Genomic DNA, 66,714 nt, shown 5'->3' with positions numbered 1-66,714 from the left:
AGAGACATAGAGTAGTAGTGGGGGAGGGGAGAGGAGTGTGTGTGGGGGAGGGGGAGAGGAGTGTGTGTGGGGGAGGGGGAGAGGAGTGTGTGTGGGGGAGGGGGAGAGGAGTGTGTGTGGGGGAGGGGGAGAGAGTGTGTGTGGGGGAGGGGGAGAGGAGTGTGTGGGGGAGGGGGAGAGGAGTGTGTGTGGGGGAGGGGGAGAGGAGTGTGTGTGGGGGGAGGGGGGAGAGGAGTGTGTGTGGGGGAGGGGGAGAGGAGTGTGTGTGGGGGAGGGGGAGAGGAGTGTGTGTGGGGGAGGGGAGGAGGAGTGTGTGTGGGGGAGGGGGAGAGGAGTGTGTGTGGGGGAGGGGGAGAGGAGTGTGTGGGGGAGGGGGAGAGGAGTGTGTGTGGGGGAGGGGAGAGGAGTGTGTGTGGGGGAGGGGGAGAGGAGTGTGTGTGGGGGAGGGGGAGGAGTGTGTGTGGGGGAGGGGGAGAGGAGTGTGTGTGGGGGAGGGGAGGGGAGTGTGTGGGGGAGGGGGAGGGGAGGTGTGGGGGAGAGGAGTGTGTGTGGGGGAGGGGGAGAGGAGTGTGTGTGGGGGAGGGGGAGTGTGTGTGGGGGAGGGGGGAGGAGTGTGTGTGGGGGAGGGGGAGTGTGTGTGGGGGAGGGGGAGGGGAGTGTGTGTGGGGGAGGGGGAGAGGAGTGTGTGTGGGGGAGGGAGGGGTGTGGGGAGGGGGGAGGGTGTGTGTGGGGGGAGGGGGGAGGGGAGTGTGTGTGGGGGAGGGGGAGGGAGTGTGTGTGGGGGGAGGGGGAGGGAGTGTGTGTGGGGGAGGGGAGAGGAGTGTGTGTGGGGAGGGGGAGAGGAGTGTGTGTGGGGGAGGGGGGGAGGAGTGTGTGTGGGGAAGGGGGAGGGGAGTGTGTGTGGGGGAGGGGGAGGGAGTGTGTGTGGGGGGAGGGGGGAGGAGAGGTGTGTGTGGGGGAGGGGGAGAGGAGTGTGTCTGGGGGAGGGGGAGGTGTGTGGGGAAGGGGGAGAGGAGTGTGTGTGGGGGAGGGGGAGAGGAGTGTGTGTGGGGGAGGGGGAGGAGTGTGTGTGGGGAGGGGGAGAGGAGTGTGTGTGGGGGGGGGGAGAGGAGTGTGTGCTGGGGGAGGGAGTGTGTGTGGGGAGGGGGAGAGGAGTGTGTGTGGGGGAGGGGGAGAGGAGTGTGTGGGGGGAGGGGGAGGGAGTGTGTGTGGGGGAGGGGGAGAGGAGTGTGTGGGGGGAGGGGAGGGGAGTGTGTGTGGGGGAGGGGGAGAGGAGTGTGTGTGGGGGACGGGGAGGGGAGTGTGTGTGGGGGAGGGGAGGGGAGTGTGTGTGGGGGAGGGGAGAGGAGTGTGTGTGGGGGAGGGGGAGAGGAGTGTGTGTGGGGGAGGGGAGGGGAGTGTGTGTGGGGAGGGGGAGAGGAGTGTGTGTGGGGGAGGGGGAGAGGAGTGTGTGTGGGGGGGGAGAGAGTGTGTGTGGGGGAGGGGAGAGGGAGTGTGTGTGGGGGAGGGGGAGAGGAGTGTGTGTGGGGGGGGAGAGGAGTGTGTGTGGGGGAGGGGGGAGAGGAGTGTGTGGGGGAGGGGGAGAGGAGTGTGTGTGGGGAGGGGGAGAGGAGTGTGTGGGGGAGGGGAGAGGGAGTGTGTGTGGGGGAGGGGGAGAGGAGTGTGTGTGGGGGAGGGGAGAGGAGTGTGTGCGGGGGCGGGGGAGAGGAGTGTGTGTGGGGGATGGGGAGAGGAGTGGGGGGGGGGAGGGAGTGTGTGTGGGGGGGGGAGGGGAGAGGAGTGTGTGTGGGGGAGGGGGAGAGGAGTGTGTGTGGGGGAGGGGAGAGGAGTGTGTGCGGGGGATGGGGAGAGGAGTGTGTGTGGGGGAGGGGAGAGGAGTGTGTGTGGGGGGAGGGGGAGAGGAGTGTGTGTGGGGGAGGAGGGAAGTGTGTGTGGGGGAGGGGGAGAGGAGTGTGTGCGGGGGAGGGGGAGAGGAGTGTGTGTGGGGGAGGGGGAGAGGGAGAGTAACTCACCACCAGGAGGCAGCCTCGCTCCATGTCCTGGGTGTAATTCAGTAACACACCACCAGGGGGCAGCCTCGCTCCATGTCCTGGGTGTAATTCAGTAACTCACCACCAGGAGGCAGTCTCGCTCCATGTCCTGGGTGTAATTCAGTAACTCACCACCAGGAGGCAGTCTCGCTCCATGTCCTGGGTGTAATGCAGTAACTCACCACCAGGAGGCAGTCTCGCTCCATGTCCTGGGTGTAATTCAGTAACTCACCACCAGGAGGCAGTCTCGCTCCATGTCCTGGGTGTAATTCAGTAACTCACCACAGGAGGCAGCCTCGCTCCATGTTCTGGGTGTAATTCAGTAACTCACCACCAGGAGGCAGCCTCGCTCCATGTCCTGAGTGTAATTCAGTAACTCACCACCAGGAGGCAGCCTCGCTCCATGTCCTGGGTGTAATTCAGTAACTCACCACCAGGAGGCAGCCTCGCTCCATGTCCTGGGTGTAATTCAGTAACTCACCACCAGGAGGCAGCCTCGCTCCATGTCCTGGGTGTAATTTAGTAACTCACCACCAGGAGGCAGCCTCGCTCCATAGAATCACAGAAAATTACGACACAGAAGGAAGCCATTCAGCCCATCGTATCCGTGCCCTGGGAGTGTTTGATGGGACAGTGTAGAGGGACATTTAAAAACATAAGGAATAGGAGCAGGAGTGGGCCATTCGGCCCCTCGAGCCTGCTCCGCCATTTAATACCATCATGGCTGATCCGATCATGGACACAGCTCCACTTCCCTGCCCGCCCCCTTATCCCCTTATCGGTTCAGGAACTGTCTATCTCCGCCTTAAATATATTCAATGTCCCGGCTTCCACAGCTCTCTGAGGCAGCGAGTTCCACAGATTTACAACCCTCCGAGAGAAGGAATTCCTCCTCATCTCAGTTTTAAATGGGCGGCCCCTTATTCTAAGACCATGCCCCCTAGTTCTAGTCTCCCCCATCAGTGGGAACATCCTCTCTGCATCCACCTTGTCGAGCCCCCCCTCATAATCTGATACGTTTCCATAAGATCACCTCTCATTCTTCTGAACTCCAATGAGTAGAGGCCCAACCTCCTCAACCTTTCCTCATAAGTCAACCCCCTCATCTCCGGAATCAACCGAGTGAACCTTCTCTGAACTGCCTCCAAAGCAAAGTATATCCTTTGGTAAATACGGAGACCAGAACTGTACACGCAGTACTCCAGGTGTGGCCTCACCAATACCCTGTGTAACTGGAGCAAGACTTCCCTGCTTTTATACTCCATCCCCTTTTGCAATAAAGGCCCAGATACCATTGGCCCTTCCTGATCACTTGCTGTACCTGCAGACTAACCTTTTGTGTTTCATGTACAAGTAACCCCCAGGTCCGAGAGGAAATAATTTTTTTCTCTATCTACCCTATCAACTCCTTAAATCATCTTAAACATCGAAACAGAGAAAATAGGTTCAGGAGTAGGCTATTCGGCCCTTCGAGCCTGCACCACCATTCAATAAGATCATGGCTGATCATTCCCTCAGTACCCCTTTCCTGCTTTCTCTCCATACCCCTTGATCCCTTTAGCCGTAAGGGCCACATCTAACTCCCTCTGGAATATATCCAATGAACTGGTCCCAACAACTCTCTGCGGCCGGGAATTCCACAGGTTCACCACTCTCTGGGTGAAGAAGTTTCTCCTCATCTCGGTCCTAAATGCCCTACCCCTTATCCTTAGCCTGTGACCCCTGGTTCTGGACTTCCCCAACATCGGGAACATTCTTCCTGCATCTAACCTGTCCAGTCCCGTCAGAATTTTATATGTTTCTATGAGGTCCCCTCTCATTCTTCTGAACTCCAGTGAATACAGGCCCAGCCGATCCAGTCTCTCCTCATATGTCAGTCCCGCCATCCCCGGGAATCAGTCTGGTGAACCTTCGCTGCACTCCCTCAATAGCAAGAACGTCCTTCCTCAAGTTAGGAGACCAAAACTGTACACAATATTCCAGGTGTGGCCTCACCAAGGCCCTGTACAACTGCAGCAACACCTCCCTGCCCCTGTACTCAAATCCCCTCGCTATGAAGGCCAACATAGCATTTGCCTTCTTCACCGCCTGCTGTACCTGCATGGCCAACCTTCAATGACTGATGTACCATGACACCCAGGTCTCGTTGCACCTCCCCTTTTCCTAATCTGTCACCATTCAGATAATAGTCTGTCTCTCTGTTTTTACCACCAAAGTGGATAACCTCACATTTATCCACATTATACTGCATCTGCCATGTATTTGCCCACTCACCTAACCTGTCCCAGTCACTCTGCAGCCTCACAGCATCCTCCTCACAGCTCACACCGCCACCCAGCTTAGTGTCATCTGCAACGATTTTGCCAAAATGTTCTCTTGGAATCGTTTTTCCCCACCTCTCTTTTGCAAGCAAGTTGGATTTTCTCAGAGCGAGCTCAACTTTTTGATGCGAATGGACGACGTGGACCATTTCCCAGACCTCGGGAGACTCTTATCAACAAGGGCCGACATTGGCGACGAGGTCCAACACCGCTTCCAATGCAGCCAGTGCAGCCTTCGGGCGCCTGAGGAACAGAGTGTTCGAAGACCAGGCCCCTCAAACCCACCACCCAGCTCATGGTCTACAGGGCTGTAGTGATACCCGCCCTCCTGTATGGCCCAGAGACATGGACCATGTACAGTAGGTATCTCACCCCCAGCTCATGGTCCACAGGGCTGTAGTGATACCCACCCTCCTGTATGGCCCAGAGACATGGACCATGTACAGTAGGTATCTCACCCCCAGCTCATGGTGTACAGGGCTGTAGTGATACCCACCCTCCTGTATGGCCCAGAGACATGGACCATGTACAGTAGACACCTCACCCCCAGCTCATGGTCTACAGGGCTGTAGTGATACCCACCCTCCTGTATGGCCCAGAGACATGGACCGTGTACAGTAGGTATCTCACCCCCAGCTCATGGTCTACAGGGCTGTAGTGATACCCACCCTCCTGTATGGCCCAGAGACATGGACCATGCACAGTAGACACCTCGAGTCGCTGGAGAAATACCACCAACGATATCTCCGCAAGATCCTGCAAATCCCCCGGGAGGACAGACGCACCAACGTTAGCGTCCTCGACCAGGCCCAACATCCCCAGCATCGAAGCACTGACCACACTCGACCAGCTCCGCTGGGCAGGGCCACATTGTCCGCATGTCCCCCCCCAGAGACACGAGACTACCCGAAGACAGCGCTCTACTCGGGACTCCTTCCCGGGCAAAACGAGCCAAAGGTGGGCAGAGGGAACGTTACAAGGGACACTCCCCTCCTTGATACAGTGCAACATCCCCCACCGACACCTGGGAGCCCCCCTGGCCCAAAGACCAGTCCGCCCTAAGTGGAGGGAGTGCATCTGGGAGGGGCACTGAGCACCTCGAGTCTCGTCGCCGAGAGCGTGCGGAGACCAAGCGCAGGCAGCGGAAGGAGCGTGCGGCAAACCAGTCCCACCCTCCCCTTCCCTCAACATCGATCTGTCCCACCCTCCCCTTCCCTCAACGTCTATCTGTCCCTCCCTCCCCTTCCCTCAACGTCTATCTGTCCCTCCCTCCCCTTCCCTCAACATCGATCTGTCCCACCCTCCCCTTCCCTCAACGTCTATCTGTCCCTCCCTCCCCTTCCCTCAACGTCTATCTGTCCCTCCCTCCCCTTCCCTCAACATCGATCTGTCCCACCCTCCCCTTCCCTCAACGTCTATCTGTCCCTCCCTCCCCTGCCCTCAACGTCTATCTGTCCCTCCCTCCCCTTCCCTCAACGTCTATCTGTCCCACCCTCCCCTTCACTCAACTTCTATCTGTCCCACCCTCCCCTTCCCTCAACGTCTATCTGTCCCACCCTCCCCTTCCCTCAACGTCTATCTGTCCCACCCTCCCCTTCCCTCAACGTCTATCTGTCCCACCCTCCCCTTCCCTCAACGTCTATCTGTCCCACCCTCCCCTTCCCTCAACGTCTATCTGTCCCACCCTCCCCTTCCCTCAACGTCTATCTGTCCCACCCTCCCTCTTCCCTCAACGTCTATCTGTCCCACCCTCCCCCTTCCCTCAACGTCTATCTGTCCCACCCTCCCCTTCCCTCAACGTCGATCTGTCCCACCCTCCCCTTCCCTCAACGTCTATCTGTCCCACCCTCCCCTTCCCTCAACGTCTATCTGTCCCACCCTCCCCTTCCCTCAACATCTATCTGTCCCACCCTCCCCTTCCCTCAACGTCTATCTGTCCCACCCTCCCCTTCCCTCAACGTCTATCTGTCCCACCCTCCCCTTCCCTCAACGTCTATCTGTCCCACCCTCCCCTTCCCTCAACGTCTATCTGTCCCACCCTCCCTTTCCCTCAACGTCTATCTGTCCCACCCTCCCCTTCCCTCAACGTCTGTCTGTCCCACCCTCCCCTTCCCTCAACGTCTATCTGTCCCACCCTCCCCTTCCCTCAACGTCTGTCTGTCCCACCCTCCCCTTCCCTCAACGTCTATCTGTCCCACCCTCCCCTTCCCTCAACGTCTATCTGTCCCACCCTCCCCCTTCCCTCAACGTCTATCTGTCCCACCCTCCCCTTCCCTCAATGTCTATCTATCCCACCCTCCCCCTTCCCTCAACGTCTATCTTTCCCACCCTCCCCTTCCCTGAACTTCTATCTGTCCCACCCTCCCCTTCCCTCAACCACTGTCTGTCCCACCCTCCCCTTCCCTCAACATCTATCTGTCCCACCCTCCCCTTCCCTCAACGTCTATCTGTCCCATCCTCCCCTTCCCTCAACGTCTATCTGTCCCACCCTCCCCCTTTCCCTCAACCACTGTCTGTCCCACCCTCCCCTTCCCTCAACGTCTGTCTGTCCCATCCTCCCCTTCCCTCAACGTCTATCAGTCCCACCCTCCCCTTCCCTCAACCACTGTCTGTCCCATCCTCCCCTTCCCTCAACGTCTATCTGTCCCACCCTCCCCTTCCCTCAACGTCTATCTGTCCCACCCTCCCCTTCCCTCAACGTCTCTCTGTCCCACCCTCCCCCTTCCCTCAACGTATATCTGTCCCACCTGTGACAGGGACTGTGGTTCCCGTATTGGGCTGTTCAGCCACCTGAGGCCTCGTGTTAGGAGTGGAAGCAAGACTTCCTCGATTCCCAGGGACTGCCTACCATGATGATGATTTATGTGAACAGAAAGGGTCGACTCGGAGTCCTTGCACGGCACGCGATCCCCAGGTGGGCAGGAGAAGCATAAGAACATAAGAAATAGGAACCGGAGTAGGCCATCTAGCCCCTCGAGCCTGCTCCGCCATTCAACAAGATCATGGCTGATCTGGCCGTGGACTCAGCTCCACTTACCCGCCCTCTCCCCGTAACCCTTAATTCCCTTATTGGTTAAAAATCTATCTATCTGTGACTTGAATACATTCAATGAGCTAGCCTCAACTGCTTCCCTGGGCAGAGAATTCCACAGATTCCCAACCCTCTGGGAGAAGAAATTCCTTCTCAACTCGGTTTTAAATTGTCTCCCCCGTATTTTGAGGCTGTGCCCCCTAGTTCTAGTCTCTCCGACCAGTGGGAACAACCTCTCTGCCTCTATCTTGTCTATCCCTTTCATTATTGTAAATGTTTCTATAAGATCACCCCTCATCCTTCTGAACTCCAACGAGTAAAGACCCAGTCTACTCAATCTATCATCATAAGGTAACCCCCTCATCTCCGGAATCAGCCGAGTGAATCGTCTCTGTACCCCTCCAAAGCCAGTATATCCTTCCTTAAGTAAGGTGACCAAAACTGCACGCAGTACTCCAGGTGCGGCCTCACCAATACCCTGTACAGTTGCAGCAGGACCTCCCTGCTTTTGTACTCCATCCCTCTCGCAATGAAGGAGAACCTTCATGGCCTCCTTCCGTGCCGTAAATTTCTGTGATTCTGGGATGTTTCCCCCCTCGTGGGGGAATCTAGAACAAGGGAGGGGGGCACATAGTCTCAGGATAAGGGGTGGTCCATTTAGGACGGAGATGAAGAGGGATTTCTTCTGGTGAACCTGCGGAGTTCTCTGGCCCAGAGAGCTGCGGGGGCTGGGTCATTGAATATATTTAAGGCGGCGACAGACAGATTTCTGAGCGATAAGGGAGTGAAGGGACGGGCGGGGAAGTGGAGCTGTGTCCATGATCGGACCAGCCATGGTGGTATTAAATGGCGGAGCAGGCTCGAGGGGCCGAATGGCCCACTCCTGCTCCTATTGCCGATGTCCTTGTCTGTCTCTCTCTGCCTCTGTCACCCTCAGCAGCTGGAGTTTTGTTTCCGAGCTGAACAATCTCGCTCCCCGCCTCCTTTCAGTGACTTGTTGACCGCCCAATCCGGGAAATCACGAGGTCGGGGATAAATGTGGCGCGTGTTTGTGGATACACGGAGTTCTGTTTGCTGTCGAGGGGTCGGTGGCCCGGCCTCCTGTTAATTGTTAATCCCCTTCCGAGCTAAAAGCTCCCCTGGGAATAACTTTGCCTGGCCAGAAACTGGGGGCCCCAGAGTGGGGGGGCTGTGATGTGGATAAATGTGAAGTTGGCCACTTTGGTCGGGAAAAACTTCAGGACAGAGTATGATTGAAATGGTGATGGCTTGGGAAGTGTTGAACCGTAGCAGCACAGAAAATAGGTTCAGGAGTGGGCTATTCGGCCCTTCGAGCCTGCACCACCATTCAATAAGATCATGGCTGATCATTCCCTCAGTACCTCTTTCCTGCTTTCTCTCCGTACCCCGTGATCCCTTTAACCGTAAGGGCCACATCTAACTCCCTCTGGAATATATCCAACGAACTGGTCCCAACAACTCTCTGCGGCCGGGAATTCCACAGGTTCACCACTCTCTGAGTGAAGAAGTTTCTCCTCATCTCGGTCCTAAATGGCTTACCCCTTATCCTTAGACTGTGACCCCTGGTTCTGGACTTCCCCAACATCGGGAACATTCTTCCCGCATCTAACCTGTCCAGTCCCATCAGAATTTTAGATGTTCCTATGAGATCCCCTCTCATCCTTCTAAACTCCAGTGAATACAGGCCCAGTCGATCCAGTCTCTCCTCATGTGTACAGAAGGACCTTGGTGTCTTTGTACACCAGTCAGTCACGATGTTGGCCTTCACTGTAAGAGGCTTTGTGTACAGGAGCAAGGATGTCTTACTGCGGTTACACAGGGCCTCGGTGAGACCGCACCTGGAGCATTGTGAGCAGTTCTGGTCTCCTTACCTCAGGAAGGATACACTTGCCACAGAGGGAGTGCAGCGAAGGTTCACCAGACTGATTCCTGGGAGGGCAGGACTCTCGTATGAGGAGAGATTGGGTGGACTGGGCCTGTGTTCACTGGAGTTTAGAAGAACGAGAGGGGATAAGAAGATAAGAACACCAGAATTAGGAACAGGAGTAGGCCATCCAGCCCCTCGAGCCTGCTCCGCCATTCAACAAGATCATGGCTGATCTGGCCGTGGACTGAGCTCCACTTACCCGCCCTCTCCCCGTCACCCTTAATTCCCTCATTGGTTAAACATCTATCTATCTGTGACTTGAATACATTCAATGAGCTAGTCTCAACTGCTTCCCTGGGCAGAGAATTCCACAGATTCACAACCCTCTGGGAGAAGAAATTCCTTCTCAACTGGGTTTTAAATTGTCTCCCCCGTATTTTGAGGCTGTGCCCCCTAGTTCTAGTCTCCCCGACCAGTGGAAACAACCTCTCTGCCTCTATCTTGTCTATCCCTTTCATTATTTTAAATGTTTCTGTAAGATCACCCCTCATCCTTCTGAACTCCAGCGAGTAAAGACCCAGTCTACTCAATCTATCATCATAAGGTAACCCCCTCATCTCCGGAATCAGCCTAGTGAATCGTCTCTGTACCCCTCCAAAGCCGGTATATCCTTCCTTAAGTAAGATCTCACTGAAAGGTGTAAAATTCTGACGGAGTTTGGACAGACTGGATGTGGGGAGGGTGTTTCCCCGGGGCTTGGGAAGTCCAGAACAAGGGCTCACACAGTCTCAGGATACGGGGGTAGGATATTTAGGACCGAGATGAGGAGAAATGTCTTCACTCAGAGAGTGGTGGACCTGCGGGATTCTCTCCCGCAGAAGGCTTTGTGGAGGCCAAGTCATTGAATATACTTCAGAGGGAGCTCGAGGGGTTTCCAGACACAAGAGACATCAAGGGGTCTCGGGGAGAAAGCGGGAATATGGTGTTGGGATAGAGGATCAGCCCATGATCATATCGAACGGCGGTGCAGATTCGAGGGGCCGAATGGCCGACCACCGCTCCTGTTTCTGAGGTTTGTGCTCTCATGAGTTGGCCATTCGGCCCCTCGAGCCAGCTCCGCCCTCCACAGCTCACGGGAATTCCAGAGGAGAAATTCCGCCTTGTTCCCGTTCGGAAACTGTGTCACCCACCCCCCCTCTCCCCTCCGCCCCAAGTTCTAGATTCCCCCGGCGATTGGCACATTCCAGCCTCATCGAAATTTACAGTGGGCCAGGAGGCCATTCGGCCCATCGAGTCCGAGCCGGCCGACCGAGAGCTACCCAGCCTCATCCCACTTTCCCGCTCTGGGTCCGTAGCCCTGTAGCTTACGGCCCTCAATCAGGTCTTCCCTCAGTTCCAAAGACAACAACCCCAGCAGAGTGGAGGGGTTAAAGGAGGCGGGCGGGGAAGTGGAGCCGAGTCCATGATCGGGTCAGCCATGATGGTATTAAATGGCGGAGCAGGCTCGAGGGGCCGTGTGGCCCATTCCTGCTCCTGTTTCACGCGTAATTCCCTGGAGTGGGACGAGGAAATGCCTCGAGGACACCCTCAAAGCCTCATTGCGGTGCGGCACTCCCTCAGTACTGCCCCTCCGACAGTGCGGCACTCCCTCAGTACTGTCCCTCCGACAGTGCGGCACTCCCTAAGTACTGCCCCTCCGACAGTGCGGCACTCCCTCAGTACTGTCCCTCCGACAGTGCGGCACTCCCTCAGTACTGTCCCTCCGACAGTGCGGCACTCCCTCAGTACTGCCCCTCCGACAGTGCGGCACTCCCTCAGTACTGTCCCTCCGACAGTGCGGTGCTCCCTCAGTACTGTCCCTCCGACAGTGCGGCACTCCCTCAGTACTGCCCCTCCGACAGTGCGGCACTCCCTCAGTACTGTCCCTCCGACAGTGCGGCACTCCCTCAGTACTGTCCCTCCGACAGTGCGGCACTCCCTCAGTACTGCCCCTCCGACAGTGCGGCACTCCCTCAGTACTGTCGCTCCGACAGTGCTGCGCTCCCTCAGTACTGCCCCTCCGACAGTGCGGCACTCCCTCAGTACTGCCCCTCCGACAGTGCGGCACTCCCTCAGTACTGCCCCTCCGACAGTGCGGCACTCCCTCAGTACTGCCCCTCCGACAGTGCGGCACTCCCTCAGTACTGCCCCTCCGACAGTGCGGCACTCCCTCAGTACTGCCCCTCCGACAGTGCGGCACTCCCTCAGTACTGCCCCTCCGACAGTGCGGCACTCCCTCAGTACTGCCCCTCCGACAGTTCGGCACTCCCTCAGTACTGTCCCTCCGACAGTGCGGTGCTCCCTCAGTACGGCACTGGGGGAGAGTCAGCCTGGATTTTTGTGCTCCAGTCCCTGGAGTGGGACTCGAACACACAACCTCCTGACTCCGAGGCGGGTGGACCGCCCAGTGAGACACGGCGGATGCTGGGAATGCTATGGGGCAATGACCTGTGGATGTCCGCAGCAAGCGAGGGGAGCTTGCCAAACGACCTTCGACCCCAGAGAAAAGGCAACAAGGGCCTGAGTGTTGAAACCACAACAGCAAATCGATGAATGTGGCTTGACTGAGAGCAAGGAGCGATCGGAGAGACTCCCGTGTTACTGGAAGTGGTGAAAATCCCGTCCAAATGTGGTGAGTTACAATTCAGTAGAAAGTACGAAGGAACGTCTCAATGCCCTTTACAGCCAGTGACGCCCTTTTGAAGTGTGGTCACTGTTACAACGCAGGGCCGACAATTTATGCACAGCAAGCTCCCACAAACAGCACTGCGCTAATGCCCGGAGAATCTGTATTATTCGTGATGTTTTTGCGTGGGGTTAAATATTAACCCCTGGACTGAGGGACTCGAGGAATATGTGGACAGTGCAGTTGGGGCAATTGAGGTCGAAGGTCAGCCGTGATCTTATTGAATGGGGCAGCAGGTTCGAGGGGCCGAATGGCCGACTCCTGCTCCTATTTCTTATGTTATGTAGGATTCCGCTGTTGTCCTTCGAAATAGCGGTGGTATCTTTCATATCCAGCTGAAAGACAGCACCTCCAGCAGTGCAGCACTCCCTCAGTACTGCCCCTCCGACAGTGCAGCACTCCCTCAGTACTGCCCCTCCGACAGTGCAGCACTCCCTCAGTACTGCCCCTCCGACAGTGCGGTGCTCCCTCAGTACTGTCCCTCCGACAGTGCGGCACTCCCTCAGTACTGTCCCTCCGACAATGCAGCGCTCCCTCAGTACTGCCCCTCCGACAGTGCGGCACTCCCTCAGTACTGTCCCTCCGACAGTGCGGCACTCCCTCAGTACTGCCCCTCCGACAGTACGGCGCTCCCTCAGTACTGCCCCTCCGACAGTGTGGTGCTCCCTCAGTACTGCCCCTCCGACAGTACGGCACTCCCTCAGTACTGCCCCTCCGACAGTGCGGCGCTCCCTCAGTACTGCCCCTCCGACAGTGCGGCACTCCCTCAGTACTGCCCCTCCGACAGTGCGGCACTCCCTCAGTACTGCTCCTCCGACAGTGCGGCACTCCCTCAGTACTGCCCCTCCGACAGTGCGGGGCTCCCTCAGTACTGCCCCTCCGACAGTGCGGCACTCCCTCAGTACTGCCCCTCCGACAGCACAGCCTCGAAGCTCTGACCACACTTGATCACCTCCCAAAGCAAGCGCTCCATACGGAACTCCTTCATGGCAAGCGAGCCCCAGGTGGGCAGAGGAAACGTTTCGAGGACACCCTCAAAGCCTCCTTGATAAAATGCAACATCCCCACCGACTGCTGGGATCCCTGGCCCGAGACCGCCCGAAGTGGAGGAAAATAACGAATTATAATTGAAATGGAGAAAGTTTGCAAAGTGCCGCAGTACAGCGGGACCTGGGGGTTACTTGTACATGAAACACAAAAGGATAGTACGCAGGTACAGCAAGTGATCAGGAAGGCCAATGGTATCTGGGCCTTTATTGCAAAGGGGATGGAGTATAAAAGCAGGGAAGTCTTGCTCCAGTTACACAGGGTATTGGTGAGGCCACACCTGGAGTACTGCGTGCACAGTTCTGGTCTCCGTATTTACGAAAGGATATACTTTGCTTTGGAGGCAGTTCAGAGAAGGTTCACTCGGTTGATTCCGGGGATGAGGGGGTTGACTTATGAGGAAAGGTTGAGGAGGTTGGGCCTCTACTCATTGGAATTCAGAAGAATGAGAGGTGATCTTATGGAAACGTATCAGATTATGAGGGGGTCGACAAGGTGGATGCAGAGAGGATGTTTCCCACTGATGGGGGAGACTAGAACTAGGGGGCATGGTCTTAGAATAAGGGGCCGCCCATTTAAAACTGAGATGAGGAGGAATTCCTTCTCTCAGAGGGTTGTAAATCTGTGGAACTCGCTGCCTCAGAGAGCTGTGGGAGCCGGGACATTGAATATATTTAAAGTGGAGATAGACAGATTTTTGAGCGATAAGGGAGTGAAGGGTTATGGGGAGCGGGCGGGGAAGTGGAGCTGAGTCCATGATCGGATCAGCCCATGGTCGTATTAAATGGCGGAGCAGGCTCGAGGGGCCGAATGGCCGACTCCTGCTCCTATTTCTTATCGAAACACAGACAATAGGTTCAGGAGTCGGCCATTCGGCCCTTCGAGCCTGCACCACCATTCAATAAGATCATGGCTGATCATTCCCTCAGTACCCCTTTCCTGCTTTCTCTCCATACCCCGTGATCCCTTTAGCCGTAAGGGCCTTATCTAACTCCCTCTGGAATATATCCAATGAATTGGCCTCAACAACTCTCTGCGGCCGGGAATTCCACAGGTTCAACACTCTCTGGGTGAAGAAGTTTCTCCTCATCTCGGTCCTAAATGGCTTACCCCTTATCCTTAGACTGTGTCCCCTGGTTCTGGACTTCCCCAACATCGGGAACATTCTTCCTGCATCTAACCTGTCCAGTCCCGTCAGAATTTTAAACGTTTCTATAAGATCCACTCTCATCCTTCTAAACTCCAGTGAATACAGGCCCATTCGATCCAGTCTCTCCTCATATGTCAGTCCTGCCATCCCGGGAATCAGTCTGGTGAACCTTCGCTGCACTCCCTCAATAGCAAGAATGTCCTTCCTCAGATTAGGAGACCAAAACAGAACACAATACTCCAGGTGTGGCCTCACCAAGGCCCTGTACAACTGCAGTAAGACCTCCCTGCCCCTGTACTCAAATCCCCTCGCTATGAAGGCCAACATACCATTTGCCTTCACCGCCTGCTGTACCTGCATGGCCAACCTTCAATGACTGATGTACCATGACACCCAGGTCTCGTTGCATCTCCCCTTTTCCTAATCTGTCACCATTCAGATAATATTCTGCCTTCCTGTTTTTGCCCCCAAAATGGATAACCTCACATTTATCCACATTATACTGCATCTGCCATGCTTTTGCCCACTCACCTAACCTGTCCAAGTCACCCTGCAGCCTCTTAGCATCCCCCTCACAGCTCACACCGCCACCCAGCTTAGTGTCATCTGTAAACTTGGAGATATTACACTCAATTCCTTCATCTAAATCATTGATGTATATTGTAAATAGCTGGGGTCCCAGCACTGAGCCCTGCGCACCCCACTAGTCACTGCCTGCCATTCTGAAAAGGACCCGTTTATCCCGACTCTCTGCTTCCTGTCTGCCAACCAATTCTCTATCCACGTCAGTACATTACCCCCAATACCATTTGATTTTATTTTGCACACCAATCTCTTGTGTGGGACCGTGTCAAAGGCCTTTAGAAAGTCCAAATACACCACATCTACTGGTTCTCCCTTGTCCACCCTACCAGTTACATCCTCAAAAAATTCTAGAAGATTTGTCAAGCATGATTTCCCTTTCATAAATCCATGCTGACTTGGACCGATCCTGTCACTGCTTTCCAAATGTGCTGCTATTTCATCTTTAATAATTGATTCCAACATTTCCCCACTACTGATGTCAGACTAACCGGTCTATAATTACCCGTTTTCTCTCTCCCTCCTTTTTTAAAAAGTGGTGTTACATTAGCTACCCTCCTGTCCATAGGGACTGATCCAGAGTCGATAGACTGTTGGAAAATGATCACCAATGCATCCACTATTTCTAGGGCCACTTCCTTAAGTACTCTGGGATGCAGACTATCGGGCCCCGGGGATTTATCAGCCTTCAATCTCATCAATTTCCCTAACACATTTTCCCGCCGAATAAGGATTTCTTTCAGTTCCTCTTTCTCACTAGACCCTCGGTCCCCTCGTATTTCTGGAAGGTTATTTGTGTCTTCCTTCGTGAAGACAGAACCAAAGTATTTGTTCAACTGGTCTGCCATTTCTTTGTTCCCCGTTATACATTCACCTGAATCCGATTGCAAGGGACCTATGTTTGTCTTCACTAATCTTTTTCTCTTCACATATCTATAGAAGCTTTTGCAGTCAGTTTTTATGTTCCCAGCAAGCTTCCTCTCGTACTCTATTTCCTCCCTCCTAATTAAACCCCTTGTCCTCCTCTGCTCAATTCTAAATTTCTCCCAGTCCTCAGGTTTGCTGCTTTTTCTGGTCAATTTATATGCCTCTTCCTTGGATTTAACACAATCCTTAATTTCCCTTGTTAGCCACGGTTGAGCCACCTTCCCCGGTTTATTTTTACTCCAGACAGGGATGTACAATTGTTGAAGTTCATCCATGTGATCTTTAAATATTTGCCATTGCCTATCCACCGTCAACCCTTTAAGTATCATTTGCCAGTCTATTCTAGCCAATTCACGCCTCATACCATCGAAGTTACCTTTCCTTAAGTTCAGGACTCTAGCCTCTGAATTAACTGTGTCACTCTCCATCTTAATAAAGAATTCTACCATATTATGGTCACTCTTCCCCAAGGGGCCTCGCACAACAAGATTGCTAATTAGTCCTTTCTCATTACACATCACCCAGTCTAGGATGGCCAGCTCGCTGGTTGGTTCCTCGACATATTGGTCTCGAAAACCATCCCTAATACACTCCAGGAAATCCTCCTCCACCGTATTGCTACCAGTTTGGTTAGTCCAATCAATATGTAGATTAAAGTCGCCCATGATAACGGCTGTACCTTTATTGCACGCATCCCTAATTTCTTGTTTGATGCTGTCCCCAACCTCACTACTACTGTTTGGTGGTCTGTACACAACTCCCACTAGCGTTTTCTGCCCCTTTGGTGTTCCGTAACTCCACCCATACCGATTCCACATCATCCAGGCTAATGTCCCTCCTTACTATTGCGTTAATTTCCTCTTTAACCAGCAACGCCACCCCACCTCCTTTTCGTTTCTGTCTATCCTTCCTGAATGTTGAATACCCTGGATGTTGAGTTCCCAGCCTTGGTCACCCTGGAGCCATGTCTTCGTGATGCCAATTACATCATATCCGTTACTTGCTGCCTGCGCAGTTAATTCATCCACCTTATTCCAAATACTCCTCGCATTGAGACACAGGGCCTTCAGGCTTATCTTTTTAACACACTTTGCCCCTTTAGAATTTGTTGTAATGTGGCCCTTTTTGATTGTATGTGTGTGTCTCTCTCTCTCTGGTCCACTAGGTTGTCCCTATTCCTGCTGTTGCTGCCTCCAGCCTCTAGCACCATCTCCCTGCGGGATTTGCAAGGCCGGTTTGCGACCCCGGATTACCCCCAAGGATACCCCAATGACATGTCCCAGACCTGGGAGATCAAGGTCCCCAGTGGCTATGGGATCCAGCTCTCCTTCACTTACATTGACATCGAGCCGTCTGCTAACTGTGCCTACGACAATGTTCAGGTAAGTCCTTTCTGTCGGAGGACACCTGGTCGCTTCCACCATAACTCATGTGGAGGTACCTGACACTGGCCTTTCTTCCTTCAGCTAATGCAGCTTCTCTGTACGTGTCTCCTGTTTACGTCGCTTCACTCTCAATGTACCTCACTCGATACACGCAACAATAATCTGTTCCACTCCGAGTTTGTCTCTCGACCTGTTTCGCTATCTATCACTGTCTCTCTATCACTGTCTGTCGGTCTGTCTGTCTATCTGTCTCTCTCTATAAATCTCTGTTTATCTGTCTCTTTATCTCCATATCACTATCTATCTCCATAAATGTCTGTCTCTCTGTCTAGCTCTTTGTCTCTCTGTCTATCTCTCTCTATCAATGTAAACGTCTGTCGAGCTATCTCTATCTCTATCGTTATAAATATATGTCTGTCTGTCTGTCTAGGGGAGGTGCAGCGAGACCTGGGGGTCATGGTACATCAGTCATTGAAGGTTGGCCATGCAGGTACAGCAGGCGGTGAAGAAGGCAAATGGTATGTTGGCCTTCATAGTGAGAGGATTTGAGTACAGGGGCCAGGGAGGTGTTGCTACAGTTGTACAGGGCCTTGGTGAGGTCTCACCTGGAGTATTGTGTACAGTTTTGGTCTCCTAACCTGAGGAAGGACATTCTTGCTATTGAGGGAGTGCAGCGAAGGTTCACCAGACTGATTCCCGGGATGGTGGGACTGACATATGAGGAGAGACTGGATCGACTGGGCTTGTATTCACTGGAGTTTAGAAGGATGAGAAGGGATCTGATAGAAACGTATAAAATTCTGACGGGACTGGACAGGTTAGATGCGGGAAGAATGTTCCCGATGTTGGGGAAGTCCAGAACCAGGGGTCACAGTCTGAGGATAAGGGGTAAGCCATTTAGGACCGAGATGAGGAGAAACTTCTTCACTCAGAGAGTGGTGAACCTGTGGAATTCCCTGCCGCAGAGAGTTGTTGGGGCCAGTTCATTGGATATATTCCAGAGGGAGTTAGATGTGGCCCTTACGGCTAAAGGGATCAAGGGGTATGGAGAGAAAGCAGGAAAGGGGTACTGAGGGAATGATCAGCCATGATCTTATGGAATGGTGGTGCAGGCTCGAAGGGCCGAATGGCCCACTCCTGAACCTATTGTCTGTGTTTCAATGGCTGGCTCTTTGTCTGTCTGTCTGTCTCTCTCTCTATAAATCTATCTTTCTATAAATCTCCTGTCTGTCTGTCTGTCTGTTGAAACATGACTGAAAGAGGGGCAGGTATGGCAGCTCAACATTACTGGTTACAGGGTTTTCAGAGGGGATGGGGCTGATCGCAGTATCGATTAACTAAATAACTACAGTGGTGCGGAGGGCTGGTATGTCAGAAGGATCATCGAATGAGGCCAGATGGGTTGAACTAAACAACAAAAAAAGGGGCGATCACAATGCTGGGAGTGGACTATCGAACAACCCCTCCCACCTCACCCAAAAACAGTCAGTGGGAGATAGAAGAGCAAATGAGTAAGCACATTTATCTCTCTCTCTCTCTCTCTCTCTCTGTATCGGTCAGTATCTTTCTCTCTCTCGCTCTCTCACTCGCTCTCGCTCTATCTCTCACTCTCTCTCTCGGTATCTTTTTGTATCTCTGACTATCTCTCTGTATCTATCTTTCTGGATCTATCCCTCTCAATCTCTCGTTGTCTCTCTCTCACTAGCTCACCCTCCCTGTATCTCCCTCTCCCTGTATCTCTCTCCCTGTACCTCTCACTCCCTGTATCTCTCTCTCCCTGTATCTCCCTCTCCCTGTATCTCTCTCTCTCCCTGTTTCTCTCCCTCTCCCTGTATCTCTCTGTATCTCTCTCTCCCTGTATCTCTCTCTCCCTGTATCTCTCTCTCCCTGTATCTCTCGCTCCCTGCATCTCTCTCTCCCTGTATCTCTCTCTCCCTGTATCTCCCTCTCCCTGTATCTCTCTCTCTCTGTATCTCTCTCTCCCTGTATCTCTCTCTCCCTGTATCTCTCGCTCCCTGTATCTCTCTCTCCCTGTATCTCTCTCTCCCTGTATCTCTCGCTCCCTGTATCTCTCTCTCCCTGTATCTCTCTCTCCCTGTATCTCTCTCTCCCTGTATCTCTCTCTCCCTGTATCTCTCTCTCCCTGTATCTCTCTCTCCCTGTATCTCTCGCTCCCTGTATCACTCTCTCCCTGTGTCTCTCTCTCCCTGTATCTCTCTCTCCCTGTATCACTCTCTCCCTGTATCTCTCTCTCCCTGTATCTCTCTCTCCCTGTATCTCTCTCTCCCTGTATCTCTCTCTGCCTGTATCTCTCTCTCCCTGTATCTCTCTCTCCCTGTATCTCTCTCTCTCTGTATCTCTCTCCCTGTATCTCTCTCTCCCTGTATCTCTCTCTCCCTGTATCTCTCTCTCCCTGTATCTCTCTCTCCCTGTATCTCTCTCTCCCTGTATCTCTCTCTCCCTGTATCTCTCTCTCCCTGTATCTCTCTCTGCCTGTATCTCTCTCTCCCTGTATCTCTCTCTCCCTGTATCTCTCTCCCTGTATCTCTCTCTCCCTGTATCTCTCTCTCCCTGTATCTCTCTCTCCCTGTATCTCTCTCTCCCTGTATCTCTCTCTCCCTGTATCTCTCTCCCTGTATCTCTCTCTCCCTGTATCTCTCTCTCCCTGTATCTCTCTCTCCCTGTATCTCTCTCTCCCTGTATCTCTCTCTCCCTGTATCTCTCTCCCTGTATCTCTCTCTCCCTGTATCTCTCTCTCCCTGTATCTCTCTCTCCCTGTATCTCTCTCTCCCTGTATCTCTCTCTGCCTGTATCTCTCTCTCCCTGTATCTCTCTCTCCCTGTATCTCTCTCTCCCTGTATCTCTCTCTCCCTGTATCTCTCTCTGCCTGTATCTCTCTCTCCCTGTATCTCTCTCTCCCTGTATCTCTCTCCCTGTATCTCTCTCTCCCTGTATCTCTCTCTCCCTGTATCTCTCTCTCCCTGTATCTCTCTCCCTGTATCTCTCTCTCCCTGTATCTCTCTCTCACTGTATCTCTCTCTGCCTGTATTTCTCTCTCCCTGTATCTCTCTCTCCCTGTATCTCTCTCCCTGTATCTCTCTCTCCCTGTATCTCTCTCTCCCTGTATCTCTCTCTCCCTGTATCTCTCTCTCCCTGTATCTCTCTCTCCCTGTATCTCTCTCCCTGTATCTCTCTCTCCCTGTATCTCTCTCTCCCTGTATCCCTCTCTGCCTGTATCTCTCTCTCCCTGTATCTCTCTCTCCCTGTATCTCTCTCCCTGTATCTCTCTCTCCCTGTATCTCTCTCTCCCTGTATCTCTCTCTCCCTGTATCTCTCTCTCCCTGTATCTCTCTCCCTGTATCTCTCTCTCCCTGTATCTCTCTCTCTGTATCTCTCTCTCTCCCTGTATCTCTCTCTCCCTGTATCTCTCTCTACATGTATTTCTCTCGCCCTGTATCTCTCTCTCCCTGTATCTCTCTCGCCCTGTATCTCTCTCTCCCTGTATCTCTCTCCCCTGTATCTCTCTCTCCCTGTATCTCTCTCTCCCTGTATCTCTCTCTCCCTGTATCTCTCTCCCCCTGTATCTCTCTCTCTCTGTATCTCTCTCTCCCTGTATCTCTCTCTCTCTGTATCTCTCTCTCCCTGTATCTCTCTCTGTATCTCTCTCTCCCTGTATCTCTCTCTCCCTGTATCTCTCTCTCCCTGTATCTCTCTCCCTGTATCTCTCTCTCCCTGTATCTCTCTCCCCCTGTATCTCTCTCTCCCTGTATCTCTCTCTCCCTGTATCTCTCTCTCCCTGTATCTCTCTCTCCCTGTATCTCTCTCCCTGTATCTCTCGCTCCCTGTATCTCCCCCCCCTGTATCTCTCTCTCCCTGTATCTCTCTCTCCCTGTATCTCTCTCTCCCTGTATCTCTCTCCCCCTGTATCTCTCTCTCCCTGTATCTCTCTCTCTCTGTATCTCTCTCTCCCTGTATCTCTCTCTCCCTGTATCTCTCTCTCCCTGTATCTCTCTCCCCCTGTATCTCTCTCTCCCTGCATCTCTCACTATCTATCTCTTTATCTCGGACTCTCCATTGATTGTCATCCTCTGCCTGTGCCGGCTGATGTATCTGAAGAGTCACCAATAATGTTGCACTGTTCTTTCCCCCTCGGAACTGCCTCCCAGATCCAAGCTGATGAAGCCCTGTACCCACCAAGCTGTGGCAGCTGGACCGGAGACTGGAAAAAATTCCACTTTCCCCGGGAATACCACACCTCAGGAAACTGGATGCGGGTGACCTTTCGGTCGGATTTCTCCAACGAGGAGCGTTACACTGGATTCTCTGCCTATTACACGGCGGTCGGTGAGAGTTACAGCAAACCCGCACGGAATGCAGGGCGCAGGAAGAGACCATTGGGTCCCAGCGCTCCGAGCCGGGGCTTATGCTCCACACCAGTCCCCTCCCACCCCTCTCCATCTCACCCCATCACCATTCCTTTCCATCCCTTTCTCCCTCCTGCGTTTATCCAGCTGCCCCCACAAATGTATCTCTGCGACTGGCTCACCCAGTCCCTGAGGGAGCGAGCCCCACATTCTCACCACTCTCTGGAGTGAAGACCCTTCTCCCGAATCCCCCCGTGGGATATATGAGCGGCGACCTTATATCCATGTCCCCTTCGTGTTGGACGCTCCCACAAGACATTGCTCAACATTGGACGTATGATAGGAACATGGAGACAAGGAAAACAGGAGCAGGAGTCGGCCATTCGGCCCCTCGAGCCTGCTCCGCCATTCAATATGATCATGGTCCTCTATCTCAACACCATATTCCCGCTTTCTCCCCAGGCCCCGTGAGGCCTTTGGTGTCGATCTCCCTCTTAAATATATTCAGTGACTTGGCCTTCTGTGGGAGAGCATCCCGCAGGTCCACCACCCTCTGAGTGAAGACATTTCTCCTCATCTCGCTCCGGAATTTCCTACCCCGTATCCTGAGACTGTGTGAGCCCTTGTTCTCGACTTCCCAGCCCCCGGGGAAACACCCTCCCCACATCCAGTCTGTCCAACCCCGTCAGAATGTTATACCTTTCAGTGAGATCCCCTCTCTCTCGTTCTTCAACACTCCAGTGAACACAGGCCCAGTCGACCCAATCTCTCCTCGTACCACAGTCCCACCCTCCCAGGAATCAGTCCGGTGAACCTTCGCTGCACTCCCTCTGTGGCAAGTGTATCCTTCCTGGGGTAAGGAGACCAGAACTGCTCACAGTTCAATGATCCCGAGTGAATTTATTAGCCGAGGCATAGAACACAAGAGCAGGGAGGTTATGCTTGAACTGTATAAAACACTGGTTAGGTCACAGCTGGAGTACTGCGTGCAGTTCTGCTCACCGCACTACAGCTGGGATGTGTTTGCACTGGAGAGGGTACAGAGGAGATTTACCAGGATGTTGCACTGGAGAGGTTACAGAGGAGATTTACCAGGATGTTGCACTGGAGAGGGTACAGAGGAGATTTACCAGGATGTTGCACTGGAGAGGGTACAGAGGAGATTTACCAGGATGTTGCACTGGAGAGGGTACAGAGGAGATTTACCAGGATGTTGCACTGGAGAGGGTACAGAGGAGATTTACCAGGATGTTGCACTGGAGAGGGTACAGAGGAGATTTACCAGGATGTTGCACTGGAGAGGGTACAGAGGAGATTTACCAGGATGTTGCACTAGAGAGTGTACAGAGGAGATTTACCAGGATGTTGCACTGGAGAGGGTACAGAGGAGATTTACCAGGATGTTGCACTGGAGAGGGTACAGAGGAGATTTACCAGGATGTTGCACTGGAGAGGGTGCAGAGGAGATTTACCAGGATGTTGCACTGGAGAGGGTGCAGAGGAGATTTACCAGGATGTTGCACTGGAGAGGGTACAGAGGAGATTTACCAGGATGTTGCACTGGAGAGGGTACAGAGGAGATTTACCAGGATGTTGCACTGGAGAGGGTACAGAGGAGATTTACCAGGATGTTGCACTGGAGAGGGTACAGAGGAGATTTACCAGGATGTTGCACTGGAGAGGGTACAGAGGAGATTTACCAGGATGTTGCCGGGACTGGAGAATTTTAGCGATGAGGAAAGATTGGATAGACTGGGGTTGTTTGCTTTGGAACAGAGGAGGCTGAGGGGAGACCTGATTGAGGTGTATAAAATGATGAGGGGCCTGGATCGAGTGGATAGGACGGATCTGTGTCCCTTGGCAGAGGGGTCAACAACCAGGGGGCCGTGGATTGAAAGTAATTGGGGGCGGGGGAGGTTTAGAGAGGGCTTGAGGGGAAATGTCTTCGCCCAGAGGGGGGTGAGGGTCTGGGGCAGGGTCTGGGGTGGAACTCACGGCCTGAAAGGACGGGAGAGGCAGAAAACCCTCACCACAGCAGGCAGTGCACCTTGAAGTGCCGTGACCTACGGAGCGAGGGAGCGAGAGCGGGATAGTGGGATGAGGCCGGGTTGGACACGATGGGCCCAAATGGCCTCCTTCCTTTGCTGTACATTTCTCTGGTTCCCTGATTCTGTCTCCCTTTCATTGTAGATGTGAATGAATGCGAAGAATCCAATCCGTGCAGCCATTTCTGCAACAACCACATTGGAGGCTTTCTCTGCACTTGTCGTCCTGGCTACGTCCTGCAGGAAAACCAACGATTGTGTGGAGGTAAGTCTCACCCTGTCCAGTCCCCGACCTTCCGCTGTTAGTATCCTCGCTACAATGGAAAATAAACCCTCGCATTCACATGGCGCCTGTCACAATATCGCCAAATCCCACTGCGCTTTACACAACAATGAAGTACTTTATTAAAACGCGGTCAACTGTTGTCAATTCAGCCGTGTCTCAGCGGGCAGGACACTCGCCTCGGAGTCAGGAGGCTGTGGGTTCAGTTCCCACTCCCAGGGACACTCGCCTCGGAGTCAGGAGGTTGTGGGTTCAGTTCCCACCCCCCGGGACACTCGCCTCGGAGTCAGGAGGTTGTGGGTTCAGTTCCCACTCCCAGGGACACTCGCCTCGGAGTCAGGAGGTTGTGGGTTCAGTTCCCACTCCCAGGGACACTCGCCTCGGAGTCAGGAGGTTGTGGGTTCAGTTCCCACCCCCAGGGACACTCGCCTCGGAGTCAGGAGGTTGTGGGTTCAGTTCCCACCCCCAGGGACACTCGCCTCGGAGTCAGGAGGTTGTGGGTTCAGTTCCCACCCCCAGGGACACTCGCCTCGGAGTCAGGAGGTTGTGGGTTCAGTTCCCACTCCCAGGGACACTCGCCTCGGAGTCAGGAGGTTGTGGGTTCAGTTCCCACTCCCAGGGACACTCGCCTCGGAGTCAGGAGGTTGTGGGTTCAGTTCCCACCCCCAGGGACACTTGCCTCGGAGTCAGGAGGTTGTGGGTTCAGTTCCCACTCCCAGGGACACTCACCTTGGAGTCAGGAGGTTGTGGGTTCAGTTCCCACCCCCAGGGACACTCGCCTCGGAGTCAGGAGGTTGTGGGTTCAGTTCCCACCCCCAGGGACACTCGCCTCGGAGTCAGGAGGTTGTGGGTTCAGTTCCCACTCCCAGGGACACTCGCCTCGGAGTCAGGAGGTTGTGGGTTCAGTTCCCACCCCCCGGGACACTCGCCTCGGTGTCAGGAGGTTGTGGGTTCAGTTCCCACTCCCAGGGACACTCGCCTCGGAGTCAGGAGGTTGTGGGTTCAGTTCCCACTCCCAGGGACACTCGCCTCGGAGTCAGGAGGTTGTGGGTTCAGTTCCCACCCCCAGGGACACTCGCCTCGGAGTCAGGAGGTTGTGGGTTCAGTTCCCACTCCCAGGGACACTCGCCTCGGAGTCAGGAGGTTGTGGGTTCAGTTCCCACTCCCAGGGACACTCGCCTCGGAGTCAGGAGGTTGTGGGTTCAGTTCCCACTCCCAGGGACACTCGCCTCGGAGTCAGGAGGTTGTGGGTTCAGTTCCCACTCCCCGGGACACTTGCCTCGGAGTCAGGAGGTTGTGGGTTCAGTTCCCACTTCCCGGGACACTCGCCTCGGAGTCAGGAGGTTGTGGGTTCAGTTCCCACCCCCCGGGACACTCGCCTCGGAGTCAGGAGGTTGTGGGTTCAGTTCCCACTCCCAGGGACACTCGCCTCGGAGTCAGGAGGTTGTGGGTTCAGTTCCCACCCCCAGGGACACTCGCCTCGGAGTCAGGAGGTTGTGGGTTCAGTTCCCACTCCCAGGGACACTCGCCTCGGAGTCAGGAGGTTGTGGGTTCAGTTCCCACTCCCAGGGACACTCGCCTCGGAGTCAGGAGGTTGTGGGTTCAGTTCCCACTCCCAGGGACACTCGCCTCGGAGTCAGGAGGTTGTGGGTTCAGTTCCCACCCCCAGGGACACTCGCCTCGGAGTCAGGAGGTTGTGGGTTCAGTTTCCACTCCCAGGGACACTCGCCTCGGAGTCAGGGGGTTGTGGGTTTAGTTCCCACTCCCAGGGACACTCGCCTCGGAGTCAGGAGGTTGTGGGTTCAGTTCCCACTCCCAGGGACACTCGCCTCGGAGTCAGGAGGTTGTGGGTTCAGTTCCCACCCCCAGGGACACTCGCCTCGGAGTCAGGAGGTTGTGGGTTCAGTTCCCACTCCCAGGGACACTCGCCTCGGAGTCAGGAGGTTGTGGGTTCAGTTCCCACTCCCAGGGACACTCGCCTCGGAGTCAGGAGGTTGTGGGTTCAGTTCCCACTCCCAGGGACACTCGCCTCGGAGTCAGGAGGTTGTGGGTTCAGTTCCCACTCCCAGGGACACTCGCCTCGGAGTCAGGAGGTTGTGGGTTCAGTTCCCACCCCCCGGGACACTCGCCTCGGAGTCAGGAGGTTGTGGGTTCAGTTCCCACTCCCAGGGACACTCGCCTCGGAGTCAGGAGGTTGTGGGTTCAGTTCCCACTCCCAGGGACACTCGCCTCGGAGTCAGGAGGTTGTGGGTTCAGTTCCCACTCCCAGGGACACTCGCCTCGGAGTCAGGAGGTTGTGGGTTCAGTTCCCACTCCCAGGGACACTCGCCTCGGAGTCAGGAGGTTGTGGGTTCAGTTCCCACTCCCAGGGACACTCGCCTCGGAGTCAGGAGGTTGTGGGTTCTGTTCCCACCCCCCGGGACACTCGCCTCGGAGTCAGGAGGTTGTGGGTTCAGTTCCCACTCCCAGGGACACTCGCCTCGGAGTCAGGAGGTGGTGGGTTCAGTTCCCACCCCCCGGGACACTCGCCTCGGAGTCAGGAGGTTGTGGGTTCAGTTCCCACTCCCAGGGACACTCGCCTCGGAGTCAGGAGGTTGTGGGTTCAGTTCCCACCCCCAGGGACACTCGCCTCGGAGTCAGGAGGTTGTGGGTTCAGTTCCCACTCCCAGGGACACTCGCCTCGGAGTCAGGAGGTTGTGGGTTCAGTTCCCACTCCCAGGGACACTCGCCTCGGAGTCAGGAGGTTGTGGGTTCAGTTCCCACTCCCAGGGACACTCGCCTCGGAGTCAGGAGGTTGTGGGTTCAGTTCCCACCCCCCAGGGACACTCGCCTCGGACTCAGGAGGTTGTGGGTTCAGTTCCCACCCCCCGGGACACTCGCCTCGGAGTCAGGAGGTTGTGGGTTCAGTTCCCACTCCCAGGGACACTCGCCTCGGAGTCAGGAGGTTGTGGGTTCAGTTCCCACTCCCAGGGACACTCGCCTCGGAGTCAGGAGGTTGTGGGTTCAGTTCCCACTCCCAGGGACACTCGCCTCGGAGTCAGGAGGTTGTGGGTTCAGTTCCCACTCCCAGGGACACTCGCCTCGGAGTCAGGAGGTTATGGGCTCAGTTCCCACTCCCAGGGACACTCGCCTCGGAGTCAGGAGGTTGTGGGTTCAGTTCCCACTCCCAGGGACACTCGCCTCGGAGTCAGGAGGTTGTGTGTTCAGTTCCCACTCCCAGGGACACTCGCCTCGGAGTCAGGAGGTTGTGGGTTCAGTTCCCACTCCCAGGGACACTCGCCTCGGAGTCAGGAGGTTGTGGGTTCAGTTCCCACCCCCCGGGACACTCTCCTCGGAGTCAGGAGGTTGTGGGTTCAGTTCCCACCCCCCGGGACACTCGCCTCGGAGTCAGGAGGTTGTGGGTTCAGTTCCCACTCCCAGGGACACTCGCCTCGGAGTCAGGAGGTTGTGGGTTCAGTTCCCACTCCCAGGGACACTCGCCTCGGAGTCAGGAGGCTGTGGGTTCAGTTCCCACTCCCAGGGACACTCGCCTCGGAGTCAGGAGGTTGTGGGTTCAGTTCCCACCCCCAGCGACACTCGCCTCGGAGTCAGGAGGTTGTGGGTTCAGTTCCCACTCCCAGGGACACTCGCCTCGGAGTCAGAAGTTTGTGGGTTCAGTTCCCACCCCCAGGGACACTCGCCTCGGAGTCAGGAGGTTGTGGGTTCAGTTCCCACCCCCAGGGACACTCTCCTCGGAGTCAGGAGGTTGTGGGTTCAGTTCCCACCCCCAGGGACACTCTCCTCGGAGTCAGGAGGTTGTGGGTTCAGTTCCCACCCCCAGGGACACTCTCCTCGGAGTCAGGAGGTTGTGGGTTCAGTTCCCACTCCCAGGGACACTCGCCTCGGAGTCAGGAGGTTGTGGGTTCAGTTCCCACCCCCCGGGACACTCGCCTCGGAGTCAGGAGGTTGTGGGTTCAGTTCCCACTCCCAGGGACACTCGCCTCGGAGTCAGGAGGTTGTGGGTTCAGTTCCCACTCCCAGGGACACTCGCCTCGGAGTCAGGAGGTTGTGGGTTCAGTTCCCACTCCCAGGGACACTCGCCTCGGAGTCAGGAGGTTGTGGGTTCAGTTCCCACTCCCAGGGACACTTGCCCCGGAGTCAGGAGGTTGTGGGTTCAGTTCCCACTCCCAGGGACACTCGCCTCGGAGTCAGGAGGTTGTGGGTTCAGTTCCCACTCCCAGGGACACTCGCCTCGGAGTCAGGAGGTTGTGGGTTCAGTTCCCACTCCCAGGGACACTCGCCTCGGAGTCAGGAGGTTGTGGGTTCAGTTCCCACTCCCAGGGACACTCGCCTCGGAGTCAGGAGGTTGTGGGTTCAGTTCCCACCCCCCGGGACACTCGCCTCGGAGTCAGGAGGTTGTGGGTTCAGTTCCCACCCCCAGGGACACTCGCCTCGGAGTCAGGAGGTTGTGGGTTCAGTTCCCACTCCCAGGGACACTCTCCTCGGAGTCAGGAGGTTGTGGGTTCAGTTCCCACACCCAGGGACACTCGCCTCGGAGTCAGGAGGTTGTGGGTTCAGTTCCCACCCCCCGGGACACTCGCCTCGGAGTCAGGAGGTTGTGGGTTCAGTTCCCACCCCCCGGGACACTCGCCTCGGAGTCAGGAGGTTGTGGGTTCAGTTCCCACTCCCAGGGACACTCGCCTCGGAGTCAGGAGGTTGTGGGTTCAGTTCCCACTCCCAGGGACACTCGCCTCGGAGTCAGGAGGTTGTGGGTTCAGTTCCCACTCCCAGGGACACTCGCCTCGGAGTCAGGAGGTTGTGGGTTCTGTTCCCACCCCCCGGGACACTCGCCTCGGAGTCAGGAGGTTGTGGGTTCAGTTCCCACTCCCAGGGACACTCGCCTCGGAGTCAGGAGGTGGTGGGTTCAGTTCCCACCCCCCGGGACACTCGCCTCGGAGTCAGGAGGTTGTGGGTTCAGTTCCCACTCCCAGGGACACTCGCCTCGGAGTCAGGAGGTTGTGGGTTCAGTTCCCACCCCCCAGGGACACTCGCCTCGGACTCAGGAGGTTGTGGGTTCAGTTCCCACCCCCCGGGACACTCGCCTCGGAGTCAGGAGGTTGTGGGTTCAGTTCCCACTCCCAGGGACACTCGCCTCGGAGTCAGGAGGTTGTGGGTTCAGTTCCCACTCCCAGGGACACTCGCCTCGGAGTCAGGAGGTTGTGGGTTCAGTTCCCACTCCCAGGGACACTCGCCTCGGAGTCAGGAGGTTGTGGGCTCAGTTCCCACTCCCAGGGACACTCGCCTCGGAGTCAGGAGGTTGTGTGTTCAGTTCCCACTCCCAGGGACACTCGCCTCGGAGTCAGGAGGTTGTGGGTTCAGTTCCCACTCCCAGGGACACTCGCCTCGGAGTCAGGAGGTTGTGGGTTCAGTTCCCACCCCCCGGGACACTCTCCTCGGAGTCAGGAGGTTGTGGGTTCAGTTCCCACCCCCCGGGACACTCGCCTCGGAGTCAGGAGGTTGTGGGTTCAGTTCCCACTCCCAGGGACACTCGCCTCGGAGTCAGGAGGTTGTGGGTTCAGTTCCCACTCCCAGGGACACTCGCCTCGGAGTCAGGAGGTTGTGGGTTCAGTTCCCACTCCCAGGGACACTCGCCTCGGAGTCAGGAGGTTGTGGGTTCAGTTCCCACCCCCAGGGACACTCGCCTCGGAGTCAGGAGGTTGTGGGTTCAGTTCCCACTCCCAGGGACACTCGCCTCGGAGTCAGGAGGTTGTGGGTTCAGTTCCCACCCCCCGGGACACTCGCCTCGGAGTCAGGAGGTTGTGGGTTCAGTTCCCACTCCCAGGGACACTCGCCTCGGAGTCAGGAGGTTGTGGGTTCAGTTCCCACCCCCCGGGACACTCGCCTCGGAGCCAGGAGGTTGTGGGTTCAGTTCCCACTCCCAGGGACACTCGCCTCGGAGTCAGGAGGTTGTGGGTTCAGTTCCAACCCCCAGGGACACTCGCCTCGGAGTCAGGAGGTTGTGGGTTCAGTTCCCACTCCCAGGGACACTCGCCTCGGAGTCAGGAGGTTGTGGGTTCGGTTCCCACCCCCAGGGACACTCGCCTCGGAGTCAGGAGGTTGTGGGTTCAGTTCCCACTCCCAGGGACACTCGCCTCGGAGTCAGGAGGTTGTGGGTTCAGTTCCCACTCCCAGGGACACTCGCCTCGGAGTCAGGAGGTTGTGGGTTCGGTTCCCACCCCCAGGGACACTCGCCTCGGAGTCAGGACGTTGTGGGTTCAGTTCCCACCCCCAGGGACACTCGCCTCGGAGTCAGGAGGTTGTGGGTTCAGTTCCCACCCCCAGGGACACTCGCCTCGGAGTCAGGAGGTTGTGGGTTCAGTTCCCACTCCCAGGGACACTCGCCTCGGAGTCAGGAGGTTGTGGGTTCAGTTCCCACCCCCAGGGACACTCGCCTCGGAGTCAGGAGGTTGTGGGTTCAGTTCCCACTCCCAGGGACACTCGCCTCGGAGTCAGGAGGTTGTGGGTTCAGTTCCCACCCCCAGGGACACTCGCCTCGGAGTCAGGAGGTTGTGGGTTCAGTTCCCACTCCCAGGGACACTCGCCTCGGAGTCAGGAGGTTGTGGGTTCAGTTCCCACTCCCCGGGACACTCGCCTCGGAGTCAGGAGGTTGTGGGTTCAGTTCCCACCCCCAGGGACACTCGCCTCGGAGTCAGGAGGTTGTGGGTTCAGTTCCCACTCCCCGGGACACTCGCCTCGGAGTCAGGAGGTTGTGGGTTCAGTTCCCACCCCCAGGGACACTCGCCTCGGAGTCAGGAGGTTGTGGGTTCAGTTCCCACCCCCAGGGACACTCGCCTCGGAGTCAGGAGGTTGTAGGTTCAGTTCCCACTCCCAGGGACACTCGCCTCGGAGTCAGGAGGTTGTGGGTTCAGTTCCCACCCCCAGGGACACTCGCCTCGGAGTCAGGAGGTTGTGGGTTCAGTTCCCACCCCCAGGGACACTCGCCTCGGAGTCAGGAGGTTGTGGGTTCAGTTCCCACCCCGACGGACACGAGCACGTAAATCCAGGCCGACACTCCCCAGTGCAGTACTGAGGGAGCCCCGCACTGTCGGAGGGACAGTACTGAGGGAGCCCCGCACTGTCGGAGGGACAGTACTGAGGGAGCGCCGCACTGTCGGAGGGGCAAACCCCTCTGCACCCTCTCCAGTGGCAACCACATCGCGGCGAGCGGGACTGCGTACGCAGTACTCCAGCTGTGGCCTAACCGGTGTTTTATCACCTTTGAGCATAACCCACACACCTCCCTCCCCGCTCTTGTATTCCACGCCTTGCCCGGTGAAAGGCAGGTGTTTCCAGCGCTGGCTGCTTTTACGTCTGTGGATTTCCGCTCCCAGTGAGATGCAGCGGAGAGATCTTCACTCGATTCAAGGGCCTCATCACCAGCCCCAACTACCCTGAGCACTACGCAGAGAATTCGAAGTGTCACTACACCATTCGCATCGAGCAGGGCTTTCAGATCATGCTCAATTTCACCAGCCATTTCAACATCGAACGAGACGCTTTCGGCCAATGTACGGCCGATGTCTTAAAGGTAGGGCCCCCTCAAAGGCACCGGCTCCATTAATAATCTCCACTTTGGCCAAAATAATCCAGAGACAGCTTCTGATTGAAATGGAGAAAGATTACAAAGTGCGGCAGTACAGCGGGACCTGGGGGTTACTTGTACAGGAAACACAAAAGGATAGTCTGCAGGTACAGCAAGTGATCAGGAAGGGCCAATGGTATCTGGGCCTTTATTGCGAAGGGGATGGAGTATAAAAGCAGGGAAGTCTTGCTCCAGTTACACAGGGTATTGGTGAGGCCACACCTGGAGTACTGCGTGTACAGTTCTGCTCTCTGTATTTACCAAAGGAGATACTTTGCTTTGGAGGCAGTTCAGAGAAGGTTCACTCGGTTGATTCTGGAGATGAGGGGGTTGACTTATGAGGAAAGGTTGAGGAGGTTGGGCCTCTACTCATTGTAGTTTAGCAGAATAGGAACAGGATGAGGCCCATTCAGCCCCTCGAGCCCGTTACACAGGAACAAGAGGAGGCCCATTCAGCCCCTTGAGTCTGTTACACAGGAACAGGAGGAGGCCCATTCAGCCCCTCGAGCCCGTTACACAGGAACAAGAGGAGGCCCATTCAGCCCCTTGAGTCTGTTACACAGGAACAGGAGGAGGCCCATTCAGCCCCTCGAGTCTGTTACACAGGAACAGGAGGAGGCCCATTCAGCCCCTCGAGCCTGTTACACAGGAACAGGGGGAGGCCCATTCAGCCCCTCGAGCCTGTTACACAGGAACAGGAGGAGGCCCATTCAGTCCCTCGAGCCTGTTACACAGGAACAGGAGGCCCATTCAGCCCCTCGAGCCTGTTACACAGGAACAGGAGGAGGCCCATTCAGCCCCTCGAACCTGTTACACAGGAACAGGAGGAGGCCCATTCAGCCCCTCGAGCCTGTTACATAGGAACAGGAGGAGGCCCATTCAGCCCCTCGAGCCTGTTACACAGGAACAGGAGGAGGCCCATTCAGCCCCTCGAACATGTTACACAGGAACAGCAGGAGGCCCATTCAGCCCCTCGAGCCTGTTACACAGGAACAGGAGGAGGCCCATTCAGCCCCTCGAGCCTGTTACACAGGAGGAGGCCATTCAGCCCCTCGAGCATGTTACACAGGAACAGCAGGAGGCCCATTCAGCCCCTCGAGCCTGTTACACAGGAACAGGAGGAGGCCCATTCAGCCCCTCGAGCCTGTTACACAGGAGGAGGCCATTCAGCCCCTCGAGCATGTTACACAGGAACAGCAGGAGGCCCATTCAGCCCCTCGAGCCTGTTACACAGGAACAGGAGGAGGCCCATTCAGCCCCTCGAGCCTGTTACACAGGAACAGGAGGAGGCCCATTCAGCCCCTAGAGCCTGTTACACAGGAACAGGTGGAGGCCCATTCAGCCCCTCGAGCTTGTTACACAGGAACAGGAGGAGGCCCATTCAGCCCCCCTTGAAAGGTATAAGATTCTGAGGGGGCTTGACCAGAGAGGACATTTCCCCCGGGCTGACAAGTCTAGAACCAGGGGTCACCGTCTCAGAAGAAGGGGTCGGCCATTTAAGACAGAGATGGGGAGGAATTAATTCTCTCAGAGGGTCGTGATTCTGGGGAATTCTCTGCCCCAGAGAGCTGTGGAGGTTGGGTCACTTTAGGCGGAGATTGTTGGGTGATGAGGGAGTAAAGGGTTTGCGGGAGCGGGCGGGGAAGTGGACCTGAGTCCATGATCGGATCAGCCATGATCTTGTTGAATGGCGGAGCAGGTTCGAGGGGCCGAATGGCCGGCTCCTGCTCCCATTTCTCGTGCTCTTGTGTCCCATGAATGACGTGGGTTTATCCTGACTCCCAGATCACATCCGGACAGAAGGAATACGGGCCCTTCTGCGGAAACCGAGCGCCCGTCATACGTGATCACTTGTCGAACGTGGTGGAGATACATTTCAGCACCAACGGAGAGGGCGAGGGAACGGGTTGGAAAATAATGTACAGTTCAACAGGTAACACGTCAGAAAGATCAGACGGCAATGAACTTCCCGTCTCGCCTCTCCACGCTAAATCCAAGGCCACTACATACAAAGCTCGGTGGGATAGTGAGCTGCGAGAATATCAGCATCCTACAGTCCCTCGGAACCGAGGAAGACTCACTTCCACTCTGAACACGAGTCCTTCGGTGGCTGAACAGCCCAATACGGAGAGCCACAGTCCCTGTCACAGGGTGGGACAGACAGTGGTTGAGGGAAGGGGAGGGTGGGACAGATAGACGTTGAGGGAAGGGGAGGGTGGGACAGATAGACGTTGAGGGAAAGGGGAGGGTGGGACAGATAGACATTGAGGGAAGGGGGAGGGTGGGGCAGATAGACGTTGAGGGAAGGGGAGGGTGGGACAGATAGACGTTGAGGGAAGGGGAGGGTGGGACAGATAGACGTTGAGGGAAAGGGGGAGGGTGGGACAGATAGACGTTGAGGGAAGGGGAGGGTGGGACAGATAGACGTTGAGGGAAAGGGGAGGGTGGGACAGATAGACGTTGAGGGAAGGGGGAGGGTGGGACAGATAGACGTTGAGGGAAGGGAGAGGGTGGGACAGATAGACGTTGAGGGAAGGGGGAGGGTGGGACAGATAGACGTTGAGGGAAGGGGAGGGTGGGACAGATAGACGTTGAGGGAAGGGAGAGAGTGGGACAGATAGACGTTGAGGGAAGGGGAGGGTGGGACAGATAGACGTTGAGGGAAAGGGAGGGTGGGACAGATAGACGTTGAGGGAAGGGGAGGGTGGGACAGATAGACGTTGAGGGAAGGGGGAGGGTGGGGCAGATAGACGTTGAGGGAAGGGGAGGGTGGGACAGATAGACGTTGAGGGAAGGGGAGGGTGGGACAGATAGACGTTGAGGGAAGGGGAGGGTGGGATAGACAGACGTTGAGGGAAGGGAAGGGTGGGACAGATAGACGTTGAGGGAAGGGGAGGGTGGGACAGATAGACGTTGAGGGAAGGGGAGGGTGGGACAGATAGACGTTGAGGGAAGGGGAGGGTGGGACAGATAGACGTTGAGGGAAGGGGAGGGTGGGACAGATAGACGTTGAGGGAAGGGGAGGGTGGGACAGATAGACGTTGAGGGAAGGGGAGGGTGGGACAGATAGACGTTGAGGGAAGGGGAGGGTGGGACAGACAGACGTTGAGGGAAGGGGAGGGTGGGACAGATAGACGTTGAGGGAAGGGGAGGGTGGGACAGATAGACGTTGAGGGAAGGGGAGGGTGGGACAGATAGACGTTGAGGGAAGGGGAGGGTGGGACAGATAGACGTTGAGGGAAGGGGAGGGTGGGACAGACAGACGTTGAGGGAAGGGGAGGGTGGGACAGATAGACGTTGAGGGAAGGGGAGGGTGGGACAGATAGACGTTGAGGGAAGGGGAGGGTGGGACAGATAGACGTTGAGGGAAGGGGAGGGTGGGACAGACAGACTTTGAGGGAAGGGGAGGGTGGGACAGATAGACGTTGAGGGAAGGGGAGGGTGGGACAGACAGTGGTTGAGGGAAGGGGAGGGTGGGAAGAGAGACGTTGAGGGAAGGGGAGGGTGGGACAGACAGTGGTTGAGGGAAGGGGAGGGTGGGACAGAGAGACGTTGAGGGAAGGGGAGGGTGGGACAGGCAGTGGTTGAGGGAAGGGGAGGGTGGGACAGAGAGACGTTGAGGGAAGGGGAGGGTGGGACAGATAGACGTTGAGGGAAGGGGAGGGTGGGACAGATAGACGTTGAGGGAAGGGGAGGGTGGGACAGATAGACGTTGAGGGAAGGGGAGGGAGGGACAGATAGACGTTGAGGGAAGGGGAGGGTGGGACAGATAGACGTTGAGGGAAGGGGAGGGAGGGACAGATAGACGTTGAGGGAAGGGGAGGGTGGGACAGATAGACGTTGAGGGAAGGGGAGGGTGGGACAGATAGACGTTGAGGGAAGGGGAGGGTGGGACAGATAGACGTTGAGGGAAGGGGAGGGTGGGACAGATAGACGTTGAGGGAAGGGGAGGGTGGGACAGATAGACGTTGAGGGAAGGGGAGGGTGGGACAGATAGACGTTGAGGGAAGGGGAGGGTGGGACAGATAGACGTTGAGGGAAGGGGAGGGTGGGACAGACAGACGTTGAGGGAAGGGGAGGGTGGGACAGATAGACGTTGAGGGAAGGGGAGGGTGGGACAGATAGACGTTGAGGGAAGGGGAGGGTGGGACAGATAGACGTTGAGGGAAGGGGAGGGTGGGACAGATAGACGTTGAGGGAAGGGGAGGGTGGGACAGACAGACGTTGAGGGAAGGGGAGGGTGGGACAGATAGACGTTGAGGGAAGGGGAGGGTGGGACAGATAGACGTTGAGGGAAGGGGAGGGTGGGACAGATAGACGTTGAGGGAAGGGGAGGGTGGGACAGACAGACTTTGAGGGAAGGGGAGGGTGGGACAGATAGACGTTGAGGGAAGGGGAGGGTGGGACAGACAGTGGTTGAGGGAAGGGGAGGGTGGGACAGAGAGACGTTGAGGGAAGGGGAGGGTGGGACAGACAGTGGTTGAGGGAAGGGGAGGGTGGGACAGAGAGACGTTGAGGGAAGGGGAGGGTGGGACAGGCAGTGGTTGAGGGAAGGGGAGGGTGGGACAGAGAGACGTTGAGGGAAGGGGAGGGTGGGACAGATAGACGTTGAGGGAAGGGGAGGGTGGGACAGATAGACGTTGAGGGAAGGGGAGGGTGGGACAGATAGACGTTGAGGGAAGGGGAGGGAGGGACAGATAGACGTTGAGGGAAGGGGAGGGTGGGACAGATAGACGTTGAGGGAAGGGGAGGGAGGGACAGATAGACGTTGAGGGAAGGGGAGGGTGGGACAGATAGACGTTGAGGGAAGGGGAGGGTGGGACAGATAGACGTTGAGGGAAGGGGGAGGGTGGGACAGATAGACGTTGAGGGAAGGGAGAGGGTGGGACAGATAGACGTTGAGGGAAGGGGAGGGTGGGACAGATAGAAGTTGAGGGAAGGGGAGGGTGGGACAGACAGACGTTGAGGGAAGGGGAGGGTGGGACAGACAGTGGTTGAGGGAAGGGGAGGGTGGGACAGACAGTGGTTGAGGGAAGGGGAGGGTGGGACAGATAGACGTTGAGGGAAGGGGAGGGTGGGACAGACAGTGGTTGAGGGAAGGGGAGGGTGGGACAGATAGACGTTGAGGGAAGGGGAGGGTGGGACAGATAGACGTTGAGGGAAGGGGAGGGTGGGACAGACAGTGGTTGAGGGAAGGGGAGGGTGGGACAGACAGTGGTTGAGGGAAGGGGAGGGTGGGACAGATAGACGTTGAGGGAAGGGGAGGGTGGGACAGATAGACGTTGAGGGAAGGGGAGGGTGGGACAGACAGTGGTTGAGGGAAGGGGAGGGTGGGACAGATAGACGTTGAGGGAAGGGGAGGGTGGGACAGACAGTGGTTGAGGGAAGGGGAGGGTGGGACAGATAGACGTTGAGGGAAGGGGAGGGTGGGATAGACAGACGTTGAGGGAAGGGGAGGGTGGGACAGATAGACGTTGAGGGAAGGGGAGGGTGGGACAGATAGACGTTGAGGGAAGGGGAGGGTGGGACAGATAGACGTTGAGGGAAGGGGAGGGTGGGACAGATAGACGTTGAGGGAAGGGGAGGGTGGGACAGAGAGACGTTGAGGGAAGGGGAGGGTGGGACAGGCAGTGGTTGAGGGAAGGGGAGGGTGGGACAGAGAGACGTTGAGGGAAGGGGAGGGTGGGACAGATAGTCGTTGAGGGAAGGGGAGGGTGGGACAGATAGACGTTGAGGGAAGGGGAGGGTGGGACAGATAGACGTTGAGGGAAGGGGAGGGAGGGACAGATAGACGTTGAGGGAAGGGGAGGGTGGGACAGATAGACGTTGAGGGAAGGGGAGGGAGGGACAGATAGACGTTGAGGGAAGGGGAGGGTGGGACAGATAGACGTTGAGGGAAGGGGAGGGTGGGACAGATAGACGTTGAGGGAAGGGGGAGGGTGGGACAGATAGACGTTGAGGGAAGGGAGAGTGTGGGACAGATAGACGTTGAGGGAAGGGGAGGGTGGGACAGATAGAAGTTGAGGGAAGGGGAGGGTGGGACAGACAGACGTTGAGGGAAGGGGAGGGTGGGACAGACAGTGGTTGAGGGAAGGGGAGGGTGGGACAGATAGACGTTGAGGGAAGGGGAGGGTGGGACAGACAGTGGTTGAGGGAAGGGGAGGGTGGGACAGATAGATGTTGAGGGAAGGGGAGGGTGGGACAGATAGACGTTGAGGGAAGGGGAGGGTGGGACAGATAGACGTTGAGGGAAGGTGAGGGTGGGACAGATAGACGTTGAGGGAAGGGGAGTGTGGGACAGATAGACGTTGAGGGAAGGGGAGTGTGGGACAGATAGACGTTGAGGGAAGGGGAGGGTGGGACAGATAGACGTTGAGGGAAGGGGAGGGTGGGACAGATAGACGTTGAGGGAAGGGGAGGGTGGGACTGGTTTGCCGCACGCTCCTTCCGCTGCCTGCGCTCGGTCTCCGCACGCAATTGGCGACGAGACTCGAGGTGCTCAGCGCCCTCCCGGATGCACTCCCTCCACTGAGGGCGGACTGGTCTTTGGGCCAGGGACTCCCGGGTGTGGGTGGGGGATGTTGCACTGTATCAGGGGAGGGGTGTCCCTTGTAACGTTCCCTCTGCCCACCTTTGGCTCGTTTTGCCCGGGAAGGAATCCCGAGTAGAGCGCTTGCTTTGGGTAGTCTCGTGTCTCTGGGGGGGGGACATGCGGACAATGTGGCCCTGCCCAGCGGAGCTGGTCGAGTGTGGTCAGTGCTTCGATGCTGGGGATGTTGGGCCTGGTCGAGGACGCTAACCTTGGTGCGTCTGTCCTCCCGGGGGATTGGCAGGATCTTGCGGAGACAGCGTTGGTGGTCTCGGATGTAAGCGTTTTGATTGGCTTGTCCTCACTAAAGTACTTTGAATCTGGGATTTACAGGAACAACATGTGCACAGCGCAAAGGTTTATTCTCAACCCAAAACTATTAGTTTATTGAGACCAACAAAGCAGAGCCAAAAACCCCTTCCAGATTTGGTTTGAGACAAATAGTGGTGTACCGCAGGGATCAGTGCTGGGGCCCCAGCTATTTACAATCTATATTAACCACTTGGAAGAAGGGACTGAGTGTAACGTAGACAAGTTTACTGACGATACAAAGATGGGAGGAAAAGCAATGTGTGAGGAGGTCACAAAAACCTGCAAAAGGACACAGACAGGCTCAGTGAGTGGGCAAAGGTTTGTCAGATGGAGTATAATGTGGGAAAGTGTGAGGTCAGGCAACTTTGGCAGAAAAAGAATCAAAGAGCAAGTTATTATTTAAATGGAGAAAGATTACAAAGTGCGGCAGTACAGCGGGACCTGGGGGTTACTTGTACATGAAACACAAAAGGTTAGTCTGCAGGTACAGCAAGTGATCAGGAAGGGCCAATGGTATCTTGGCCTTTATTGCGAAGGGGATGGAGTATAAAAGCAGGGAAGTCTTGCTCCAGTTACACAGGGTATTGGTGAGGCCACACCTGGAGTACTGCGTGCACAGTTCTGGTCTCTGTATTTACGAAAGGATATACTTTGCTTTGGAGGCAGTTCAGAGAAGGTTCACTCGGTTGATTCCGGGGATGAGGGGGTTGACTTATGAGGAAAGGTTGAGGAGGTTGGGCCTCTACTCATTGGAGTTCAGAAGAATGAGAGGTGATCTTATGGAAACGTATCAGATTATGAGGGGGCTCGACAAGGTGGATGCAGAGAGGATGTTACAGAGATAGGGAGGGTTGTAGGGGCTGGAGGAGGTTACAGAGATAGGGAGGGGTGTAGGGGCTGGAGGAGGTTACAGAGATAGGGAGGAGTGTAGGGGCTGGAGGAGGTTACAGAGATAGGGAGGGGTGTAGGGGCTGGAGGAGGTTACAGAGATAGGGAGGGGTGTAGGGGCTGCAGGAGATTACAGAGATAGGGAGGGGTGTAGGGGCTGGAGGAGGTTACAGAGATAGGGAGGGGTGTAGGGGTTGGAGGAGGTTACAGAGATAGGGAGGGGTGTAGGGGCTGGAGGAGGTTACAGAGATAGGGAGGGGTGTCAGGGCTGGAGGAGGTTACAGAGATAGGGAGGGGGCGATGGGCCATGGAGTGGATTTGTAAATAATAATGGAGAATTTTGAAATCGAGGCGTTGCTTAACTGGGAGCTAACGTGGGGCAGTGAGCACAGTGGGTGATGGGTGAGTGGGACTGGGTGTGAGTTAGGACACGGGGCACAGGGGGTGATGGGTGAGCGGGACTCGGTGTGAGTTAGGACACGGGGTCAGTGAGCAAAGGGGGTGATGGGTGAGTGGGACTGGGTGTGAGTTAGGACACGGGGTCAGTGAGCACAGTGGGTGATGGGGGAGTAGGACTGGGTGTGAGTGAGGACACGGGGTCAGTGAGCACAGGGGGTGATGGGTGAGTGGGACTGGGTGTGATTTAGGACACGGGGCACAGGGGGTGATGGGTGAGTGGGACTGGGTGTGAGTTAGGACACGGGGTAGTGAGCACAGGGGGTGATGGGTGAGTGGGACTGGGTGTGAGTTAGGACACGGGGCAGTGAGCACAGGGGGTGATGGGTGAGTGGGACTGGGTGTGAGTTAGGACACGGGGCAGTGAGCACAGGGGGTGATGGGTGAGTGGGACTGGGTGTGAGTTAGGACACGGGGCAGTGAGCACAGGGGGTGATGGGTGAGTGGGACTGGGTGTGAGTTAGGACACGGGGCAGTGAGCACAGGGGGTGATGGGTGAGTGGGACTGGGTGCGAGTTAGGACACGGGGCAGTGAGCACAGGGGGTGATGGGTGAGTGGGACTGGGTGTGAGTTAGGACACGGGGCACAGAAGGTGATGGGTGAGTGGGACTGGGTGTGAGTTAGGACACGGGGCAGTGAGCACAGGGGGTGATGGGTGAGTGGGACTGGGTGTGAGTTAGGACACGGGGCAATGAGCACAGGGGGTGATGGGTGAGTGGGAAGGGTGTGAGTTAGGACACGGGGCACAGGGGGTGATGGGTGAGCGGGACTGGGTGTGAGTTAGGACAGGGGGTGATGGGTGAGCGGGACTGGATGTGAGTTAGGACACGGGGCAGTGAGCAGAGGGGGTGATGGGTGAGTGGGACTTGGTGTGAGTTTGGACACGGGGTCAGTGAGCACAGGGGGTGATGGGTGAGTGGGACTCGGTGTGAGTTAGGACACGGGGCAGTGAGCACAGTGGGTGATGGGTGAGTGGGACTGGGTGTGAGTTAGGACACGGGGCAGTGAGCACAGGGGGTGATGGGTGAGTGGGACTCGGTGTGAGTTAGGACACGGGTCAGTGAGCACAGGGGGTGATGGGTGAGTGGGACTGGGTGTGAGTTAGGACACGGGGCACAGGGGGTGATGGGTGAGTGGGACTGGGTGCGAGTTAGGACACGGGGACAGTGAGCACAGGGGGTGATGGGTGAGTGGGACTGGGTGTGAGTTAGGACACGGGGGCAGTGAGCACAGGGGGTGATGGGTGAGTGGGACTGGGTGCGAGTTAGGACACGGGGACAGTGAGCACAGGGGGTGATGGGTGAGTGGGACTGGGTGTGAGTTAGGACACGGGGTCAGTGAGCACAGGGGGTGATGGGTGAGTGGGACTGGGTGTGAGTTAGGACACGGGGGCAGTGAGCACAGGGGGTGATGGGTGAGTGGGACTCGGTGTGAGTTAGGACACGGGGCACAGGGGGTGATGGGTGAGTGGGACTGGGTGCGAGTTAGGACACGGGGGCAGTGAGCACAGGGGGTGATGGGTGAGTGGGACTGGGTGTGAGTTAGGACACGGAAGAGTGAGCACAGGGGGTGATGGGTGATTGAGACTGGGTGTGAGTTAGGACACGGGGCAGTGAGCACAGGGGGTGATGGGTGAGTGGGACTCGGTGCGAGTTAGGACACGGGACACAGGGGGTGATGGGTGAGTGGGACTGGGTGTGAGTTAGGACACGGGGTCAGTGAGCACAGCGGGTGATGGGTGAGTGGGACTGGGTGTGAGTTAGGTCACGGGGCAGTGAGCACAGGGGGTGATGGGTGAGTGGGACTGGGTGTGAGTTAGGACACGGGATCAGTGAGCACAGCGGGTGATGGGTGAGTGGGACTGGGTGTGAGTTAGGACACGGGGCACAGGGGGTGATGGGTGAGTGGGACTGGGTGTGAGTTAGGACACGGGGCAGTGAGCAAAGGGGGTGATGGGTGAGTGGGACTGGGTGTGAGTTAGGACACGGGTCAGTGAGCACAGGGGGTGATGGGTGAGTGGGACTGGGTGTGAGTTAGGACACGGGTCAGTGAGCACAGGGGGTGATGGGTGAGTGGGACTCGGTGTGAGTTAGGACACGGGGTCAGTGAGCACAGGGGGTGATGGGTGAGTGGGACTGGGTGTGAGTTAGGACACGGGTCAGTGAGCACAGGGGGTGATGGGTGAGTGGGACTCGGTGTGAGTTAGGACACGGGGTCAGTGAGCACAGGGGGTGATGGGTGAGTGGGACTGGGTGTGAGTTAGGACACGGGACACAGGGGGTGATGGGTGAGTGGGACTGGGTGTGAGTTAGGACACGGGGTCAGTGAGCACAGGGGGTGATGGGTGATTGGGACTGGGTGTGAGTTAGGACACGGGGCAGTGAGCACAGGGGGTGATGGGTGAGTGGGACTGGGTGTGAGTTAGGACACGGGACACAGGGGGTGATGGGTGAGTGGGACTGGGTGTGAGTTAGGACACGGGGTCAGTGAGCACAGGGGGTGATGGGTGAGTGGGACTGGGTGTGAGTTGGGACACGGGGCACAGGGGGTGATGGGTGAGTGGGACTGGGTGTGAGTTAGGACACGGGGTCAGTGAGCACAGCGGGGTGATGGGTGAGTGGGACTGGGTGTGAGTTAGGACACGGGGTCAGTGAGCACAGGGGGTGATGGGTGAGTGGGACTGGGTGTGAGTTAGGACACGGGGTCAGTGAGCACAGGGGGTGATGGGTGAGTGGGACTGGGTGTGAGTTAGGACACGGGACAGTGAGCACAGGGGGTGATGGGTGAGTGGGACTCGGTGTGAGTTAGGACACGGGTCAGTGAGCACAGGGGGTGATGGGTGAGTGGGACTGGGTGTGAGTTAGGACACGGGGTCAGTGAGCACAGGGTGTGATGAGTGAGTGGGACTGGGTGTGAGTTAGGACACGGGGTCAGTGAGCACAGGGGGTGATGGGTGAGTGGGACTGGGTGTGAGTTAGGACACGGGGTCAATGAGCACAGGGGGTGATGGGTGAGTGGGACTGGGTGTGAGTTAGGACACGGGGCACAGCGGGTGATGGGCGAGTGGGACTGGGTGTGAGTTAGGACACGGGGGCAGTGAGCACAGGGAGTGATGGGTGAGTGGGACTGGGTGTGAGTTAGGACACGGGGCACAGGGGGTGATGGGTGAGTGGGACTCGGTGTGAGTTAGGACACGGGGCAGTGAGCACAGGGGGTGATGGGTGAGTGGGACTGGGTGTGAGTTAGGACACGGGGTGAACAGCCGAGTTTCGGATCACCTCGAATTTACGTCGGGTAGAACGTGGGAGGCCGGCCAGGAGCGCAGTGCTTTGGAACAGTCGAGTCTGGAGGGGAGAGAGACAGGGGTGAGGGTTTCAGCAGTAGATGAGCTGAGGGAGGGAGCCGGAGATGGGCGATGTTTCGGAGGGTGGTGATAAGCGAGTTGAGTCATACTGCGCTGTGCGGTGTTGTGATCGAATGAATGTTGCCCCGTTGAAGTATGTTTTGTGTCCAGCCAAACAGTGTCCAGTCGAGATCTTGGAGCACAATGTCTTGCAGCCAAAGAACTCGGATTACGACTACAAGGATTCGGTTCGAGTGCGTTGCGAAAGTGGATATGAACTGCATGTAAGTTCTTCTCATGTGAACCTCTTCGGGGAACGATCTCGAACTCTGAGGGCCAACTCAATTTCGGGCAATGCTGACAAACCATCGCTCTTTCACCTGATAGGTCCAAGTCAGCATGGATTTGTGAAAGGGAAATCACGCTCCACAAATCTGCTGGAATTTTTTGAGGATGTTTCCAGTAGAGTGGACAAGGGGAGAACCAGTTGATGTGGTATATTTGGACTTTCAGAAGGCTTTCGACAAGGTCCCACACAAGAGATTAATGTGCAAAGTTAAAGCACATGGGATTGGGGGTAGTGTGCTGACATGGATTGAGAACTGGTTGTCAGACAGGAAGCAAAGAGTAGGAGTAAATGGGGACTTTTCAGAATGGCAGGCAGTGACTAGTGGGGTACCGCAAGGTTCTGTGCTGGGGCCCCAGCTGTTTACACTGTACATTAATGATTTAGACGAGGGGATTAAATGTAGTATCTCCAAATTTGCGGATGACACTAAGTTGGGTGGCAGTGTGAGCTGCGAGGAGGATGCTGTGAGGCTGCAGAGCGACTTGGGCAGGTTAGGTGAGTGGGCAAATGCATGGCAGATTGAGTATAATGTGGATAAATGTGAGGTTATCCACTTTGGTGGTAAAAACAGAGAGACAGACTATTATCTGAATGGTGACAGATTAGGAAAAGGGGAGGTGCAACGAGACCTGGGTGTCATGGTACATCAGTCATTGAAGGTTGGCATGCAGGTACAGCAGGCGGTGAAGAAAGCAAATGGCATGTTGGCCTTCATAGCGAGGGGATTTGAGTACAGGGGCAGGGAGGTGTTGCTACAGTTGTACAGGGCCTTGGTGAGGCCACACCTGGAATATTGTGTTCAGTTTTGGTCTCCTAACCTGAGGAAGGACATTCTTGCTATTGAGGGAGTGCAGCGAAGGTTCACCAGACTGATTCCCGGGATGGTGGGACTGACATATGAGGAGAGACTGGATCAACTGGGCCTGTATTCACTGGAGTTTAGAAGAATGAGAGGGGATCTCATAGAAACGTTTGAAATTCTGATGGGATTGGACAGGTTAGATGCAGGAAGAATGTTCCCGATGTTGGGGAAGTCCAGAACCATGGGTCACAGTCTAAGGATAAGGGGGAAGCCATTTAGGACCGAGATGAGGAGAAACTTCTTCACTCAGAGAGTGGTGAACCTGTGGAATTCCCGGCCGCAGAGAGTTGTTGGGACCAGTTCATTGGATATATTCCAGAGGGAGTTAGATGTGGTCCTTACGGCTAAAGGGATCAAGGGGTATGGAGAGAAAGCAGGAAAGGGGTACTGAGGGAATGATCAGCCATGATCTTATTGAATGGTGGTGCAGGCTCGAAGGGCCCAATGGCCGACTCCTGAACCTATTGTCTGTGTTTCTATGTTACACAATCTTTCATCATTAGACAGCCCTCTCGTCCCAGCAATCAATCTGCTGAACCTCCGGTGAATCTCCAAAGCAAGTATAGAACGTAAGAACATAAGAATTAGGAACAGGAGGAGGCCATCTAACCCCTCGAGCCTGCTCCGCCATTCAACAAGATCATGGCTGATCTGGCCGTGGACTCAGCTCCACTTACCCGCCCGCTCCCCGTAACCCTTAATTCCCTTATTGGTTAAACATCTATCTATCTGTGACTTGAATACATTCAATGAGCCAGCCTCAACTGCTTCCTTGGGCAGAGAATTCCACAGATTCACAACCCTCTGGGAGAAGAAATTCCTTCTCAACTGGGTTTTAAATTGGCTCCCCCGTATTTTGAGGCTGTGCCCCCTAGTTCTAGACTCCCCGACCAGTGGAAACAACCTCTCTGCCTCTATCTTGTCTATCCCTTTCATTATTTTAAATGTTTCTATAAGATCACCCCTCATCCTTCTGAACTCCAACGGGTAAAGGCCCAGTCTACTCAATCTATCATCATAAGGTAACCCCCTCATACCGGAATCAGCCGAGTGAATAGTCTCTGTACCCCCTCCAAAGCTAGTATATCCTTCCTTAAGTAAGGTGACCAAAACTGCACGCAGTACTCCAGGTGTGGCCTCACCAATACCCTGTACAACTGCCGCAAGTCTCTCTTACACCGAGACTGCAACCCTCTTTACGAGAAAGCACAACAGAGCATTTTGCCTTCCTCATTGCCTGCTAACTCTCAGAGTTCAGACTGCACAGTACGAGATACTCAAGCAATTAACAGCTTCTCATCGTCAGAACATTTCTGTTTTTCTCTTCAGCCTACGAAAATTCATGAGCTCACCTTTTCCCCACATTATTCTCCACCTGCGACCTTATTGTTGCGTCTGTGTCAGTCAAGCCTCACTGGGTGGTACACTGGCCTCTGAGTCAGGAAACTGTGGGTTTAAGTCCCACCCCAGGGACTCGATCACAAAAATAGCCAGGCTGACACTCCCAGTGCAGTACCGAGGGAGTGCCGCACTGTCGGAGGGGCAGTACTGAGGGAGTGCCGCACTGTCGGAGGGGCAGTACTGAGGGAGCGCCGCACTGTCGGAGGGGCAGTGCTGAGGGAGTGCCGCACTGTCGGAGGGGCAGTACCGAGGGAGCGCCGTACTGTCGGAGGGGCAGTACTGAGGGTGTGCCGCACTGTCGGAGGGGCAGTACTGAGGGAGTGCCGCACTGTCGGAGGGCAGTACTGAGGGAGTGCCGCACTGTCGGAGGGGCAGTACTGAGGGAGTGCCGCACTGTCGGAGGGGCAGTACTGAGGGAGCCCTGCACTGTCGGAGGGGCAGTACTGAGGGAGTGCCGCACTGTCGGAGGGGCAGTACTGAGGGAGCGCCGCGCTGTCGGAGGGGCAGTACTGAGGGAGCGCTGCGCTGTCGGAGGGGTGATACTGAGGGAGCCCCGCACTGTCGGAGGGGCAGTACTGAGGGAGTGCCGCACTGTCGGAGGGGCAGTACTGAGGGAGTGCCGTACTGTCGGAGGGGCAGTACTGAGGGAGTGCCGCACTGTTGGAGGGGCAGTACTGAGGGAGCGCCGCACTGTCGGAGGGACAGTACTGAGGGAGTGCCGCACTGTCGGAGGGGCAGTACTGAGGGAGTGCCGCACTGTCGGAGGGGCAGTACTGAGGGAGTGCCGTACTGTCGGAGGGGCAGTACTGAGGGAGTGCCGCACTGTCGGAGGGGCAGTACTGAGGGAGTGCCGCACTGTCGGAGGGACAGTACTGAGGGAGTGCCGCACTGTCGGAGGGGCAGTACTGAGGGAGTGCCGCACTGTCGGAGGGGCAGTACTGAGGGAGTGCCGTACTGTCGGAGGGGCAGTACTGAGGGAGTGCCGCACTGTCGGAGGGGCAGTACTGAGGGAGTGCCGTACTGTCGGAGGGGCAGTACTGAGGGAGTGCCGCACTGTCGGAGGGGCGGTACTGAGGGAGTGCCGTACTGTCGGAGGGGCGGTGCTGAGGGAGCGCCGTACTGTCGGAGGGGCGGTGCTGAGGGAGCGCCGCACTGTCGGAGGGACAGTACTGAGGGAGTGCCGCACTGTCGGAGGGACAGTACTGAGGGAGTGCCGCACTGTCGGAGCGGCAGTACTGAGGGAGTGCCGCACTGTCGGAGGGGCAGTACTGAGGGAGCGCCGCACTGTCGGAGGGACAGTACTGAGGGAGCCCCGCACTGTTGGAGGGGCAGTACTGAGGGAGTGCCGCACTGTCGGAGGGGCAGTACTGAGGGAGTGCCGCACTGTCGGAGGGGCAGTACTGAGGGAGTGCCGCACTGTCGGAGGGGCAGTACTGAGGGAGTGCCGCACTGTCGGAGGGGCAGTACGGAGGGAGTGCCGCACTGTCGGAGGGGCCGTCTTTCGTATGAGACATTAAACCGAGGCTCCGTCTCTTCGGTGGATGTCAAAGATCCCGGGGCCAGTCTTTTGAAGGGCAGGGGGGAATTCTCCCCGGTGTCCTGGGGCCAATATTTATCCCTCGATCAACATCACAAAAAACATTATCCGGGGTCATTCTCACATCGCTGTTTGTGGGAGCTTGCTGTGCGCAAATTGGCCGCCCCGTTTCCCACAATACAACAGCGACCGCACTCCCCAAAAGTAATTCGTTGGCTGCCAAACGCTCTGAGACGTGCGGTGGTCATGCAAGGGGCTATACAAACGCAAGTCTTTGCAGTCACTTAACCTGCCTTCCGCGCTGCCTTTGACAATTCTTTGGTTTTGAACCGTTTTCCTCAACTCTTCTGCCCGCAGGACAACGTTCGGAATCAGTACATCGATTCAGCCATGGTGCATTGTCAGAAGGATGGAACTTGGAATAGCTCCTGGTATTCCTGCAGGCGTAAGTGAGACAGAGAAACAGAGAAATTTGCAGGGCTGAAGGGAGCCATGGAATCTCCTGGGAGAGGCAAAAAACCAGATAGAAACCCGGGCCAATTGAGGGAGAGAAAAAAAATCTGGGCAAGCGCGTGGCAGATGCAGTTTAATGTGGATAAATGTGAGGTTATCCACATTGGTGGCAAAAACAGGAAGGTAGATTATTATCTGAATGGTGACAGATTAGGAAAAGGGGAGGTACAATGAGACCTGGGGGTCAGGGTACATCAGTCATTGAAGGTTGGCCATGCAGGTACAGCAGGCGGTGAAGAAGGCAAATGGTATGTTGGCCTTCATAGCGAGGGGATTTGAGTACAGGAGCAGGGAGGCCTTACTGCAGTTATACAGGGCCTTGGTGAGGCCACACCTGGAGTATTGTGTTCAGTTTTGGTCTCCTAATCTGAGGAAGGACATTCTTGCTATTGAGGGAGTGCAGCGAAGGTTCACCAGACTGATTCCCGGGATGGCGGGACTGACATATGAGGAGAGACTGGATCGACTGGGCTTATATTCACTGGAGTTTAGAAGAATGAGAGGGGACCTCATAGAAACATATAAAATTCTGACGGGACGGGACAGGTTCGATGCGGGAAGAATGTTCCCGATGTTGGGGAAGTCCAGAACCAGGGACACAGTCTAAGGATAAGGGGTAGGCCATTTAGGACCGAGATGAGGAGAAACTTCTTCACCCAGAGAGTGGTGAACCTGTGGAATTCCCTGCCGCAGAGAGTTGTTGGGACCAGTTCATTGGATATATTCCAGAGGGAGTTAGATGTGGCCCTTATGGCTAAAGGGATCACGGGGTATGGAGAGAAAGCAGGAAAGGGGTACTGAGGGAATGATCAGCCATGATCTTATTGAATGGTGGTGCAGGCTCGAAGGGCCGAATGGCCCACTCCTGCACCTATTGTTTATGTTTCTATGTTTCTATCCACACTAGTCCAGGAGATCACCCTGGCCGTATTCGATTCCCTGCAGCACTGAACCATCGTATCTGCACCGGCCAACATGAGGCCATCCAGTCTGATCCCAAATTACCAGCTCTCGGTCCGTAACCCTGCAGGTTACGTCACTGCTAGGGTCTGTCCAACCATCTCTGAAATGTGCTGAGGGTTTCTGTGTCCACCACAACTATCCCCTTGTCGTGCGGTTGGTTGGCGATGAATTGGTTACATTTGAGATCATCAGCCTTCGTTGCCCATCCATACTCGGCCCTCGAGAACGTGGGGCTGAGCTGCCTTCTTGAATCGCTGCAGTCCGTGTGGTAAAGGTGCTCGCACAGTGCTAACCTGGCCACATAATATATTAGCGTGGATGGAGGATTGGGCTAACTGGCAGAAAACAGAGAGTCGGGATAAATGGGTCATTGTCCGGTGGGCAACCAGTAACTAGTGGGGTACCGCAGGGATCAGTGCTGGGACCCCAGCTATTTACAATCTATATTAACCACTTGGAAGAAGGGACTGAGTGTAACGTAGACAAGTTTACTGACGATACAAAGATGGGAGGAAAAGCAATGTGTGAGGAGGACACAAAAAATCTGCAAAAGGACACAGACAGGCTCAGTGAGTGGGCAACAATTTGTCCGATGGAGTATAATGTTGGAAGTGTGAGGTCATGCACTTTGGCAGAAAAAAATCAAAGAGCAAGTTATTATTTAAATGGAGAAAGATTGCAAAGTGCCGCAGTACAGCGGGACCTGGGGGAACTTGTACATGAAACACAAAAGGATAGTATGCAGGTACAGCAAGTGATCAGGAAGGCCAATGGTATCTTGGCCTTTATTGCAAAGGGGATGGAGTATAAAAGCAGGGAAGTCTTGCTCCAGTTACACAGGGTATTGGTGAGGCCACACCTGGAGTACTGCGTGTACAGTTCTGGTCTCCGTATTTACGAAAGGATATACTTTGCTTTGGAGGCAGTTCAGAGAAGGTTCACTCGGTTGATTCCGGGGATGAGGGGGTTGACTTATGAGGAAAGGTTGAGGAGGTTGGGCCTCTACTCATTGGAGTTCAGAAGAATGAGAGGTGATCTTATCGAAACGTATCAGATTATGAGGGGGCTTGACAAGGTGGATGCAGAGAGGATGTTCCCACTGATGGGGGAGACTAGAACTAGGGGGCATGGTCTTAGAATAAGGGGCCGCCCATTTAAAACTGAGATGAGGAGGAATTCCTTCTCTCAGAGGGTTGTAAATCTGTGGAACTCGCTGCCTCAGAGAGCTGTGGGAGCCGGGACATTGAATATATTTAAGACAGAGATAGACAGTTCCTGAACCGATAAGAGGGCGGGCAGGGAAGTGGAGCTGTGTCCATGATGGGATCAGCCATGATGGTATTAAATGGCGGAGCAGGCTCGAGGGGCCGAATGGCCCACTCCTGCTCCTATTTCTGATGTTCTGACGAAAGTGGCATCTCATGGCGTTCTCCACGTTCCCACTCCACTCTCTCCCTTTCACAGCTGTGGACTGTGGGAATCCCATGGCGCTCAGGAACGGAAAGCGAAACGTTACCTCGACGGTTTACCAGTTCCTCAACACGTACAGCTGTGACGAACCGTACTACAAGCTGGAAGGAAACGGTGAGCTCCCCACTGGTTACGAGAGTGGGAATAAACGGGTCATTTTTAGGGGCGGCGACAAGTGGGAGTACCACAGGGATCAGTGCTGGGGCCCCAGCTATTCACAATGTATATTCACAATGTAAAAACAGAGAGACAGACTATTATCTGAATGGTGACAGATTAGGAAAAGGGGAGGTGCAACGAGACCTGGGGGTCATGGTACATCAGTCATTGAAGGTTGGCCATGCAGGTACAGCAGGCGGTGAAGAAGGCAAATGGTATGTTGGCCTTCATAGCGAGGGGATTTGAGTACAGGGGCAGGGAGGTGTTGCTACAGTTGTACAGGGCCTTGGTGAGGCCACACCTGGAGTATTGTGTACAGTTTTGGTCTCCTAACTTGAGGAAGGACATTCTTGCTATTGAGGGAGTGCAGCGAAGGTTCACCAGACTGATTCCCGGGATGGTGGGACTGACATATCAAGAAAGACTGGATCAACTGAGCTTGTATTCACTGGAGTTCAGAAGAATGAGAGGGGACCTCATAGAAACATATAAAATTCTGACGGGTTTGGACAGGTTAGATGCAGGAAGAATGTTCCCAATGTTGGGGAAGTCCAGAACCAGGGGACACAGTCTGAGGATAAGGGGTAAGCCATTTAGGACCGAGATGAGGAGAAACTTCTTCACCCAGAGAGTGGTGAACCTGTGGAATTCTCTACCACAGAAAGTTGTTGAGGCCAATTCACTAAATATTTTCAAAAAGGAGTTAGATGAAGTCCTTACTACTCGGGGGATCAAGGGGTATGGTGAGAAAGCAGGAATGGGGTACTGAAGTTGCATGTTCAGCCATGAACTCATTGAATGGTGGTGCAGGCTCGAAGGGCCGAATGGCCTACTCCTGAACCTATTGTCAGTGTTTCTATGTTTCTCGAACTGATTTGGATGAGGGAACCCAGTGTAATATTTCCAAGTTTGCCGACGACACAAAACGAGGCGAGATTGTGAGCTGTGAGGAGGATGCAGAGACACTGCAAGGCGATTGAGATCGGCTGAGTGAGTGGGCAAACACATGGCCAATGCAGTTTAGCGTGGGTAAATGTGAAGTGATCCACTTTGGCAGGAAAAACACAAGGACAAAGTGTTATTGAAAGGGCGACGGCTCGGGAAGTGTGGAGGTACAGAGGGACCTGGGTGTCCTTGTACACCAGTCAGTGAAAACAAACCTGGTGCAGCAGACAGTTAGGGAAGGCCAATGGTATGTTGGCCTTCATTGCGAGAGGCTTTGTGTACAGCAGCAAGGAGGTCTTACTCCAGTTACACAGGGCCTTAGTGAGACCACACCTGGAGTATTGTGAGCAGTTCTGGTCTCCTTACCTAAGGAAGGATATACTTGCCACAGAGGGAGTGCAGCGAAGGTTCACCAGACTGATTCCTGGGAGGGCAGGACTGTGGTACGAGGAGAGATTGGGTGGACTGGGCCTGTATTCACTGGAGTTTAGAACAATGAGAGGGGATCTCATTGAAAGGTATAACATTCTGACGGGGTTGGACAGACTGGATGTGGGGAGGGTGTTTCCCCGGGGCTGGGAAGTCTAGAACAAGGGGTCACAGTCTCAGGATACGGGGTAGGATATTTAGGAGGAGATGAGGAGAAATGTTTTCACTCAGAGGGTGGTGAACCTGTGGAATTCTCCACCACAGAAGGCTGTGGGGGCCAAGTCACTGAATATATTTAAGAGGGAGATAGATAGATTTCTAGACACAAAAGGCATCAAGGGGTCTGGGGAGAAAGCGGGAATATGGTGTTGGGATAGAGGATCAGCCCATGATCATATCGAATGGCGGTGCAGGCTCGAGGGGCCGAATGGCCGACTCCTGCACCTATTTTCTATGTTTCGATGATCTCTCGAACTGATAACTCTCTCCCTCCATGCATTTTGTCCCCACCAGCAATCTTCGAATGTGCGGCAACAGCTGATTGGGTTGCTGTTGGGACCAGCGATGGAACCTTACCGAATTGCAAGCCAGGTAAATGTTTGCCACGGGCCTGATAAGCTATTGACAATCTATATTAACCACTTGGAAGAAGGGACTGAGTGTAACGTAGACAAGTTTACTGACGATACAAAGATGGGAGGAAAAGCAATGTGTGAGGAGGTCACAAAACACCTGCAAAAGGACACAGACAGGCTCAGTGAGTGGGACAAATTTGTCAGATGGAGTATAATGTGGGAAAGTGTGAGGTCATGCACTTTGGCAGAAAAAAAATCAAAGAGCAAGTTGTTATTTAAATGGAGAAAGATTGCAAAGTGCCGCAGTACAGCGGGACCTGGGGGTTACTTGTACATGAAACACGAAAGGTTAGTATGCAGGTACAGCAAGTGATCAGGAAGGGCCAATGGTATCTGGGCCTTTATTGCAAAGGGGATGGAGTATAAAAGCAGGGAAGTCTTGCTCCAGTTACACAGGGTATTGGTGAGGCCACACCTGGAGTACTGCGTGCACAGTTCTGCTCTCCGTATTTACGAAAGGACGTACTTTGCTTTGGAGGCAGTTCAGAGAAGGTTCACTCGGTTGATTCCGGGGATGAGGGGGTTGACTTATGAGGAAAGGTTGAGGAGGTTGGGCCTCTACTCATTGGAGTTCAGAAGAATGAGAGGTGATCTTATCGAAACGTATCAGATTATGAGGGGGGGGCTCGACAAGGTGGATGCAGAGAGGATGTTCCCACTGATGGGGGAGACTAGAACTAGGGGGCATGGTCTTAGAATAAGGGGCCGCCCATTTAAAACTGAGATGAGGAGGAATTCCTTCTCTCGGAGGGTTGTAAATCTGTGGAACTCGCTGCCTCAGAGAGCTGTGGGAGCCGGGACATTGAATATATTTAAGACAGAGATAGACAGTTCCTGAACCGATAAGGGGATAAGGGGGCGGGCAGGGAAGTGGAGCTGTGTCCATGATCGGATCAGCCATGATGGTATTAAATGGCGGAGCAGGGCTCGAGGGGCCGAATGGCCCACTCCTGCTCCTATTTCTTACGATAAGCAGAATCGCGTAGAATCGTAGCTACGATAGGGGACGGAATGTTCCGGGGGGGGTGGGGGAATGGAACCTACGAAAGTACCTGCCGGCCCCGGGGGGGAATCGGGGAACGTGGTCGGAGGCCGAGATTTGCCGCGGAACCCACGGGGAGATCACGTGGGGTCAGGTCCACCAATCACTACGCAGCCTTCTCACTGATAAAAGCGGGTGCTTGGTGGTCGGTTTCGAGGGGGGTTTGAGGGAGGAGGGGGTTTCTTTACGCAGAGGGTTGTGGGGGTTCTGGAACTCGCTGCCTGGAAGAGTGGTGGATTCAGAAACCCTCGGCACTTTTACGAGATGGTTGGACGGACACTTGAAGTGCAGTGACCTGCAGGGTTACGGACCTCGAGCTGGTCATTGGGGTCAGACTGGGTGACCTTTCGTTGGACGGAGCAGATATAACGGTAAGTACAGCAGGGAATCGAATACGGCCAGGGGGTGACCTCCTGGACCAGTGTTGATCGCCTGGATGGGTCGGAGAGGAATTTTCCCAGATTTCTTTCTCTCCCCAAATGGGCCTGGGTTTCTATCTGGTTTTTGCCTCTCCCAGGAGATCCCGTGACTGCGGTTGGGGTGGAGTGTAGAATGTTTCAGTGTGAGGGGTGTCGCAGTTGAGTGTGGGGCGGACTGGTTGGGCCGGGTGCTCTTTGCCTTTCCGTCATTGTTCGTGGGTTTATGTGTAACCTTCAGGGCTTCTGACCCAGGGCCCTGCGGCTCTTTGTCGGCCGGTGCAGGACACGATGGGCCGGAATGGTCTCCTTCTGTGCTGTAAACTTCTCTGTCTGTACGGGTTCCTGTTACTATAAGAACATAACATAAGAACATAAGAATTAGGAACAGGAGTAGGCCATCTAGCCCCTCGAGCCTGCTCCGCCATTCAACAAGATCATGGCTGATCTGGCCGTGGACTCAGCTCCACTTACCCGCCCGCTCCCCGTAACCCTTAATTCCCTTATTGGTTAAACATCTATCTATCTGTGACTTGAATACATTCAATGAGCTAGCCTCAACTGCTTCCTTGGGCAGAGAATTCCACAGATTCACAACCCTCTGGGAGAAGAAATTCCTTCTCAACTGGGTTTTAAATTGTCTCCCCCGTATTTTGAGGCTGTGCCCCCTAGTTCTAGTCTCCACGACCAGTGGAAACAACCTCTCTGCCTCTATCTTGTCTATCCCTTTCATTATTTTAAATATTTCTATAAGATCACCCCTCATCCTTCTGAACTCCAACGAGTAAAGACCCAGTCTACTCAATCTATCATCATAAGGTAACCCCCTCATCTCCGGAATCAGCCGAGTGAATCGTCTCTGTACCCCCTCCAAAGCTAGTATATCCTTCCTTAAGTAAGGTGACCAAAACTGCACGCAGTACTCCAGGTGCGGCCTCACCAATACCCTGTACAGTTGCAGCAGGACCTCCCTGCTTTTGTACTCCATCCCTCTCGCAATGAAGGCCAACATCCCATTCACCTTCCTGATTACCTGCTGCACCTGCAAACTAACCTTTTGGGATCCATGCACAAGGACCCCCAGGTCCCTCTGCACCGCAGCATGTTGTAATTTCTCCCCATTCAAATAATATTCCCTTTTACTGTTTTTTCCCCCAAGGTGGATGACCTCACACTTTCCGACATTGTACTCCATCTGCCAAACCTTAGCCCATTCGCTTAACCTATCCAAATCTCTTTGCAGCCTCTCTGTGTCCTCTACACAACCCGCTTTCCCACTAATCTTTGTGTCGTCTGCAAATTTTGTTACACTGCACTCTGTCCCCTCTTCCAGGTCATCTATGTATATTGTAAACAGTTGTGGTCCCAGCACCGATCCCTGTGGCACACCACTAACCACCGATTTCCAACCCGAAAAGGACCCATTTATCCCGACTCTCTGCTTTCTGTTCGCCAGCCAATTCTCGATCCATGCTGATACGTTTCCTCTGACTCCGCGTACCTTTATCTTCTGCAGTAACCTTTTGTGTGGCACCTTATCGAATGCCTTTTGGAAATCTAAATACACCACATCCATCGGTACACCTCTATCCACCATGCTCGTTATATCCTCAAAGAATTCCAGTAAATTAGTTAAACAATAAGTCTATCAATGAGAATAACCCCCAAAAGCACCCAAACGCAGCGTAATCAATAAATAAATGACCTCACCGATTTAAATTTAGTCGACATGCTTAAGAAAACTATTTTTTTGGGGGGGTTGGGTGAGTTTTTTTACCGTGTTTTAATCAGGTTATAAACGTCATTATCACACGCAGTCCCTCGGAATCGAGGGAAGACTTGCTCCCACTCTAAAAGCGATTCCTCGGGTGGCTGAACGGTCCAATACGAGAGACACAGACACTGTCTCAGGTGGGGCAGATAGACGTTGAGGGAAGGGGAGGGTGGGACAGATAGACGTTGAGGGAAGGGGAGGGAGGGACAGATAGACGTTGAGGGAAGGGGAGGGTGGGACAGATAGACGTTGAGGGAAGGGGAGGGTGGGACAGATAAACGTTGAGGGAAGGGGAGGGAATAGAGCCCTCTGTGGCTCGGTGACAATTTTTTGTCCAAAGGCATTCCTGTGAAGAATCTTGGGATGTTTCACAACGATAAGGGCGCAAAAAAATACAAATTTTTGTTGTTGTTAAGTAAACATGGGCTGAGGTCACTCAGAGTTTAATTGCTGTTCAGTAAACACTGGCGCGGGTAAAGCAGAGATTAATTGCTGTTAAGTAAACATGGGCTGAGGTCAATCAGAGATTAAGTGCTGTTCAGTAAACACGGGCGCAGGTAAAGCAGAGTTTAATTGCTGTTAAGTAAACATGGGCTGAGGTCAATTGGTGTTTAATTGCTGTTCAGTAAACACGGGCGCAGGTCAATCAGAGTTACATAGAAACATTGAAAATAGGTGCAGGAGTAGGCCATTCAATGAGTTCATGGCAGAACTTGCAACTTCAGTACCCCATTCCTGCTTTCTCGCCATACCCCCTGATCCCTTCAGCCGTAAGGGCCACATCTAACTCCCTTTTGAATATATTTAGTGAATTGGCCTCAACAACTTTCTGTGGTAGAGAATTCCACAGGTTCACCACTCTCTGGGTGAAGAAGTTTCTCCTCATCTCGGTCCTAAATGGCTTACCCCTTATCCTTAGACTGTGACCCCTGGTTCTGGACTTCCCCACATCGGGAACATTCTTCCTGCATCTAACCTGTCTAACCCCGTCAGAATTTTAAACTTTTCTATGAGATCCCCTCTCATTCTTCTGAACTCCAGTGAATACAAGCCCAGTTGATCCAGTCTTTCTTGATAGGTCAGTCCCGCCATCCCGGGAATCAGTCTGGTGAACCTTCGCTGCACTCCCTCAATAGCAAGAATGTCCTTCCTCAGGTTAGGAGACCAAAACTGTACACAATACTCCAGGTGTGGCCTCACCAAGGCCCTGTACAACTGTAGCAACACCTCCCTGCCCCTGTACTCAAATTGCTGTTCAGTAAATTCTGCCGCAGGTCAATCAGAGTTTAATTGCTGTTAAGCAAACACGGGCGCAGGTCAATCAAAGTTTAATTGCTGTTACGCAAACACGGGCGCAGGTTAATCAGAGTTTAATTGCTGTTACGCAAACACGGGCGCAGGTCAATCAAAGTTTAATTGCTGTTACGCAAACACGGGCGCAGGTCAATCAGAGTTTAATTGCTGTTACGCAAACACGGGCGCAGGTCAATCAGAGTTTAATTGCTGTTACGCAAACACGCGTGTTGGTCAATCGGAGTTTAATTGCTGTTACGCAAACACGGGCGCAGGTCAATCAGAGTTTAATTGCTGTTACGCAAACACGCGCGTTGGTCAATCGGAGTTTAATTGCTGTTCAGTAAGCACGGGCGCAGGTCAATCAGAGTTTAATTGCTGTCACGCAAACACGGGCGTAGGTCAATCAGAGTTTAATTGCTGTTAATTAAACACGGGCGCAGGTCAATCAGAGTTTAATTGCTGTCACGCAAACATGTGTGTAGGTCAATTAGAGTTTAATTGCTGTTAATTAAACACGGGCGCAGGTCAATTAGAGTTGAATTGACCCGCGGAACGGCTGGCTAGTTTGGCGACGCCGTATTGATCAGCCGCTCACCAGCAGTTGTGTTTTTTTTGTTAACCACCTAACATTCCCGTGGGGGACGCCTGGGGACATTGTGGGCGCTGTGCAAATACGAAGTTGTTGTTGACTTTTCCGCCTTTTCCGCAGTGTGCGGGCGCACGGCCATCTCCGACGACACGGGGCGTGTCTTCGGCGGCAAGCCGGCGCGGCTGGGGTACTTTCCCTGGCAGGTGCGGCTGCGTACGTACGACGGGAAGGTGGGCGGAGGGGCGCTGGTGTCCGACGGATGGATCCTGACGGCGGCCCACCTCTTCGACGGCTCGCGGCAAACCACGGTTCACGGCGGCATCGTCAACTTGCAGGGCCTGTCGCCGGAGAAGGCCTTGCCCGTGGAGGACGCCTTCCTGCACCCGAACTACAGGCCACAGGCCGACGGCAGCGAGCCCAACTTCGAGCACGATGTGGCGTTGGTCAAGTTGCGGGCGAGGGCCAAGCTGGGCGCCAACCTGTCTCCTGTCTGCCTGCCCGCCGCCGGTGAAACCAGCCCGCTGCGGGCGGGGAGACTGGGCTACATCACCGGGTGGGGCAAGACAGAGGTGCGCGACCGGCCCATCTTCCTGCAGTACGCCGAGGTGCCCGTGGTGGGCATGGACAAGTGCAGAGGCCTGGACTACCGGGGAAAGAGGCCAAGGTTCACGGACAACATGGTCTGCGCCGGTCAGCCAGGCACCGACTCCTGCCAGGGCGACAGCGGGGGGCCCTTCGTCTTGCGGGACCTCCGCCACCCCAGCCGCCACGTGGTGAGGGGCATCGTGTCCTTCGGGCCCCAGCAGTGCGGCAGCTACGGGGTGTACACCCACGTGGGCCGGTACCTGGCCTGGATTGTGAAGACCATGCGGGAACACGGGAGCTGGGAGGACGAGGAGACACGCGCGTAACGGCGGCTCGATCCATGGCGGTGTTGTTCCTCCTGCAATAAAATGTCATTCCGTGGGCCTTGCAGTTGTCCCGTTCCTCGTCGCCAAATGTGATATGTTCTCTGCGACATCACAGACACACACACACACACACACACTTACAACATGGCTCTGGACACAGGAACTTGTCAGGTGACCTCGTCGCCCGATGCCTTTATTGGACAAACAATTAGCAGTGGCTGCTAAGTAACCACGGGCACAGGTCAATCAGAGGTTAATTGCTGTTGAGCCAACACGGGCTTCGGTCAAATAGTGTTTAATTGCTGTTAAGTAAACTCAGGCTCAGGTGAACTAGAGTTTAATTGTTAAGTAAACACGGGCGCAGGTCAATCAGAGTTTAATTGCTGTCACGCAAACAGGGGCGCAGGTCAATCAGAGTTTAATTGCTGTCACGCAAACAGGGGCGCAGGTCAATCAGAGTTTAATTGCTGTCACGCAAACACGGGTGCAGGCCAATCAGAGTTTAATTGCTGTCACGCAAACACGGGCGCAGGTCAATCAGAGTTTAATTGCTGTCACGCAAACGGGCACAGGTCAATCAGAGTTTAATTGCTGTCACGCAAACACGGGCGCAGGTCAATCAGAGTTTAATTGCTGTCACGCAAACGGGCGCAGGTCAATCAGAGTTTAATTGCTGTTAAGCAAACACGGGCTTCGGTCAATCAGAGTTTAATTGCTGTTAAGCAAACATGGGTGCAGGTCCAGATGAGAGAGATGAGGTCATGCATCCACGCCCAACAGCGCCTCTCCGCCATACTTTAAAGCCTCAGCAGGGATTTTGTCCGTACCTATAGTCTTGTTATTCCTTGACACTGTCAGCCGCGAGGGTCGAAGGAACGTCCTCCTCTGTTTCGGATACCCCCCAACAGTTTGTCAACATCCTTCGCTTGCTCCACGACGACAAGCAGGGCGTGGTCCTTACCGACGGATCCATCACGGACCCAATCCACATCCGGACCGGGGTCAAACAGGGCCGCGTCATCGCTCCCAACCCTCTTCTCAATCTTCCCTCGCAGCCGTGCTCCACCTCACAGCCGACAAGCTCCCCGCTGGAGCGGAACTAAACCACAGAACCGGTGGGTTTGCTGTTTAACTTGCGAGTGCAGGTCCATCCGAGTTTAATTGCTGTCACGCAAACACGGGCGCAGGTCAATCAGAGTTTAATTGCTGTCACGCAAACACGGGCACGGGTCAATCAGAGTTTAATTGCTGTTACGCGAACACGGGCGCAGGTCAATCAGAGTTTAATTGCTGTTACGCAAACACGGGCGCAGGTCAATCAGAGTTTAATTGCTGTTAAGCAAACACGGGCTTAGGTCAATTAGTGTTTAATTGCTGTTAAGCAAACACCGGCTTAGGTCAATCAGAGTTTAATTGTTGTTAAGCAAACAGTGACTCAGGTCAATCAGAGTTTAATTGCTGTTCAGGAAACACAGGCTTAGGTCAATCAGAGTTTAATTGCTGTTAAGCAAACACGGGCTTAGGTCAATCAAAGTTTAATTGCTGTTCAGCAAACACGGGCTTAGGTCAATTAGTGCTTAATTGCTGTTAATCAAACATGAGCTTAGGTCAATTAGTGTTTAATTGCTGTTAATCAAACAAGGGCTTAGGTCAATCAGAGTTTCATTGCTGCTAAGCAAACACGGGCGCAGGTCAATCAGAGTTTAATTGCTGTTAATCAAACACGGGCTTAGGTCAATTAGTGTTTAATTGCTGTTAAGCAAACACGTGCTTAGGTCAATCAGAGTTTAATTGCTGTTAAGCAAACAGTGACTCAGGTCAATCAGAGTTTAATTGCTGTTAAGCAAACACGGGCTTAGGTCAATCAGAGTTTCATTTCTGTTACGCGAACACGGGCACAGGTCAATCAGAGTTTAATTGCTGTTAATCAAACACGGGCTTAGGTCAATTAGTGTTTAATTGCTGTTAAGCAAACATGTGCTTAGGTCAATCAGAGTTTAATTGCTGTTAAGCAAACAGTGACTCAGGTCAATCAGAGTTTAATTGCTGTTAAGCAAACACGGGCTTAGGTCAATCAGAGTTTCATTTCTGTTACGCGAACACGGGCACAGGTCAATCAGAGTTTAATTGCTGTTAAGCAAACACGGGCTTTGGTCAATTAGTGTTTAATTGCTGTTAATCAAACACGGGCTTAGGTCAATTAGTGTTTAATTGCTGTTAAGCAAACACGGGCTTAGGTCAATCAGAGTTTAATTGCTGTTAAGCAAACACAGGCTTATGTCAATCAGAGTTTAATTGCTGTTGAGCAAACACGGGCTTAGGTCAATCAAAGTTTAATTGCTGTTAAGCAAACACGGGCTTAGGTCAATTCGTGTTTAATTGCTGTTAATCAAACAAGGGCTCAGGTCAATCAGAGTTTAATTGCTGTTAAGCAAACACGGGCTTAGGTCAATTCGTGTTTAATTGCTGTTAATCAAACACGGGCTTAGGTCAATTAGTGTTTAATTGCTGTTAATCAAATAAGGGCTTAGGTCAATCAGAGTTTAATTGCTGTTAAGGAAACACAGGCTCAGGTCAATCAGAGTTTAATTGCTGTTAAACAAACACGGGCTTAGGTCAATTAGTGTTGAATTGCTGTTAAGCAAACACGCGCTCAGGTCAATCAGAGTTGAATTGCTGTTCAGTAAACATGGGTGCATGTTTCTGCACGCTCTCGGCGACGAGACTCGAGGTGCTCAGCGCCCTCCCGGATGCACTCCCTCCACTTGGGGCGGACTGGTCTTTGGGCCAGGGACTCCCAGGTGTCGGAGGGGATGTTGCACTGTATCAGGGAGGGGAGTGTCCCTTGTAACGTTTCCTCTGCCCACCTTTGGCTCGTTTTGCCCGTGAAGGAGTTCCGAGTAGAGCGCTCGCTTTGGGGAGCCTCGTGTCTCTGGGGGACGTGCGGACAATGTGGCCCTGCCCAGCGGAGCTGGTCGAGTGTGGTCAGTGCTTCGATGCTGGGGATGTTGGGCCTGGTCGAGGACGCTAACGTTGGTGCATCTGTCCTCCCGGGGGATTTGCAGCATCCTGCGGAGATATCGTCGCCAACTGTGATATGTTTTTGACGACATCGCACTCACACACATACACACATGTACAAGACGGCTCTGAACACAGGATCTTGTCAGGTGACCTCGTTCCACACCTGGAGACTCGAACCGTGTATACTCCCAGAGAGAAACTCACGGTGCCAGGGCTGAGGGAACTCCGCCACAGTGTCAGAGGGCCAGTGCTGAGGGAGCGCCGTACTGCACTGTCGGAGGGGCAGTACTGAGGGAGTGCCGTACAGCACTGTCGGAGGGGCAGTACTGAGGGAGTGCCGCACTGTCAGAGGGGCAGTACTGAGGGAGCCCCGCACTGTCGGAGGGGCAGTACTGAGTGAGCGCCGCACTGTCGGAGGGGCAGTACTGAGGGAGTGCCGCACTGTCGGAGGGGCAGTACTGAGGGAGTGCCGCACTGTCGGAGGGGCAGTACTGAGGGAGTGCCGCACTGTCGGAGGGGCAGTACTGAGGGAGTTCCGCACTGTCGGAGGGGCAGTACTGAGGGAGCGCCGCACTGTCGGAGGGGCAGTACTGAGGGAGCGCCGCACTGTCGGAGGGGCAGTACTGAGGGAGCACCGCACTGTCGGAGGGGCAGTACTGAGGGAGTGCCGCACTGTCGGAGGGGCAGTACTGAGGGAGTGCCGCACTGTCGGAGGGGCAGTACTGAGGGAGTGCCGCACTGTCGGAGGGGCAGTACTGAGGGAGTGCCGCACTGTCGGAGGGGCAGTACTGAGGGAGTGCCGCACTGTCGGAGGGGCAGTACTGAGGGAGTACCGCACTGTCGGAGGGGCAGTACTGAGGGAGTGCCGCACTGTCGGAGGGACAGTACTGAGGGAGTGCCGCACTGTCGGAGGGGCAGTACTGAGGGAGTGCCGCACTGTCGGAGGGGCAGTACTGAGGGAGTGCCGCACTGTCGGAGGGGCAGTACTGAGGGAGTGCCGCACTGTCGGAGGGACAGTACTGAGGGAGTGCCGCACTGTCGGAGGGGCAGTACTGAGGGAGTGCCGCACTGTCGGAGGGGCAGTACTGAGGCAGTGCCGCACTGTCGGAGGGGCAGTACTGAGGGAGTACCGCACTGTCGGAGGGGCAGTACTGAGGGAGTGCCGCACTGTCGGAGGGGCAGTACTGAGGGAGTGCCGCACTGTCGGAGGGGCAGTACTGAGGGAGCGCCGCACTGTCGGAGGGGCAGTACTGAGGGAGTGCCGCACTGTCGGAGGGGCAGTACTGAGGGAGTGCAGCACTGTCGGAGGGGCAGTACTGAGGGAGCGCCCACTGAGAACCGAAGCAATCGGAGGAGGAGTCGGCCATTCGGCCCCTCGAGTCTGCACCGTTCGATATGATCATGGGCTGATCCTCTATCCCAACACCATATTCCCGCTTTCTCCCCAGACCCCTTGATGCCTTTTGTGTCTAGAAATCTATCTGTCTCCCTCTTAAATATATTCAGTGACTTGGCCCCCACAGCCTTCTGTGGTAGAGAATTCCACAGGTTCACCACCCTCGGAGTGAAAACATTTCTCCTCATCTCGCTCCTAAATATCCTCCCCCGTATCCTGAGACTGTGACCCCTTGTTCTGGACTTCCCAGCCCCCGGGGAAACACCCTCCCCACATCCAGTCTGTCCAACCCCGTCAGAATGTTATACCTTTCAATGAGATCCCCTCTCATTCTTCTAAACTCCAGTGAATACAGGCCCAGTCCACCCAATCTCTCCTCGTACCACAGTCCTGCCGTCCCAGGAATCAGTCTGGTGAACCTTCGCTGCACTCCCTCTGTGGCAAGTGTATCCTTCCTTAGGTAAGGAGACCAGAACTGCTCACAATACTCCAGGTGTGGTCTCACCAAGGCCCTGTGTAACTGGAGTAAGACCTCCTTGCTCCTGTACTCAAACCCTCTTGCAATGAAGGCCAACATACCATTATCCTCCCTAACTGCTTGCTGCACCATGTTTGCTCTCACTGACTGGTGTGCAAGGACACCCAGGACCCTCTGTACATCCACACTTCCCGAGCCATCACCTTTTAAATAATACTTTGTCCTTATGTTTTTCCTTCCAAAGTGGATCACTTCACATTTATCCGCACTAAACTGTATCTGCCATGTGTTTGCCCACTCACTCGACCGATCTAAATCACCCTGCAGTGTCTCTGTATCCTCCTCACAACTCACAATCCACCTCGTGTTGTGTCGTCAGCAAACTTGGAAATATTAACAACCACACGACACATTACCAGTTCATCCACCAGGCTCACAACCACCTGCCCCATCGTGGATCCCCCGAACCCAACTGGCCGGGGTTTTATTGAGTCTTGTGAACATCACGTGACTGGCTCAGTCACTCCCAACTCAACAGTTCTACCAACCTGTGAGCATTACTCACAGGGGCACACATTACTGCTGTTCCAAGTGTTCGACAATCAGGCCCTCAAATCCACCACCAGGCTCATGGTCTACAGGGCTGTAGTGATACCCGCCCTCCTGTATGGTCCAGAGACATGGACCATGTACAGTAAACACCTCACCCCCAGCTCATGGTCTACAGGGCTGTAGTGATACCCGCCCTCCTGTATGGCCCAGAGACACGGACCATGTACAGTAAACACCTCACCCCCAGCTCATGGTCTACAGGGCTGTAGTGATACCCGCCCTCCTGTATGGTCCAGAGACACGGACCATGTACAGTAGGTACCTCACCCCCAGCTCATGGTCTACAGGGCTGTAGTGATACCCACAATCCTGTATGGTCCAGAGACACGGACCATGTACAGTAAACACCTCACCCCCAGCTCATGGTCTACAGGGCTGTAGTGATACCCGCCCTCCTGTATGGTCCAGAGACACGGACCATGTACAGTAGGTACCTCACCCCCAGCTCATGGTCTACAGGGCTGTAGTGATACCCACCCTCCTGTATGGTCCAGAGACACGGACCATGTACAGTAAACACCTCACCCCCAGCTCATGGTCTACAGGGCTGTAGTAATACCCACCCTCCTGTATGGCCCAGAGACATGGACCATGTACAGTAGGTATCTCACCCCCAGCTCATGGTCTACAGGGCTGTAGTGATACCCGCCCTCCTGTATGGCCCAGAGACATGGACCATGTACAGTAGGTATCTCACCCCCAGCTCATGGTCTACAGGGCTGTAGTGATACCCACCCTCCTGTATGGTCCAGAGACACGGACCATGTACAGTAAACACCTCACCCCCAGCTCATGGTCTACAGGGCTGTAGTGATACCCGCCCTCCTGTATGGCCCAAAGACATGGACCATGTACAGTAGGTACCTCACCCCCAGCACCCAGCTCATGGTCGACAGGGCTGTAGTGATACCCGCCCTCCTGTATGGCCCAGAGACATGGACCATGTACAGTAGGTACCTCACCCCCAGCTCATGGTCTGTAGGGCTGTAGTGATACCCGCCCTCCTGTATGGTCCAGAGACACGGACCATGTACAGTAGGTACCTCACCCCCAGCTCATGGTCTACAGGGCTGCAGTGATACCCACCCTCCTGTATGGCCCAGAGACACGGACCATGTACAGTAGGTATCTCACCCCCAGCTCATGGTCTACAGGGCTGTAGTGATACCCACCCTCCTGTATGGCCCAGAGACATGGACCATGTACAGTAGGTATCTCACCCCCAGCTCATGGTCTACAGGGCTGTAGTGATACCCGCCCTCCTGTATGGCCCAGAGACATGGACCATGTACAGTAGGTATCTCACCCCGAGCTCATGGTCTACAGGGCTGTAGTGATACCCACCCTCCTGTATGGCCCAGAGACATGGACCATGTACAGTAGGTATCTCACCCCCAGCTCATGGTCTACAGGGCTGTAGTGATACCCACCCTCCTGTATGGCCCAGAGACATGGACCATGTACAGTAGGTACCTCACCCCCAGCTCATGGTCTACAGGGCTGTAGTGATACCCGCCCTCCTGTATGGCCTAGAGACATGGACCATGTACAGTAGACACCTCACCCCCAGCTCATGGTCTACAGGGCTGTAGTAATACCCACCCTCCTGTATGGCCCAGAGACACGGACCATGTACAGTAGGTACCTCACCCCCAGCTCATGGTCTACAGGGCTGTGGTGATACCCACCCTCCTGTATGGCCCAGAGACATGGACCATGTACAGTAGGTATCTCACCCCCAGCTCATGGTCTACAGGGCTGTAGTGATACCCACCCTCCTGTATGGCCCAGAGACACGGACCGTGTACAGGAGGTACCTCACCCCCAGCTCATGGTCTACAGGACTGTAGTGATACCCGCCCTCCTGTATGGCCCAGAGACATGGACCATGTACAGTAGGTATCTCACCCCCAGCTCATGGTCTACAGGGCTGTGGTGATACCCACCCTCCTGTATGGTCCAGAGACATGGACCATGTACAGTAGGTACCTCACCCCCAGCTCATGGTCTACAGGGCAGTAGTAATACCCACCCTCCTGTATGGCCCAGAGACATGGACCATGTACAGTAAACACCTCGGGTCGCTGGAGAAATACCACCAACGCTGTCTCCGCAAGATCCTGCAAATCCCCTGGGAGGACAGACGCACCAACGTTAGCGTCCTCGACCAGGCCAACATCCCCAGCATCGAAGCACTGACCACACTCGACCAGCTCCGCTGGGCAGGGCCACATTGTCCGCATGGCCCCCAGACACGAGACTCCCCAAAGCAAGCGCTCTACTCGGAACTCCTTCACGGCAAGTGAGACAAAGGTGGGCAGAGGAAACGTTACAAGGGACACCTTCAAAGCCTCCCTGATAAAGTGTAACATCCCCACCCGACACCTGGGAGTCCCTGGGCCCAAAGACCAGTCCGCCCTCAGTGGAGGGAGTGCATCTGGGAGGGCGCTGAGCACCTCGAGTCTCGTCGCCAAAAGCGTGCAGAAACCAAGCGCAGGCAGCGGAAGGAGCGTGTGGCAAACCAGTCCCTCCCTCCCCTTCCCTCAACGTCTATCTGTCCCACCCTCCCCTTCCCTCAACCACTGTCTGTCCCACCCTCCCCTTCCCTCAACGTCTGTCTGTCCCACCCTCCCCTTCCCTCAACCACTGTCTGTCCCACCCTCCCCTTCCCTCAACGTCTGTCTGTCCCACCCTCCCCTTCCCTCAACCACTGTCTGTCCCACCCTCCCCTTCCCTCAACCACTGTCTGTCCCACCCTCCCCTTCCCTCAACCACTGTCTGTCCCACCCTCCCCTTCCCTCAACCACTGTCTGTCCCACCTGTGACAGGGACTGTGGCTCCCGTATTGGACTGTTCAGCCACCTGAGGACTCACTGTTAGAGTGGAGGCAAGTCTCCCTCGACTCCGAGGGACTGCCTCTGACCA

At 55.0% G+C, this 66,714-nt stretch overlaps 1 protein-coding gene across 1 annotated transcript; it reads left to right on the top strand.

The window, feature by feature from the left end:
- Positions 1-11,931: 11,931 nt before the first annotated feature.
- On the top strand, positions 11,932-58,328 carry LOC139242643 (complement C1s subcomponent-like). Its single transcript, XM_070870447.1, has 11 exons — positions 11,932-11,941; positions 16,867-17,083; positions 21,253-21,430; positions 23,641-23,760; positions 31,149-31,345; positions 33,185-33,332; positions 43,160-43,272; positions 47,495-47,582; positions 50,078-50,197; positions 52,130-52,207; positions 57,489-58,328. Exons 1-11 carry the CDS (start codon positions 11,937-11,939, stop codon positions 58,277-58,279), a joined length of 2,055 nt encoding a protein of 684 aa, XP_070726548.1. The 5' UTR covers positions 11,932-11,936; the 3' UTR covers positions 58,280-58,328.
- Positions 58,329-66,714: the final 8,386 nt, after the last annotated feature.

Source organism: Pristiophorus japonicus, unplaced genomic scaffold (genome assembly GCF_044704955.1).
Source record: "Pristiophorus japonicus isolate sPriJap1 unplaced genomic scaffold, sPriJap1.hap1 HAP1_SCAFFOLD_1406, whole genome shotgun sequence".
NCBI lineage: Eukaryota > Metazoa > Chordata > Chondrichthyes > Pristiophoridae > Pristiophorus > Pristiophorus japonicus.
The sequence above is the reverse complement of the archived record's forward strand: the minus strand, read 5'-3'. Positions and strand labels throughout refer to the sequence as shown.

Coding starts and splice junctions, on each gene's coding strand:
- LOC139242643 (XM_070870447.1), top strand. Junction 17,084..21,252: donor GTGCCTACGACAATGTTCAG/GTAAGTCCTTTC, acceptor ACTGCCTCCCAG/ATCCAAGCTGATGAAGCCCT. Junction 47,583..50,077: donor CTCCTGGTATTCCTGCAGGC/GTAAGTGAGACA, acceptor TCCCTTTCACAG/CTGTGGACTGTGGGAATCCC.